Raw genomic sequence first — 67,291 nt, 5'->3', positions numbered from 1 at the left:
CAAATAATTCCTTCTGCTAATTACTTGCTGAAAGTTCTATGAAAAATGGCGCCGAGCTGTATAGGAGGGGCGTGACTCGGATAGAATTTTTGCGAAGCCTAAAAGTGATGTATTACTAAGAAGTGATTTATTATCAAACCAAATAGCAATTACTGCATAATTGGACTGCTTGGACTTTTTAATTGACTAAAGAAGATTAAACTTGAGATGGCTTCTAAGCAAAATTCCCCCCCTCCTCCCCCCTGCATCGAAAGGTGCCGGAAATTCACTAGCGCCTTCTGCTAAAATGCAATCATTACTCCCTTCTACTTCTGCAGGGGACCCCCTGACAAGGGAAATTCTGCAGAAGGAATTAATCGAGGTTCCACCACAAAAGCGCGTAGGACAAAATCGCGCTCGACAAAAGCGCGCTGTGACGTCATCACAGCGCGACGAAAAAGATCGAAAAAATGTAAAAATAAAGCTAAAACCTTCCCCTAACCCCCCCAAACCTAACCCTAAACCTAACCCTAACCCTAACTCTTAACCTAACCCTAACCCTAACCCTAAACCTAACCGTTAAAGTAACGAAAAACGTAACGCTAACCCTTATCCTAACCCTAACGCTAACGCTAACGCTCTAAAGCTAACCCTAACCCTTACCCTTACCCTAACCCTAACCCTAACCCTAACCCTTACCTTTATGTGAATCGGCTTGCTTTAATTTAATTTTTATTAATTTTTATTTGAATTTTTCGATCTTTTTCGTCGCGCTGTGATGACGTCAAAGGCGCGATTTTGTCGATCGCGCTTTTGGCGTCCGCGCTTTTGACGGGTCACGATTAATCGATGCATTAAAAAATCATGCTGTTACGATGGAAGCAAAACTTAAGGAAGAGATAGCTGCTTCTAACAAACAGATGTCTGAAGAACTTATGACATGTAACCAAATGATTAGAGGGGACTTTCTGATGGCTCTGAATTCGCTAGCTGGTTATGCATATGGCCTTGAAGAAAAGTTAGAAGATCTTAGTGACTCTAACACGAACTTGGTAATGAAGATGGAGGCGGTCCAGCAAAAGGTTAGCAATGCAGAAAATGAAATCATAATGCTACAGTATGGGCAAATGGAATTTGCTTTAAGGATAAGGGGCCTCCCTGAAAATAAACAAGAGACTCTCTCTGAAGCCTTCGACCCGATGGCGGGAAGGTCAGGAGGGAATCTTGATTGGCAAATCGAAAAGGTTTACCGCGTTAATTCCTCGCTGGCAAAACAAAAACAATTACCAAGAGATATAGTGGTCTACTTCGCCACTAGAGATGTGAGAAACACGATATTACAGGAATCCTACAAAAATAAGCTTCAAATCGGGGGTTGGGAGGTGACTGTCCTGAAGGAGATACCACCTAAAATGCTGAGATCTAGGAAAGATTATGCCTTTTTAGTGGAAGAGCTTAAAAATCGCCAGATACAGTTTAGATGGGATGCACCAGCCGGCATCGCATTTAGCTACCTTGGAAAAAGACATCGCCTCAATACAGTATGGAAGGCACAAGATTTCTACACCAACGTACTGAAGGGTGGACACCCCCCTTCCTCTAGATCTAGACAAAGAGAACAAGAAGGATATGATGGAAAGCAAACCACTCAAGTGTTAACAAGGGGGGAACAACTTGTTATCTCAGAGGTACAAGAAGCTAAAGAACAAAGACAAGATCGTGTGGTTACTAGACGAATGGAACAGGAACCGTTCAGGAGCATACAGGGGTTACATCAGAAGCAGTGGGAGGAGCTAGGCCAAAGGTTAAATTCCAAGATGTTCAGATGGCTCTTAAAAAGTTTCAGGGGGCTAATGATGGTAACTAACTCTCTAATATGGAATGTTAAGCGATTGGATCAATTTAACAGAGGATAGAATACTCAATATTGAAGGGTATGATTTGGTATATGGTTGCTTATTTGCTGTATAATAAAAAGGTGGATAAGAATATTAAAAGCCATATTCTAAGGAATGCCTTACTGTGGGTTGGGAAAAAACATCAATATAAATTAAATGACATGGTAGACTTATAAAAAGGTTAAGGTATTCTGGCCAAAATATGATGGATTATGCAAAATGTTCTCCAAAAAATAAAAGGATAAGGTTTACCCCCCACCTAGTTTTTGTTATGTATAATTACTGACTGTACAGCAGTAGAGATTAACTTGACTTTGCATTTGATAACTGCAGCTAGATTGTTGGTGGCGCAATACTGGAAGAAGGAAGATTTGTCTACTATCCAAGAATGGACATTCTTAGCAGAGATGGCTAAAATATTTGCATATCTCAAGGATAATTCAAACGAGAGATATAAACGAGACTGGGAAAAATGGATTGACTATATTCAAAATAAATATGGGTCTAGGAAATTTCAGATAGCTTATGATTAAGATCAGAAATGATACAAATTGTTTATAGTTAGCCTAGCAAGGAGGCGCTAAGCTCAATTCAAAGATGTTATTAACTTTCTACTTTCTTTAAGTATATTTTAAACTGTTTTTGTTAAAGATTTATACCTTGTATTGGTTCTGGGAAGTCAGGGTGGGGGAAGGTTGGGGGGGAGAGGGGGAGGGAGTGGAGTTTACTAAGTTGGAGGAGGGGTACTGAATGATTGTACATTTGAGGATATTTGAGAGACCGCCTTCTGCCGATCACCTCCCTCCGACCGATTAGATCGCACAGGCTGGGCCTCCTCCGAATCCCATCCGCCAGTCAATGTCGACTGGCGACTACACGGAGGAGAGCCTTTTCTGTTGCAGCTCCGACCCTGTGGAACGACCTCCCCGCTGAGATTCGTACCCTCACCACCATCCAGACCTTCCGCACAGCCCTCAAGACCTGGCTCTCCCAGCAGGCCTGGGGATAGGTTTCTAATTTACCCGCCCGAGTGCTGACTGTTGAATGCATGTTGTGTTTATCATTTTATTTTGTTCACTATTGTTTGTCTTTGGTACTGCACCCCCTCCCCTTGTGATTGTAAGCCGCCCTGAGTCCCCTCAGGGAGAAGGGCGGCCTATAAATCTCAATAAAAAAATAAAAAATAAAAAATAAAAAACATGTATACTGCTATTTTGTCTTTTTTATGTATATTGAAATGGAATTATAAATACCATCAACATAGAATGGAGTTTGCCCAGAAGCTGAAACACACCAAGTGAATGAGAGGAAGAGTGGGAAGCAGAGGAGAGAAGAAAGATAGGAAGAGAGGGACAGGAGAGAGGGTGAGGGGGGGGTAGATGAGGTTTATAAGGAGGAGTGGTAAGGGGAGAGAGGAGAAGGAGAAAGGAAGGGGAAGTAGAGTAGAAAAGGATGATGGAGGGAAGAAAAGAGGTAGAAGAGTGGGAAGCAGAGGAGAGAAGAAAGATAGGAAGAGAGGGATAGGAGAGAGGGTGAAGGGGGAAGAGGAGGAGAATAAGGAGGAGTGGTAAGGGGAGAGAGGAGAAGGAGAAAGGAAGGGGAAGTAGAGTAGAAAAGGATGGAGGGAAGACAGGATGTAGAAGAGTGGGAAGCAGAGGAGAGAAGAAAGATAGGAAGAGAGGGACAGGAGAGAGGGTGGGGGGGGGAAGAGGAGCTGTATAAGGAGGAGTGGTAAGGGGAGAGAGGAGAAGGAGAAAGGAAGGTGAAGAAGAGTAGAAAATGATGGAGGGAAGACAGGATGTAGAAGAGTGGGAAGCAGAGGAGAGAAGAAAGATAGGAAGAGAGGGATAGGAGAGAGGGTGAAGGGGGAAGATGAGATGTATAAGGAGGAGTGGTAAGGGGAGAGAGGAGAAGGAGAAAGGAAGGGGAAGTAGAGTAGAAAATGATGGAGGGAAGAAAGGAGGTAGAGAGGGGGAGGAGAGAGGGGGAAGAAAGGGTTGGATAAATATGGTGTAGGGAGAGCAGAAGAGCCAATAACTGGTTTTTCTTTTCCTTTGGTAGTTGATGGTAAGATGAATTGATGTAATTACTTAATAATACAACATGATATTGACTATGTAATAGTATACATGTGATTATATGCTATGAAAATGGAAAATAAAAACTTTTTATGCAAAAAAAGAAAAAAAGACTGGCCATATCCTTTTCCTAAGGGGCGGGGGGGGGATATACTTTGAGCACAGTAGCAGAGAGATGTGGTCGGACGTACCCAGATGGGAGGGTGGGATTGCTCTATGTGCCTGTCTTAAGTCTGGTCTAGAGCAAAGCTTCCCAAACTTGGCAACTTTTAAGACTGGCTGGAGAATTCTGGGAGTTGAAGTCCACAAGTCTTAAAAGTTGCTGAGTTTGGGAACCTCTGGTCTATAGAGTATTCTTACCTCTGCACACACTGCACAAACTTAGAAGGAGAACAGACTTCAGACTGGCTTGATGAAAACCCCCAGCCACAATAAAAGCGCCCTCAGGGTGAGTTTGCTGCTGCCTCTCGATGGCATCGTGTAACTTAGAAAGTGCTGCGCTAACATTTGCATCAGGTGGAATATAGACAGCCGCGATAACTACAACAGAAATCTCTCCAGGTGGATAAAATGGCCGACAAACGATAGTTAAGAATTCCACATCTGCAGAACAGCGAGTACAAGCAATTCTACCGCTAGTGCACCAGTTATTATGTGTGTAAATGCAGAGTCCTCCACCTTTGCTTTTACCAGAGTTGGCTGTTTCTGTCAAAGCGGTGTGCGGTGCGGTTAGTTAGCTCCACTGACGCATCCGGTACAAGTGGATGAAGCCCGGTCTCTGTGGTGATCGTCACACAGCAGCCGCGAATGAGCGCCTTCGCTGCCATCCGTAGCAGCTCTAGTTCATCCGTTTTGTGGTCAAAGGACCTAGAGCTGGTTAGGAAGATGCTCGGTAATGCTGGTCTCTGAGGCTGCTTCCGTAACCGAACTAGCAAACCAGCCCTGCATCCCTGCTTCTGCTTCCGCTCTCTTCGCCGCCTCCTCCTAGGCCCAACAACGATCCATGGGGAGCCTGGCGGTCTCACTGTGTCCCTCGGTACATTAGGAGACTGCTGGAAGTCTCTGGAAATCCCTAGTTGACTAGAAGACCCAATCTTTAGTGACTCCCTGGGGCCTAGTAGACTAGTTTTTGCCTCACTCTACTGTGGCACCAGGAGCTCGAAGCCGCAGCGTCTAAGCGCACCGCCACCTTGGAGGGAAAAAGATAGCGCGGCTCCTTCATTGTATGGGGGCCCACAGGCTCCCCTGGTTCCCCACTCTGGCTGTCTGGCCCCAATGCCTCACCTGAAACTGGTCCCCGTAAACCCTTCGGGTGAGAAAGGAACAGAAGGACTGGGGGGGGGGGGGACAGGATAGCAGCCTTCCAGTATTTGAGGGGGTCGACTCCCCCACAAAGCACCAGAAGGCAGGACGAGGAGCAACGGATGGAAACTCATCTGGGAGAGGAGCAACCTGGAATGAAGGAGAAACATCCTGACAGGGAGGATAAAGAACCAGTGGAACTGCTTGCCACCAGAGGTTGTGGGTGCTCCGTTACTGGGGCTTTTGAAGAAGAGGCTGGACAGCCACTTGCCTGGAATGGTGGAGGGTCTCCTTCAACGGGGCTGGACTAGAAGCCCTCCGAGGTCCTTCCAGTGTGAAGTTTCCGCGGTTCGCCCATGAGGCCAATGGTGAGAAAAGACAGGACACGAACTTTCTCGAGATGGAGCGACCCAGATGAGAACCCGAGAGCCCCTTTTATTGAGACAGGACAAAGGCAGGAGGAGCAATAACATGTGATAGAAAACAGCCTGTAAAAGTACAATTTCTAATCTACTGCTTCAGGAAAGTTCTTTCTATATATGGTCAAATCCTGGGCGTCATTGGTAGGGCACATCTCAGGATGTTATGTTATGCATTATCAGGATGTTATGGTGTTCTCGGAGCCAGTTGTCTCCTGTGTGATTCAGCGTGACCCTGCAGGCCCTAGTGTGACCTAGGCCATGGAGGACACACACCTGCACAAGGAACTATATTACAACATTCCAGCTGGATTCCGATCCCGATTCTGACTGAAGGAAGACAGTCCTTTATTTGTGGAGCTTAATTCGCCTCCGGTTCTTCCGCCGCCCCTCCTTGCCTTTGGCTCCCAGCCCACCATCTTGCTAGCCGCCTTTTAACCTTCCTTTGCTGCCGTCATTTTTAAATCCGCGGGATCCCGGTTCTCCCGATGGGGGCCTGGTCAGGGGCCGACAGGGAGGAGGGTGCCCTTCCCAGGATTGGTCTCGGGGCTGCGGTTCAGGCACCCTGGTCGTCTTTGGACGTCTTTAGCTGTTCAGCTTGCGGTCAGCAGTGACAGTGGGATCCCTTCACAGGTGCCCCTGCCAGGCCGGCTCTTCTCCACCCCCTTAGCCGCCCTGAGTCTCTCGGGATAGGGCGGCATACAAATGCAATAAACATTTCAAACTTTTCCCCCTTGAGTCCCAGCCCCTTCGGAGCAAAGTCCCATCATTGTCACGCCCGCCCAAACGGTGCTGTCCCCGAGGGGGGCTCGCCCGGCATAGATGGTGCACCTTGGTCTGCCGGGTCCTCCTCCCTTTTTGAGGATGGGGGCTTCCGCCTCAAGCCCCTCAGCTGGGAATAAGTGGCTTCCCAGGGCTCCTTGGTCCCTTCGGCCTCCCTTTCTCTCTTCCTGGGCCACGTCCTTCAAGCTGTCAGAATGATGGGGAGGAAGAGGAGGGAGGCCGACGGGAGAACGGACCACGTGCGTCCCTTGGGGCCCTTGTTCCCGAGGAGCCCCGTTGGCCTCACTCATCCCAGTGAAGGTTGCTGTGGGGCTGGGGGTTGCTCCTCCCGCCCCCACGGAAACTGCCACCCCCAAGCTGTGGGAGGGCATGGGGACCCCAGAGCGGGATGGACCCCATTCCATGGATTGATTACTTTCTTTAATTCATTTTCTCTTTTTATATAGCCCTGTAAGCCGCCTTGAGTCACCGTGTGCGAATAGGCGGCAATATCAATTTTCTAACGAATGGGTGAGGGTGTGCCTGGAGCGGGCCAGAGGGCAACGCCAGACCTGCCAAGATGACCTCCCCTTCCCTCTGGGTTTCTCCCCAGATCGGGTGCCCTCTCCCCCCTCCTTTGCTAGTGGGTGCAGCTGCCGAGGAGACACACCGCCATCCTGGTGTTGGCCACAGGATCTTGTGGCCTCTGTCGCCCCACGGCCTTCTGGGGGCCCTCCCTTAAAGCGCCTCTGCTTGCCTTTGGGGATTCCCAGGTGCCCCCCCCCGGAATATTTCTGTCTAGCCCTGGTGGGAATATCCCCAGCCGAGAGTGAGACTCAGCCTCTGGCAGAAAAGCGCCTGCTCCTTGGGAGAACAGATGGCCGTGCTGCCTGGCCCCCAAAGGCCCCTTGTGGCCCAAGGAGCCACTTTGGGGGCCCTGGCCCTCCTTGCTTTGCACTGTTCCCTCTAAGGTGCGCGCCTGCGCGGCCGCGCACATGGAAAGAAATCCCCGCGCAGAGGTTTCTAACTGCCGCGCAAAGATTTCTACCAAAGCAAACATGGGGAAGTCCTTTGCAGGCGGCTAGAACTGGCCGCCCGCAAAGGACCTCCCCAGACTTGTTTTGATGAGCCGCCAGTCCTCTTGCTTCTTCTCCTTCACCAGCAAAGCTCCCGCTGGCTTCCCCGCCCGTGGCAGCGGCGTCTCTCCCTCCACGCGGAGCCCCTGAGCTGGCTCCCGCGTTATCCCTCCCCCTTCCTCCTCTGCCGTGCTTTTGAGGCCGCGGGAGCTAGTAGGAAAGCGGCGGAGGTGGAGGCGGCGGCAGGGGTAACCCAGAGCCCAGCTGCCGCCTCCACCTCCGCCGCTTTCCTACTAGCTCCCGCGGCCTCAAAAGCACGGCAGAGGAGGAAGGGGGAGGGATAACGCGGGAGCCAGCTCAGGGGCTCCGCGTGGAGGGAGAGACGCCGCTGCCACGGGCGGGGAAGCCAGCGGGAGCTTTGCTGGTGAAGGAGAAGAAGCAAGAGGACTGGCGGCTTTGAAATGCAACCCCCTGGTCCCGCCGGCCGCGGATTTGATTCGGCGTAAGTGGGGGCCAAACACATGCTGAGCCGACTTTGCGCAGTGAGGCGGAGTAATTCAACCCCCCCCCAAAGAACGTTTCTGTGTGTGTGTGTGTGTGTGTGAGAGAGAGAGAGAGAGAGAGAGAGAGAGAGAGAGAGAGAGAGGAGAGAATTGGATCAAAATTGGTGGCCAAAGGAGTGGAAGGAAGAAGGAAGCCCTGCCCCCTGTGAAAAAAACTGAAGATGGAGCAGTGAATGAATAAACCATAAAAGCAACAAACAGTTAATGCGTAAGTAAGCTGAGGAGCAAGTTCTCAACTAAGGAAGCAATATAAGAAAGAAATATAAAAAGCTCAATATGCCAAAACACTTATTTTAGTCTTCATTTAATTACTTGTATTGTAGTCTGATGTAACATCTTTTTAAAGTTAACGTTAGTTAGAAAAGATAGGGTACAAAACTTAAATAATAAAAAATTGTACATTCATTTTGAAAAATAAATGCAATACTTGATTAATTTCATATCTTTATTTAAAATAGTTTTGGCATGGCATATGATTTTATTGACTCAATTGGAAAAGATGTGGATGTTGTATCTGATTCTGAGGCATATATATTCTTAAGTAACATAACATATAGCATATTGTCCAAACTTGCTAGACTATTTAATTGATCTTACTACTTTAAAGGGGGAGAGTTTCATGATAAATTATTTTATTACATTTATGTTGCATTTATATATTATATTTATTACATTTATATTCCACATTATATATTTGTATTGTTATTTTAGTGTTTGTTGTCAATTTTGATAGATATTATATTGATATATCAGTACTGATTTTAATCATACTAAATAACAATTACTGCTATTATTTATCAGCATTAAATATTTACAGTTTTTAATATTGAGTTAGTCATATTTTAGAATAATAGGATTATCTTTTAATAGGATAATTGGCAAGATCTAATTCACATGTGATGGGTTGCATTCCAAAGGAATGTGAGAGGACAGGTTGCCTGCAAAATGCCAGGACCCAGGACCCTGTTGGTGCCATGTCTCTCTCTAGCCAGTCTAACGATCTAAAAGCTGAGCAGAGAGCCTTTTTTTTTTCAGGGTGAGCGGAAAAGTATAGTGTTTGAGTGGCACTTTTCATGCCTGGCATTCATCGGGCTGAAACCTCGCTCGCAATCGGCGCTTGACGCTTGGAAGGTTGCGCAAATGTCCAGCAGACGAGACAGCAGTTCAAACTGTGGCTCTCTTAGGTGCTCAGGCATGAAACTGTGCCGCTCACACACTGTACTTTTCCGCTCACACTGAAAAAAAATTAGAGGGAACATTGTTGCTTTGCCCAGGAGACGTGGGGCAGTGGTTGGTGGGTGGTGAGGAGCAGGAGGGATGCGGCATCCAGGCCGTGAATTTTGAAGTTGAAAGCAGAGCCACCCCCTCTTTTCTTTCTCCTGCCCCCCCCTCCTTACTTCAGTGGCACCACAATGAACTGGCCAGGAATGCTGACCCAGAAAAGGAAGATGAATTTAGGGGGGCATTGATGGTGCCCCCTGTGGCTGTGGTCGGGGACGCTCATGGCCCCACATACACGACTGTTGTTGCGGGCACTCGTGGCCCCAGTCGTGAGGCCGCAAAAGTCTGTGACGATGCTCATGTGGCCTCGTGGCCAGGGTAGTGGGCTGCAGCGCACAGGTTGAAGACCCCGGGTCTAAGCGGTTCAGGGGGAGAGTAATGGAACAGGCCTTGATTTTTTATTTTATTTTTTATTAAGTAACTTTCCTAGTTACGTGGCAGAATTAGGCGGTCACACGGTGTCATGGCTGCCATAAAACCCAGCTTTTCATGGGCTGCTTGAAAAGTGAGAAGAGGGGGGGGGGAGAGTCCAGAAAGCGCTTTTGTCCTCTTTCAGATGTACCCCCCCCCTTCCTCCGGCTTCTGCCTGTTGGCGAGCGTCCAGATCAGTGGAAGTCAACCTGGTCCCTACCGCCCACTTGTGGGCGTTCCAGCTTTCATGGTGGGAGGTAAAAGGGTTTTGCCCGATACTGAAGCCCTTTCCTTTTTTTAATTGACTTCCCTCCTTTATAAATCACCATCACTGTGGAACCGGTGGGCGGTTAGAAAATGTTACTACTAACCGAGATGCAAAAGTGGGCGGTGGGTATAAAAAGGTTGACTAGCCCTGGGTGCTTCCTGCCCTGTTGCCCTTGTCTCCTTCCTAGGGCTGAGAGGATCGACTGGCTTAAGGCCGGATGAGAACTCGCAACCTCCTGGACTCTGGCTGGTCGGTTTAATCTCTGCTCCAAAGTGGCTCTCTGGGGCTTGGTTAAAAAAAAAACCAATGGACCAAAGAGATTTTCCTCAGTGGTTCTGAATCAGAGTGGAGAGGGGATCACGAGGGGATCCACCGGGATCATTATTTCGGTTTCTGGTTTTGGTGGGTGAGAACGCTTGTCCGACTGACTGGTCAGGCAGAATTAGGCAAGATGACCAATACCCAGGAGACAAAGAAATGATTGTGCCAGGTTAGCGAAACGGGCCGGACGAAAGGAAGGAAACGGGGGCAGTTGCAAATGATCCATCCTGGTTCTCCTCGACCTCTCAGCGGCCTTCGATACCATCGACCATGGTATCCTTCTGCGACGGTTGCGAGAGGTGGGGGTGGGAGGCACCGTTCTCCGGTGGTTCTCCTCCTACCTCTCGGGCAGGTCGCAGTCGGTGTTGGTCGGAGGACAGAGATGGACCCCCAGGTCCCTCAACTATGGGGTGCCGCAGGGTTCGGTCCTGTCCCCCCTCCTATTTAACATCTACATGAAGCCACTGGGTGAGATCCTACGCCGGCACGGGATTAAGTACCACCAATACGCGGACGATACGCAGCTGTATCTGTCCGCCCCGTGCCAACTCAGCGAAGCAGTAGAAGTGATGTGCCAGTGCCTGGAGGCTGTTAGGGTCTGGATGGGAGCAAACAAGTTGGCACTCAATCCAGACAAGACCGAGTGGCTTCTGATGTTCCCTCCCAAAGATTGTCCAACTGTTCCATCTCTCAGGCTGAGGGGTGAAATTATACGCCCCTCAGAGAGGGTTCGCAATTTGGGAGTCCTCCTGGATCCCCAGCTGACTTTAGAACACCATTTGTCGGCTGTGACCAGGGGGACCTTTGCCCAGGTTCACCTGGTGCACCAATTGCGACCCTACCTGGACTGGGAGGCCCTTCAGACAGTCACTCACGCCCTTGTGACCTCAAGACTGGACTACTGTAACGCGCTCTACATGGGGCTGCCCTTGAAGAGTGTTCGAAGACTTCAGTTAGTCCAGAATGCAGCCGCGCGAGCGATTGTGGGTGCACCAAGGTACACCCACGTCACACCTATCCTCCGCGAGCTGCACTGGCTACCCATTAGTCTCCGAATCCGCTTCAAGGTGCTGGTCGCTACCTATAAAGCCCTACATGGCATCGGACCTGGGTACCTGAGAGACCGCCTCCTGCCGATTACCTCCCTCAGACCAATCAGATCTCACAGGTTAGGTCTCCTCCGGATTCCATCCGCCAGCCAATGTCGGCTGGCGACCCCCCGAGGGAGAGCCTTCTCTGTTGCAGCTCCAGCCCTCTGGAATGACCTCCTTGTGGAGATCCGGACCCTTACTACCCTCCCGGCCTTCCGCAAAGCCACTAAGTCCTGGCTGCTCCAGCAGGCCGGGGGGGGGGGGGGCTTGTGAAACATCCAGCCCCACGGAAATTGTGAATGTTGCGTCTTTTTTAAAGTGTTGTCTTTGTCTATTTATCCCCTTTCCCTTGTCTATTGTGAGCCACCCAGAGTCCTCCGGGAGTGGGCGGCATACAAGACAAATAAAATGAAAATGAAATGAAATAACACTTGTGAAATGATTTTGGTACAGATGCCCAAACTGAGCCAGCAACATTGCATGGCTGCAAAAGTGATTTTTAGAAAGTAATTCTAGCTTAATCCACGAAGGTATAATTTTCAGATCAGGGTTACTGAGTTTTCCCTTTCACTCGGGTTTCTTCAGAGTCCCAGACGCCCCTCCTCCTCCTCCTCCTCCTCCTCCTCCTCCTCCTCCTCCTCCTCCTCCTCCTCCTCCTCCTCCTCCTCCTCCTCCTCCTCCTCCTCCTCCTGAGTTTGAAAAGGACTCGGGGAGGGGCGCAGCTGAGACTCCCCAAGAGTGGCTGCAGGGGCTGAATCCCTTCAGCCTGGAGAAGGTCGGGATGGCGGGTGGTGACAATGTTCTTAAACCTGGCATCCTTTGTGGCAATTAAAAAATCGAAGCATAGGAGGGTAACAGGCCTCTGGCTCAGAGCGCAAGGCCCCTGAATTGACTCTCTGGCATCTCATTTAGGTGCCCAGATCTTTTCTGTTAGCACTCAGCCTCAAGATGGGGAGGGGGGGGTCTGCTTCCCCTTCCCCACTCTCTTCTCATTTTTCTCCTTCAGCGCTTGGCACAAGCGTCCCAGGCACAAGCCCCAAAGTCGGCTCTGCTTATTTCAGTGGGGCTGTTTGGGTGAGGCGGATGCCAAGGGCGGTGGTCCTCTTTCCAGGACATCCTTTGCCACCGGGCGCAGTGAGAATTACGGGCGGCCGTTCCTCTGCCTGTGTCCCCCTGTCTCTCTGTGTGTGCGCCCAGCTAGAGCTTGCAAAGCCTCTGCCTCATTGCCCCCCTCCCCTTCCTGGGTTTTGCGGGATCCTCCAAATTCAGAAGGCTCCGGCGGGCCGTGCGAGGCTGCATCTCCCCAGCAACGGGGATGGCATTATACGGTTCCCATGGAAACTCCGGCGGCGGCGGTGGCGCCGCGGCAGCAGCAGCAGCAGCAGCATTGGGGAAGGCGGGCAGGGAGCCGGCGGAGGCGCTTGGCAGCCTGGCGGAGCTGCGGAGCTCTTTGTCTGCCTGAACGGCCGAGGGACCCGCCGCTGGCTGAAGGACTCCGGCTTCCGGGGAGGCGCGTTGGCAACCTGGCGGCGGAGCCCACCTTCCCAGCTCCCGAGGACCGGTTGGCAGAGTCGGGCGGGCGGCTGGCACTTCCGTGCCCGGCCTGAGAGGCACTCAAGAGCCGGAGGAGCGCTGGGCTGAGGCCGGGAGGGGGCTGCAGCACCGCCGCCGCCACCACAACAGCAGCAGCAACAGCCGCGGCAGGGTAAGTGAAGAAGGGATGCTCTTTCCCGGGAAGCCCCTGGAGTCGGCCGGGGGAGGGCGGCCGCCTCGACCCCGGGAGCTGGGGTCAGCTGAAGGGCCCGGAGAAGCCGGCACCGAGGAGGGACGGGGCAGCCGCGGGCAGCGAGCGGCACCCTCGGGCTGAAGCGCCTGCGTTCCTGGAGAGCCGGGTGCACTGGACGCAGAGAGCCGGCTGACGATGCCCTGGGGCGCCCGGGAAGCCCTCCTGGCCAGCGCTGCGGATCCCAGAGGGGACGGGGAGGTTCAAAGCCGGGACCCTCCCAGGCGGAGAGCTCCGCCTTAGCCGCTTGGACCCCGCCTAGCTCGGGCCACAGCCAGGGAGAATCTCGCTTCCTCCCGCCGAAACAAAAGGCCACGCACCTTTCCTCCAGTACAGCCCCAACCCCCCCAGCCCCCCACGGGACCTGACACTGGATGGGTGGGGGCGGCTCACGGGCCTGCCGGACCCTTTTCTTTCCGCTGCTCACGGGGGGGGGGGGGAGGATGCTCTTGGTCAGGATCCGCAGCTGACCCGCCCCCCCCCGCCCCCTTTGGAAAGTCCTGCGGCTGAGCCAGGTGGTCACGGGCTCTTCCACGCGAGGGCTGGTGCTGGCCGCCTCGGGGGCAGCAGCAACGGGACCGGAGGACAGCCTCAGCCCACCCGCTGACCTGGGGTGAGTGGGGGGGCGACCTTGAAGGTAGCATCCATCAGTCATTACTTCCCCCCCCCTCATCTGTCCAGACAAGAGAGGCGTCAATCTTCACACCTGTCCATCATTTTCTCCATCCAAAAGGATCCCTTCCGTAAGGTCTCTGTTGGCCTCCCTTTCTGCCCTTCACCAGAACTGCCCCTGAGCCAGCTGGCCTCTTCCACAGGACAAGCGCCATGCCCCCCCATCTCTGCCCCCCCCCAGTGTTGCCTTTGGGGGGGGGGTTCCTGGGTTTGGGAGAAAGGAAAAGTCCAGCAGGCAGATGGGCTAGTGGGAGGGGGGGCTCCAAAGGGCCGGAGACTTTGCTAGCATGGGCTGAAGCCCTCTGGGTTGGTGGAGGTGCCCATCTCTTGCCCTTGGTGTCCTTGGCAACCAGCTGGGGGTGGTGGTGGAACCAGTTCCCACAGGTCCATCAACCGATTGGCCACTTTTTAAATTCTTGGTCCTCCCAACACGATTGACGGGGGTAAAACAAGGCAATTTAACGAGGTATCATGGCACGTGGTGGCACACGTGGTATATCAAGTGGTGGGTGCACCAGACAGGGGCCCTTCTGAGGCAGGAAGGCGCAGATGGATGGAGGTCTGGCCATGTTGTGCCTCAGGCCCTGAAGGGGTTAAACACCGTGGGGAGGGGGCTTTTGCTTCCTCTGGCTTGTCCTCTGCAAATGGCCTCTTTCAAGCCAAGCTCTGTGTGTGTGTTGGGGTGGGGGGGGGAAATGGCCCCTGCCTTCTCACCCACTCTAAGGTATACCCATCTAGCATCCCCTCCCCCTTTCCCTCAAGGGACCCCTGGTGACTCTCAACTCACCTGAGCAGATGGCACCTCTGAGGGAGGGCTGCACCGGCCCCTCCCCTTGGGGGTCTGTGTGGCCTTTGCTGCCCCCTGTCCAAAGGGGCGGGGCCCTCCCTTGCTAGCTAGGTGCAGGAAGAGGTGCGGGGGGGGGGGAGGCATTCCCAGGTCTTTCCAGCAGCTGGGAGAGTAGTCAGCACCCCTCCAAGAGGAGGGCTGGTGGGAGGGTAGGGGGGTGGCCAAGGCTTTGGCCATGCCTCCTGCTGGCCTTTTGTGTGATGCCATTGGTAGCAAAGGACGGGGGGGGGGGGTGGCAGCCTTTGCGGGGGGGCATAGGTTTTGATGGTGGTGCTGAGAGGGTCTGGGGGCTTTTGCCTTGGGGCCGAAATAAAAGGCTGGGGAACCTGGATGCCCTGCATGGGGGAGGGGGGTGTCTCATGCTCCTCTACCTGTTGTCTGTTGGGGCAGCTGAAACAATGGGGGGGGGCTTGTCAAAGGTCCTGATTTGCCTTTCTTTGTCCCTTTTCTTTGAAATCTCCCTTAGAAAAGGGAAGGTCAGCCAACTTGCCTGGGGGCGGGGGGGGGGCAGCTCTTGGCTCTCTGGGAGTGGGAGGATTGTCCCCCCCCCTTAATGTTTCCCTCCTTTCCTTGCCAGCAGTGCAGGCCTTCTGGAGGGGGGGGGGGTGAAGGCCCTCTTGTAGGAGCTGCCCAAATTTCCTGCTCTCCTAGGAGGCAGTTTGGGGTCAGCCCAGCCTGCCTTCTCCCTGGGCAGCCTTTGCTTCTCTCCAGCAGAGAGAAAGGGGGGGGGGGCTGGTCAGGAGGGGGCCTTCTGTTCCATAAGCCCATTACCTGGGTGGGGGGTGGGGGTCTGCATCTGGCCCCATTCCGCTCCCACTTTCAGGGTATGGCTCAGAAGAGCCGGGGTCTGTGTGTGTGTGTGTGTGTGTGTGTGTGTGTGTGTGTGTGTGTGTGGAGGGGGCTTCCAGGCAATCTATTTCTCCCCAACCCATCGGATCCGGCCCTGCTTCACTCTTGTGACCCCCACCAGAAGCCCCTTTTCTGTTCCAGAACAAGTGAGGCAGAGTTCCTAGTCCTGCGCCATGCCCCCCCCTGAAACGTGAAGACAGACCCCATGATGGGTGACCCGCAGCCTCGGAGTCAGTCGGGGGGGGGGGGGAGAGGGCACCCAAAGAGGAATAAAGAAGCTTCAGTCTCCCCCTCCCACCACAAAGCAGGCGGGGGGGGGCAGATGGGCCCCTGATCCAGCATCCTCTAAGCCCACAGTTCTCCAAGTGGGGGGGGTCTCCGGGGGTCCTAAGAATCTTTCAATGTGTCTGCAAAGTCAGTACAATATTTTAAATACTTTTAAATTTCTAATACACATGGATAGATGTGACACACATACCCCAACCAAAGGGCCTCAGTCTTTTTTGTAAGGATGTGGGGTTCTGAGACCCTACCCCAATTGCTGCTCCAAGCCAAGCCCCCCTCCCCACTAGAGACGGAAGTGGGGTTGGGTCAGCTCTTCCCTCTCTGCTGGGCTCTGCCAGGGCCCCGTCTGTCTTTGTGTGTGTGTGTGTGTGTGTGTGTGTGTGTGTGTGTCTTCCCGAGGGTGCTTGGGCTGCCATCTGGTCTTCTCAGCTACACACCCCGGGGGGGGGGCAGACCAAAGTCCCTGACCCCCCCTACTCTTCCGCCTTCAGTTTGCTGACCCCCAAGGGGCAGGACAGCCCCAAGGAGCCCTTCAGAGCTGGCAAAGGAATTCCCTCCCAGGGCTCCTCGGAAGCCGTGGGGGGTCCAGCCCCACCTGAGCCCCATGGAGGCCTTCATTGGCGAGTCTTGCTCTTCGGTGCCAGGCTGCCCCCTTCGGAGGGGATGGGTCTGGGCACAGGATCCCTGCTTCTCTTGGCCTTCAGCGCAGAGCCCCCCGCCAAGCTCCACATTTGCAGTGGGGAGGGCTCTGCCCCACAGCTGGCGGCCTTCTGGTGCTGCCTCGGGAGGACTGGCCGGCCCCAGAGAAGAGAGCAGTCTCACCTAAGCCTCCCTTGGCGCCCTTTGCCTCTCTAGGAGTTGCTGCATTAGAAGCCCCGGATCCACAGGAAGCCTGGCAGCTCCTCCTCCCCCCCCCTTTTCAGGTCTTCTGTGGCTCTGCGTGGAAAGGATCCCTCGCGGGAGACTTCCGTGGTCTTCTGCATAGACCGGGGTGCCTCGGTGGGCCTTTCTGGCTTTGGGGTTCTGCTCCAGCCACTGAGAACCCCCATGGGGGGGGGCATCCATCGGTCCCACAGTTCGTCTGACCTTGCTCTTCGGTCACAGGGGTCTCTGGGGCCCCCGAGGAACCGAGGCTCACGGGGCCTAAGCCTTGGGCCAGAGCTGCAGTAGCGTCCATTCCCCCATCGGGTTGGGGAAACTGGGTGGCACGAAAGCTTCTCTGACAGGGTTGCCCTTGGCGGATAGCAGAAGGTCTTGCTGGACAGGCCTGCCAACCGGCCACCGACTGAGCCATTCCAAAGAGCCCCCTTGTCTTCGGGCGGGGGGGGGAGGGTTGGCCAGTTGCTCCAAAGGGCACCTCCCTGGCAGGAGGAAATTCCACCCCCCCTTTCTCTGCTCCCCTTCTCTGCTACATAACTGCAGGTTGGCACCTCCTGGGTTAAGCTGTGCCCCCCCCCCACCAAACAAGGGCTGCCATATATGCAGAAAGCAGGCGCTCTGGCCCTCTTGGCCACCGACGTCTATGGCACGAGATTCTCAGTCCTCCAGGTCATAATTGACCCCAAAGGGGCTTTTCTCAAGGGGCAACTGGACTTTCTGGCTGTTCTTTGAAGACGTTTCCCTTCTCATCCCAGAAGCTTCTTCGGCTCTTCCATTCCCCATCATCCAGTCAGAGCCGAAGAAGCTTCTGGGATGAGAAGGGAAACATCTTCAAAGAACAGCCAGAAAGTCCAGTTGCCCCTTGAGAAAAGCACCTTTGGGGACAATTTGCCATCGATGCCACCCGCACCACTCCAACAGCCTTGGCCTGGCTGGGCCCCAGAGCAACCCTGGGGGCGGATCCACACGTCCTGTGGCCCCTGGACCCTAGATATTTTGGGGCTGCCCTACTGGGAAGGGCCCCAGAGCGGGAGCGAAATCCCGGCTTCTCCATTGGGCTGGTTGGGTTTCGCTGCTTTCTGAGGGGGGGGGGGCGACCAGGAGGAGCCCCCATTCTCCACTGCAGATCCTGACTAGGTGGGGGTGGTTTTCTTCACCGGGGCCCTTGGTGGAGCCCCTTTGGCAGAGAGCCTGCCAGATGACTTCCTCTCTGCATCTGGCAAAGCCTCGGGAGCCCCTCCTTCTCTGCTCCAGTCAGCCGGTGGGGGGTGGTGGTGGTGGGGGGGTCTGGACCGGTGGTTCTATGGGTCTGTGCCAGGAGCATCCCTTCCTTTGGGCTCTGCTCAGTTGGAGGGGGGGCGAGGGGGACAAGAGGCAACGCAGAACCGGAGGCGTCCGTGGACGGCACAGGGAGCCAAAGCTGGCCCGCCATTTGGGGGGTTGAGGGGAGGGAGGGAGATGCCGCCTTCCCGGCGCATACAGGACTCAGCAGACACCGTTGGACTGCCCAACCCGCCCAGCCGCCTAATAAGCCGGGACTGGCTCCGGTTCTCCCGGAGACGGGAAGCGCCAGACCGCCGGCGGCGATAGGTCCGATGATTCTCGTCCCGGACGGCCCCGAGGGTGGGCACTCGTGATGGCTGCAACGGGCAGCGGAGAAGAGCCACCCGGAGAGACAGAGGCCGCCCTTCCACGCTTCCATCGGTGGGAGGGGTCCGCCCGTCCCGCCCAGAGATGCGGCGACTGGGAAGCCGGGCAGTTGGCCCCGGAGAGTCCGCGGTGGGTTTTGGGCAGAGCGGCGGGGCTGGCATCGCGCCCCGCAGGCCAAAGTCGTGAGAGGCAGCCCTGTTTCCCGGAGGGTGGACGCCAACGGCCGCGCCTGAGACGCGAAGAGAAAGGGGCGAAGCCAGCGCTGGGCTCCCCACCGGTCACGAAGGGGTTACCGCCCGCCCCCTTTTCCCTTAGTCCGCTCTGCTGACCTTCAGAAGAGAGGGGGGGGGAGCGTCGGCGCTGCGCATGCGCCTGCCTTGCTCCCTCTCCACCGCGGGAGCCCGGTAACGGGGCGGGCCAATCAGAGGGGCCATGTCGGAAGAAACCCAGTGGGGGGGTCAGACCCCGCTCCCTCCCCTCCGCTTGGCCCCTCCCCAACCGAGCTTGAGCCGGACGGGGGGGGCGCGAGGGGGATTCCCTCCCAGGCCACAGCCGTTCCGGGGTCCGTCCGCCCCAGCGGGAGAGGCCGCCCCCGGTCGGGCCAAGCGAACCGCAAGAGGTAGAGCGCTGGGAGCCGCTCTGGGTGCTCTCCGCTCGCTGTCCCGGGAGCTCATGGCTCCGAGGCCGCTGGCCTTGGGTACCCCGCCTGCCCGTTACCTGGCAACGCTGCCTCTGTTGCCAGGGCGATGCGCGCTACGAGATGCCGGCATCGGTTGCCGCTCCGGCCACCGGCGGCAGAGCAGGTCCGGGAGCGGACGCAGAGGGCGCCTCCTCTTCCTCCTCCTCCTCCTCGCCCCGCAGAGCCACCGCCTCGGGGTGGGGTGTCGCTGCTTCCTCCCGGCTCCCGCGGGACAGCGGGCGGGGGGCGGATGTCGGCTGGGCTGTTCAGCGCCTCCCTTTCGGGACCGCGGCCTCTTCCCCGTCCGTCGCCCCAGGACGGAGAGCGGCAGCTGCCCGGCCTCGCCGGGAGCTGGGCGGCCAGCCAGTGCTGAAGGATGAAGCCCGGAAGCGGCGGAGGGAGGGGCGCGACGGCGGGCGGGCAGTCCTTGCGTGTCCGGGGAAGGACGGGCAGACGGAGGGGCCGGGCAGGCGGCGGGCGGGCGCGCGGGGGCTGCGCGGTCGCCGTCTCCTCTTCTTCCTCGGGCCTCGCCCGCCGGACGGCCGCCCTTCCTCCGCCCGCGGTGCTCCCCGCGGACCCTCCTTGTGCGGGCAGGAAGGCGCTGGGCCGCCGCCGCCGCCGCCGCCGTGGGCCGTCGCGCCCGCCCTGCCGGGGCCCCTTCCCAGCTCGGCCGGCGGCGCTGTTAGAAGTGCGAGCGGAGCGCCCAGCGAGGGCTCGGCTGGAGCGAGGGGGAGAAACGGCAGAGGAGGAACCAGGGAAGAAAGAAGGCGGCCGGGGACTGCCGGGCGGAGAGGCGGAGCGGAGCGACCCCCATGGCCGCCGAGGAAGTCACCGGGGGCGCGCGGAAGGCCACTAAAAGCAAACTTTTCGAGTTTCTAGTCCATGGGGTGGTGAGTAGGGAAAGTTAGGGACTCGGGCGGCGCGGCGTCGGGAAGCGGCCTGGCTCGGGGCGGGAGGGGCGCGCGACCCGGTGGGAGGGGGAGGGTCACCGCCCCTCCCTCCAGCATGTGCTCGGGGAGCAGGTGCGTGGCCTGCGCGGGGGGGGGGGACTCCCCAGAAGGTTCTTCCCCCAACCCTCTTGACCCCTGATGGTGGGGAGGAGGGCCGAGGTTTCCCACCGTTCCCCTCCACCATGCCGGGGGTCACCAGGGGCCAGCCGGGCGGCACTTGGAGCGGAGGGGAGGCAATACAGCGGGCAGTGCAGGCAATTGGCCTGGGGAGTCTCAAGGGAGAAGTGCCCCCCCCCCCCTGGGGAGTCCTTCTCAGGGTGGCTGCTTGAGGCAATATGGCACTGCCGAAACCTTCCCTTTCTGCCAGGCGCCCGGGTCCCCTCTGTTCCAACCGGGGAGCCCCGGGTTCCATTGCAGCCGCCAAAGGGCATTGGGGGCAAATAGATGCGCCCTCCAGAGGGGGCATTAATCTTGTCCTGCCCCCCAGTCCAGCGGCCGGTCAGTGCCAAAGGCTGGCGGAAGTCCTGAAGGGCTTGCAGAGGCTCATGCCCGCTGCCCATGGCGAGTGGGGCCTCCTCTGGGCAGGAAAGGGCAGTTCTGATCACAGGGAGCCACTCAATGGAAGCGGGATGCGTAGGCCTGGTGCCTGGAGTGGGGTTTGCCATGGGGCAGGGAGCAGAGGGGTTCTCCTTGCCCACCCCGCTCCAGCCCTCTCCTTCCCTCGCTGTAGCCCCGGCTGGGGGGCCCGGCTGGCAGCGGCCTCTGTGGGGCTCGGTGGTGCCGTCCCCGAAGCCCTTTTGGGGCCAGGAGCGGCTGCAGAGCTGCATCTCTTAGCACCCCCAGCGGCCCAGAGCGGAGGGGGGAGGGGGAAGGAGGGGAGGGGGTTGTGGGAGAGGCAGGAGGGGTGTGTGAGCACCCGTCGTTTGTGCGAGTAGGGTTACGAATGCCCATGCCGCTCGCACGAGGGGCTGTGTGTGTCAGCCTTTGCTCGCACCCCAGTAGTGGGCTCCGGCCCAGAGGTTGTGGAGCCGCGCGTTAGATGGTGGCCAGATGGGGAGACCTCCGGAGGCCTTGGACCAAACCACGGGGAGCCCTTTAACCTTGCAGGGCCTGGCTGGAGCCCTTCTAGGAGCAGCTTGGAGTGGAGCCGAAAAGGAGGCGCATAAATATATATATATATATATATATATATACACTATATCTCCCCGGGATGTGTTCAGGCGCTGGTTGCCATGGCTTCTCCGTCCTGTGGTGGGACGGGGAGTTATCTCTTCCTCCCAAACGCTGCTCCTCCTCCTCCTCCTCCTCCGTGCTTGGGGAAGGTCCCAGCAGGAGGAAGGTCCGGTTCCTTTAAGGGCCCTTTTACCAAAAGCGAAAGAGGTGGGGCTCCAGTGGCAGCAGCTTCCGACTCCCCATCGCTCCCAAAAGTTGGAGTTGGCACTGAATTCCCGCCAAACTCTCCGGCTGAGTGAAGTTTCTTCTTGGCTCTCTTGGCCTTAGGGTGGGAGGGGTTGAGGAGGAGGAGGAGGAGGAGGAGGGAGAGGAAGGAAGAGGGGGAGGAGTTGTTGGAGAGCCCACAGCAAACCCTTCAGCTGGGGGCCTTTGCTTGCCTGATTCACTCCTCCCCCCCCCCACCACAGAGGCTGCTTCTTAGCCCTCCTCCCCCACTTAAAGAACCCAGGAGAAGAAAAACAGACAGATTGTGTGTGTGTCTCTGTGTGTGTGTGTGCTGGATGGGGAGGGGCTGTAAGTGGAACCTCTGGGCCCTTCGGCTTCTGCACAGCAGCTTTGAACCCCCCCCCGGCTAAAAACACCCGTTGCCAAATTAATTGCACCCAGAGAATAAGAGCAGCAATTGCAGGGGGGGCATGAGAGAAAAGACCGAGGTTTCGCAGAGCCCCCCCACCCCCTCCCCCGTGGGGGCTCAATGATATTCTCTGCTGGCTCCACGGGGGATCGGACTCTGCCACCCCTGGAGGTCTCAGGGCTGAGGGCCTCCCAAGCGCCGCTTGGGCCACTGGGAGCCACTGGGAGCCACTGGGGCCCCGTCCGTCCAGGCTGCTCTGGCGTCATCTCCCGTCTCCCTTCAGCCAGGGGGCGTCTAAAGAGGCCGATGTGGGCAGACGGAGAGGCCGCCTGCCTGCCTGCCACCGCTCTCCCCGTGGATGAGTCACTCAGGTGTCCTTCCATCGATCGGCTGGAGGTCCGTGGTTTGCCTCCTGGCCAATGGAAGGACCATGGGGGCGGAGGGCCTTGGGGAAGCCCTGCCGAGGTCATGGCGTGTGCCACCCACAGCCTCCCTCTGACCTAAAGAGGAGGCTTAGGGTTGCTCCGACCTGTCGTGGGCTTTCTTTCCATGCATTAGGACAGGGTCCCCCATCCTCCCCCCCCCAGGGGCCGTGGGCAGACTCCGGTCCGTGGGGTGCCAGACGGCATAAACAAGTGAAGCCCCATCCAAGCACCTGGTAGGATGCAGGTCTCCCTCCGTTCCGTGGAAAAGCCTCTCTTCATGGGTCCCTGCCCCCCAAAAGATTTGGGGCCACTGACTGAGACCCTGCTTGCGTCCAATGACTTCTTTCAAACGGACGGGAGGTCGATGGGTTTCCTGCTTCATTTTGCTTCTTGAAGCCTCATTCGGTCTCCCAGGATGCTCGCCAAGAGCCCAGGCGGAGGGCGGAAAGGACCCCCACACACAGGCGCCCCGTGCGAAGGGCTCCCGTGGGGCGAAGGGTTTTGTTCTGGTGAGATGCCTCTATCAGGGCAACCTTGCCTGCCCAACAATGGGGCCGAGTTTAGTGCTTCCCTTTTGGCCTTTCAGCCCCCATCCTTCGCAGGCCCTTTGGCTACAGACTCCTTGTGTGTGTGTTGAACGTCCCGGGGGGGGGCTTTGGTTCCTTTGGCCCACCCACCCGATCCCTCCCCCTTGGGGGCCCGGACTGCCCAGCCGAAGCCCCGGAGGCCCTCTTGGTCAGCTCTTGTTCCCAGGGGGCTGGAGAGCAGGGCGGGAACCATGTTTTGATCAGGCTCTAGCCGTGATTGATGGGAAGCAGCTGAGCTTCCTGGGAGGGAACCAGAACGGGCAGCAACAGGCGCCAGGGGACGTCCTGGGCCAGCCGGACGGGGCATGTGGTCCCACTGCTGGGGGAGGGGGAGGGGGGGAAGGGCCGGTAGCAGCAGCAGCAGCAGGTGTGGGCTCTGGGAAGGGGATTGTCTTGGCTCCCCAGTGCTGCCTCTCCCCATCCAGCCGTGGGGGTGTGGACGCAGGGGGGGGGCAAGGTCCCCTCCTCCCAGCTGCAGGCAGGGAGAGTGCGTGGGTGGGGGAAGAGGGGGGGGGAGAAAGCTGCCTGCCTGCCACCTGCTGGGCCTTCAAAGGCCACTTGGGCCCCAGAAGAAGTTGGGGGAGGGAAGAGGCCAAGCCAAGCGGAGCTATGGGGCCCTTGGGAGGCCCAAACGGGGTCTGGAGTGGAACCTGTGGGGTGGCTGGACCTGCTTTTCGGTTTGGGGTCTGGCTGCGTAGTTGTCCTGCCAGCTGCCCATTGGGAGGGAGGGCGGTGGGCGCTCTGCCTGCCCTTTGTGTGTGAGGTGGGGGTGGGGGTGTCCAGGGCCTTTTGTCCTCAGCACCCTGACAGTGAGGAAAACGAACCAGGGGAACCGCTTGCCACCACTACTGGAGGTTTTTCAGAAGAGACTGGATGGCCACTTGTCTGAAATGGCACAGGGTCCCCTGTTTGAGCAGGGGGCTGGACTAGAAGACCCCCAAGGTCCCTTCCAGCTCTACTCTGGTTCATTTCCTCAGAGGAAAGACAAAAGCAAATCAGAGAACGGGGAGTTAAACCTTGGGGTGACCCTGGTTTGGAAGACAGGTGGGGGTGAGGGGACTAGATGACCTACAAGGAAGCTGTTGGGAACAATCTTGCCCCAGAAGAAGTCACTTTCTGCCTCAGGAGATCTGCTGGAGGGGGGTTGGACTAGATGACCTCCAAGGTCCCTTCCAACTCCGTTAGGATTCCTGGTGGTCCTGGGCTCTGGCTGTTGCCCTCAAAGGCCGGATCCACAGGAAACAAGGCTGTCCTCATCCATAACTTGACTATGAATGAGGGCTCTGACCTGGGGGGCATTCCCGAGACTTGGGTGAGTCCAGAGGGGGTTTCCTCTCCTGGTATGATAGGTTCCCCCCCCCCGGGGTCTGCATCGGCTAGGGAGGGGAAGTGAGGAGGCCACGGCTCATGACGCCTGGAGGGGAATCAGCTCCACTGCTCATGGGATGCCAGCCCCTCCTGCTGCCCTTGGTCCCCTGGGAACGACGGGAGGGGTGGGGGCTTCAATCCATCTCCCTTGACTCTGGGGCAGCTTATTGTTCATGCCCCCTGCAGACCCCCAAGCCGTACAGGGCCCCAACACGGGGACTGCGGGTGATGGTTCCATGTTAGATTTGATCTCTCTCTCAAGGTCCTTTAGAGGATGTGACCATCGGTCCAGAGCCACGGACAGGGGGATTGCTTGCCCTTCCACTTGCTGCTGCCATGCACCCATGGGCATGTTGGACCAGCCCACCTCAGGTGACCTATGGCCCGGTTGGGCCTGCTTAGGGTGACCCATTCCTTGCTGCGGGGGGGGGGGGGAGAGGGGCAGGCCACGAGAGTGTCTGCTGGCCGGTGGGGAAGCTAAAACATATGAAGGAGCAGTTGCAGGAATTGGGGGTGTCTAATTGAATGAGAAAACCGACTTCCGGTTTCTACTTCAGGGGCTGCCCCAAGGAGGAGGGGGCTCCCTTGTCTTCCAAGCACCAGAAGGCAGGACGAGAAGCAACGGATGGGAACCGATGGAGGAGAGAAGCAAGGGATGGGATGAAGAATTGACCAGTGGGACGGCTTCCCTCCAGAGGGGGTGGGGGCTCCGTCACTGGGCAGCCACTTTGTCTCCAACTGCATTTCCTGTCTGAGCAGGGGGCTGGACTAGAAGACCTCCAAGGTCCCTTCCAGCTCTGTGGTTCTGATATCCATCCTGGCTAATTCGATTTACACAGTTGGGCTGCATTTGGGAGGAGTTGCGTGGACCTTGTGGTGTTTGCCTGGACTGGGATTGTGGGTCAAGTTTGATTCTGGGACTCCCGAAGAAGGGGAGCGTGTGTGTGTGTGTGTGTGTGAGAGAGAGAGAGAGAGAGAGAGAGAGAGAGAGAGAGAGAGAGAGAGAGAGATCCAGGATCCTCCCAGGTGATGAAGGGCAGCTTAGGCAGAGACCTGTCAGCTGGTCCAGGTGATGTGGCCTTTTCCAGGGAGGGGGTGGGGTTGCCCCCTCTCTCCCTTGTAGATGGGCTCCTCTTCTCCTCTGGACAATTACTGTCCACTCCCCAACCGCCCCATTCTGGGGAAAGGACTGGAGTGGCAGAGGGCCGCTTCCTTTGGGAGTCGTCCCAGGAGGAGGGAGGAAACTCCCACCTTGTTGATGCCTCTGGTGGGTCTCTGGTGGCAGCCAGGGTGGGGGTGGGGCACCCAGCCCTCTGGTCCTTGACTTCCAGTAGTGCTCCGTGGGTTCCACCACAAATCCGCGAAGCCCTTATCCGCGGAGACATAAGCGCGAAGACTAATTCGCACTGTTCTAAGCGCTAAGGAAAAACACGACCCCACCGCGATGACATAATCGCGGAGGGCAAATTTGCGCATTCCCAAGCACTCAGTACCCTAAACCTAACCCTAACCCTAAAACAAAACCCCTAAACCTAATCCTAACGCTTACCTTAATTGAAGTCGGCTTTCTGCCGCGGCGCCGTTTTAAAGCGGCCTTCTGTTGCCGCGCTGTTGTCGCGGTGGTGATGACGCGCGGTGATGACGTCGCGGCTTTAGTGCCGCGATTTTGACGAGCGCAGTTTTGTCGTGCCACGTGCTCCGTCCCACTGACCAGGTGGGGGTGGGGCTCTTCTGGGCGGACTCAGGGGATTCTCGTGACGCTCTTGCGTCGTCACTGCCACACAATCCGCACTGGGTTCCAGTTGGCTTTGAGGGGTCGATTCTGCCCCCGGCAGGGCCTGAGGCCTGGTCATTTCGGCCTCTTGGGGGCCGTTCCTGGCCTCTTCGGTTAAACCCCCCCCCGAGTCTTGTTGGGGAATGCTGTTTCAGTCGAGGGGAGCCGCCCTGTTTCCCTTCCGTGTTTTCCACTTCATGTGTGGGTTGCATGGCAGCCAGAATCCTTTTTGGTGTGTGGGGCACTATAAGCCCCCTGATGGACAAAGGCAAGAGAGAAATGGATCCCCTTCTCCGCTTCTGAGTGGCCGTCTTCAGGCATCCGAGGAACGCCAAGCTCCTATTCCTCCACCAGACCGTTTTCCTGTTTTCCACTTCATCCCTTCTTTTCTTCTCTTTCTTTCTTTCCCTCTCCCTCCCTCCCTCCCTCCCTCCCTCCCTCCCTCCCCTCCCTCCCTCCCTTCCTTCTCCTGAAGTGCAGCTCCATGGAGATAATTCAGAGTTATGTTTCCGTCCTGGGTGCCTCCTGCCCCATTTCCATTCCCCTTCCAAACGCTGCCCTGGGGTTTTCAGAGCTGGGGTTGCCTCCCAGTTGCCTCCCCTCCCCTCCCTGGGCCAAGGGCTTCCTCAGCCAGTAGGTGTGCCTGTTGAAGTCCAAGCAGAGAGTGGAAGTGGGGCCCCGTATGAAGAGATTCTCGCTCCCCACCCGAGAGCGAGACAGGCGGTTCACATTCATGCATTTGAAAGCCAGAGGGGCCCAGGGGAGCCTCAGCTCCAGAATCCTTGGCCCAGATGGGGAGGTGGGCGGGCGTGGCTGCTCAGGATAGGAACCCACTTGGGCCCCGGGTCCTTTAATGCGCTTGGGGAGGGGGGAGGGGGCCTAAGGACCGCTCCGTGGGGGAGGGGGCAGCGGGGCTGAGGAAGGGACAGTGTGGGGCCGAACGTGTGTGCCTTGGGGGCAGGCAGGGCTCCTCCGCAGGGCATCAGAGCCCAGTGAGATGATCCGCAAAGGAGAATATTTGTAAGAGTTGTGGAGAGATGTGTGGCGGGGGGGAGGGGGGAGGGGGGAGATGGACGAGGGGAGCTAATAGGCGCAGAGGCTCATGGGATACCGGACAATTTTCTGGCCTGTTGGGAAAGAGCAAAAACGGTTGCGCTGAAAATAGGTTTCTGCCCACCGTTTCGCACAGGAGGGAAAGCCGGGCGTGTTAAGGGGCCGAGGAATCCGGTGGAGACGGAGAAATGCTGGATAAATGCAGAAGACTCGGGAAAAGAAAGATTTCCCCGGGAGTAAGGCAGCTTCTTTGGCCCTGGACGCAGAGCTCAGAGCTTCGTTTCCCCCCCCCCGATTGCCCTTTCTTGGCCCTTCTACACCTGGCTCTTCTCTCTACTTCGTGAAAAGCCTTGGAAGGAAACAGCTGGCTTGCCGACAGCCTGAGGAACGGCCCTCCTTTCGGAAAGATGCTCCGGGACAGGCCTGGCGGTGCCCTTGGCGCCTGCCCTCACCTCCTCCCAGGGTAGCAGAGTAATAGCAGAGTCAGAAGGGACCTTGGAGGTTGAATGGATGGATCGGATTATGCCTAGAAGGGACCCTGGAGGTCTTCTACTCCAGCCCCTCTTCAAGCAGGAGACCCTGTACCAGGGGTGTCAAACTCACCTTGTCACGGAGTCGTCACATAACGTATTGGACTTCCCCCCCTTCGCTCAACCGGGAGCGGCCAGTGCGTGATGGGATCCGGCCCGCAGGCCGCAAGGCTCACAGCCCCCCCCCCTCCCATTCCAGACAAGCGGCTGCCTCGTCTCTTCTCTTAAGAAGCCCCCAGTGACGGAGGGAAGCCGTCCCACTGATTAAGGGGTCCTCCTCACCCTCAGGAAAGGATGGCCTCTTAGGTTGGCTCTCTGGGCAGCAAGCCGGCCCCAGGGAGATGCGTGTCGAAGGGAAAGGCCACCGTGGGCCACTCCCACTCCTGTCGGTGTCGCCTTGATTTCCACACGCGTTTCCCTGGGCTTGCCCGGCTGCCTTGCCAGCCCACGAAGGGAAGGCCCAGCTCCCCCGTGGGCCCCTCGGTGGCTTTGGGCCCTGGACATCTGGGGGTGGGGGGTGTCTCCTCCTGCGGTTTCCCTACCAGCCTTCGGACCCGTCACTCATTCATCAAAATGTGGATGAGCCGGTCTGGTGGGAACCAGGAATGGAGCTGCCGTCCCCTTCCCTTCCCACAGTTAACCCACTCGCTCTGCGTGTGCGTGCGTGCGTGTGTGTGCGTGTGGTCAAAGGCTTGGCTGAAACAAAAGCCTTTTGTGTGTCCTAGCGGTTCTCGCCTAATTCATGCCGGAGGGTTTGGGGGAATTGCTTCCCGAAAGGATCCGAAGGGCTCCATGGGGTCCTCGCTGCTCTTCACGCAGGCCAGGGAGCATCCTCAGTCCCAGCACGGATGAGGTCGCCTACTTTGATAATGTAAATTGAGAATGCTAGAAAACCTGCTAGGCGGCCACAGCTCAACCCAAACGTTCCTCTCTATGGGCCTCCGCTAGGATTGTCCGGGGGGGGGGGTAGCAAGTGAGCGGCCTGCCCTGTAGCGCCTGGACCCTCGTCCCACCGGCAGGGGCTTCCTTTGTTCTCCAAAAGTGGGAGGGGGCTTCAGTCCGGGGCCAGGAAGCGGAAATCCCCCCACCCAGAGGATTCCGATTCCTTGGGAAGCAGCAGGGGGCTCCTGCCCGGCTTCTCTTGGGGGTCTCTGCCTCCGTCCTGCCTCTGCCGGCCTTTTGCAGCTGCCCAGCAGATGCCTCTTCAGGGGACTCCACCTCCGCCCTTCCTGTCTCCTCCAGGCTTTTTAAACGGAGGTGCCCAGGGAAGCCGCATCAGGGTGCCCGGCGCCTTTGCCCAGCTCAGCTGGGGGCCCTTCCTGCCACCCCATCTCCCCTCTTCCTCCTCCTCCTCCTCCTCCTCCCTAGCCCCCTTTCTGTCTCCTTTCTGCTTGCTGTGGCCCCCCTCCATTGGCCCTTTGGGGAGCAATGGCGGATTCCCAAGAGAAGGGGGCCCGGGAGAGGCTCCCAGGGGTCTCTGGGCTTTGCTGGGTGAAGGGAAAGGGCTGGCGCCGTGCTGTTGCTTCTCGGTGGCCCACTCTTTGGCCCCACGGGGTCGGCCGGCCTCCTCTCTCCCCCTTCAGCCCTGCGTTAGAGAGGTCCCACGTGGGAGGGGGGGGCTTTGGGGGCCTTTGGGCCAATTTGTGTCTGACAAAATGGCTGCCGCAGGGGGGGACTTTGCATTTCCAAAATGGCTTCCGGAGACCCCTGGACCTCAGGGCAAGCGGATGAGATTCCTCCTTGCCATCCGTTCGGCTTCTGGGCTGAGATCTGCGGCCTCAGGCGATCCCGTCTCTGGCAAGGTGGGCCCCGTTTCCCCAGGCATCCCTGGGCTGCAGCCGGGCTCCATTTTCTTTTCCTCTGCTGGTGGAAAGGAGACGGTCCTTAGAGAAGCTCCAGGGCCTCTGCTTGCGCCACGCCGGCTCCCGACCCCCCCCCATTTTGGAGCCTTACCCAAAGGCTGCAAGCACGACCCCCCCCCAGACTCCCCCCCCAGGCCTGCTCTGACCCGAGCTCCTCCTGCCAGCTGCCCCCTGCTGGCCCTCCTGTTGGTTTTCTCCCCAGGGCCTCTGGGCTTTGGGGTGGGTGGGAGGTGAGGGAAGACCAGCAGCCGGTCGGGGTCTGGAAGAGGGGCTTGGCTGGGGGGGAGAGAGGGGCTTGGACCTTGGGAGGAGCTGGGCTCAGGGGGCTGCCTGTCCTGGAAGAGCCTGGCTGGGAGGGAGGGAAAGGAGTTTCCGGAAGAAGAGACAGCTGAGGAAAAACTGGGGTGGGGGATGTTTGTGGGTCTCCTTCTTCCACTTTGCTCTGGCCATTTGCTCTTTTGGGGCTCAGCAGGAGCCTTCAGGCCCCTCCCTCCCTCCCCGCTCTTCCTTCCTTCCTTCCTCCCTCCTCCCTCCCTCCCTCCCTTCCTCCCCTCCCTCCCCCTCCCTCCCTCCCTCCCTCCCTTCCTTCCTCCTTCCCTCCCCCCTCCCTCCTTCCCACCCATCCATCCTTCTCTCCCTCCCTACCTCCACCCATCCATCCTCCCTTCCTTCCTTCCTTCCTCCCTCCCTCCTTCCCTCCCTCCCTCCCCCCTTCCTTCCTTCCTTCCTCCCTCCCCCCTCCCTCCTTCCACCCATCCCTCCTTCTCTCCCTCCCTGCCCCTTCTCCTTCCTCCTCTCCTTTCTTCTTCCCTCCCTCCCGCTCTTCCTTCCCTCTGCCACATGCAAATTCCCTCCTTACACTTAATATACCAGGAAGTGGGCTAAATCTCCCAGAGGGGCCTCTCTGGCTGCGGGGGAGCCCAGGCCAGGCTGCCCTTCCAACCGGCTCTGTAGAAGCCCCCCCCCCGTGGGAAGGGGGCTCCCAGCAAGGAAGGAAGGTCAGCCCCCCCCCCCCCCCTTGCCAGCTCCTCTTAGTGGCAGGAATGGCCACATCCCTTGAAGGTGTGCAGGTTCGGCCCTCCCAGCTCGGCCTGATGGGGACCCGTTTCCTGCCTGCCGAGCCACACAGGGGAGATGGGAGCTCCGCTTGGGAGACCCTCCCCCTTCCCTTCCTTTTCAATTAGCTCATGCTGCCACCCCCCCCCCCAATTAATTTCCATTCAGATTTCCCCAACCGGTTTCCCACAATGCATCTTTAATGAATCCCCCCCCACCTCCTGACAGAAGCTAATTCCCCCCCCCTCCCAGCCCAATTAATTTCATCCCGGGGGGTGGGGGCGGGGGAGGCTCCTCACCGTCCCTTCCTTGGAGCTGGGCCAGCCCTCTGCCAAGGGTGCGGGTGGGGGGAGACACAAAAGAAGGAGGTGGAAACCGCCACCCAGGTCTGGTGCCCAGGAGCCCCCCACCTCCCACCGCTTCTCCCCAGAACATGCAGAGCCCTTCGTGACCCCCCTCCCCACCCGCACTGCCCTTCAGGGGATCCCAGGCTCCGCCCAAGGACTGACTTTGTGGCCCTCGGTAGCTTCCTTCTCCCTGCTGAAGCCGGCCGGAGCCCTCTGCCCCGTGGCACCGGAGGGGGGGGGGGCTTCTGAGCGGGCTGAGTGGCCTGTTAGAGAGACGTGGGCCGCCCTGGGGAAGAGCGTCCGGATGAGCTCTTGGCCGGGTCCAAGGCATCGTCCTCAGCTGCGCGGCTCCCCTCTGGCCCCTGGCCGGCTGGGCTGGGCTCGTGCAGCGGTAGCTGAGGGCGTCATGTCAGGAGGCTGGCCGGGCAGCGCGTCAGGACAGCCAGTGGGGCTGTGGGACCTGCCCACGCGTGCCACTCCCCCTCGCCCCTGTGCCCCACAGCCCTCTGCTTCTCCCTTCCAGCGTCCTGGGATGCCCTCCGGTGCTCGCATGCCCCACCAGGGGGCCCCTATGGGTCCCCCGGGCCCACCGTACGTCGGAAGCCCCTCGGTGCGGCCCGGGATGCCGCAGGCGGTGATGGAGCCCACGCGCAAGAGGGCGGCCCCCCAGCCGCAGCCGCCACCGCAGGCACAGACGCAGACGCAGCAACAGCAGCCACAGCAGTCGCAGCAGCAGCAGACCCAGGCCCAGGGAGCTGCCCCACAGAACCGGTCCCGGAGGTGAGCGGGGCCCCCAGGGTTGACGGGCCCAAGGTGGATCCAGCCCCCTGCCAACCTTCGGCCGTCTCCTCCAGGCCAAGCTGCCTTTGCCCAGAGCCAGCCAGGAAGGAGTTGCCCTGGCATGGACGGGGGGGGGGGGGGAGATGGGGGCCACGCAGGAGCCCTCCCTCTTCCCAAGCGGCTTCCCTGGGGCAGGGAGGATGCTGAAGGGCAGGGCAGCCTTGCACGCCTCGGGGGAGGCCGGGGGCTCCATCTCCGTTGTCTGGCACATGGCTTGAGGTGGGCCGCCCGGAGCCCAGAAGAGGAAGGAAGCGGCCAACTGCTCTGCCACTCAAATCCCTGAAAGCCATTCAGGTGGCCGAAGTGGGGCGTGTGGTCCTCACCCTCTGCGACCGGTCACTGGGCGTGTGCCAGCCGGCATCCACCTGCTGGGCATAGTTTACCTGGGGGGCAGCCAGGTGGGCGCACCGGGAGCGTGTCCTTGCCCCACCCGCGAGAGTCTGAGCGAAAGCCTCTGCGGGCTGGTATGAGAAGGGGAGACCCCCGAGACCCTCCTCCTGGCACCAAGCCCATGGGAGGCCTCCTCCTGAGGCCAGGCTCAGCCGCCGGGCAGAGGGGGCTCCTCCCTCCGGCCCCCAGGCACCACGGCCACCTGTCTCTGTTTCCTCACGCAGTGCCAAGAGGAGGAAGATGGCAGACAAGATCCTCCCTCAAAGGGTGAGTGGCGCCTTCCGGATTGCTTCCCCCTGATCTGTGGGGAGGGGGGTGTCCCCAGAAGGGTGGAGGGGAGGGGGGAGGGAGGGGGAGGACTGTAGGTAACTCCGTGTCACCTGATCTTGGGCTGTTTCCTTGCAAACATTTCATGACCAAACTAGGTAACACTATCAGTGCTAGACGGAAGAGGGGTTTGGGGGGGAGGAGGAGGAGGAGCTGGGCTGAGGCTGCCATGTTCCTCTTGCCTCCCCACCCACCTGGGCATAGCTGGGATAATGCAGGCTTCCCACCAGCGTAGCAGCCTTCCTTGGGGGGGGGGAGAGGAGGGTGGGTGGTCCTGGGGATGGTCCCCCCCCTCCAGGGCCACCGCTTTCCTTCCGGCAGAGGGAGGGAGGGCCCTGCTGGGCACGGAGGCAGCTTTGGGGTTGGGGAGGGCCTGTGCAAAAACGCCACCCCTGGGGGGGGCAGGAGACCTGCGGCTGCTGGGGGGGGGCTTGCGCTGCTGCTAATGGGATCTGGGGAGGTCAGGAGATAGAAGCCTGGGCCCCTCTGGGTGGGGAACGCAGAGCTGATGGCCCCAAACGCTTCCCGCTGCCCTCTCGGCTGTGGGTCCCCCCTTTGCCACGGTAGAAGCAAACCTCCTTCCGGGGGGGGGGAATTTGAGATGGGAACTTCTCCAAACGAGGGGGGGGAGTTGTCCTTCCCCTCCCCTCCAGTGTGGCAGCCACTCTGTGCCCCCCCCCCCGTCCCCCCAGATCCGAGAGCTGGTGCCGGAGTCTCAGGCCTACATGGACCTGTTGGCCTTCGAGCGGAAGCTGGACCAGACCATCATGCGGAAGCGGGTGGACATCCAGGAGGCCCTGAAGAGGCCCATGAAGGTGGGAGCGGACGGAGGGATGGGCAGCAGCCCCCACACTCCTCCCCCTTTCTAGAAGCCCCCCATGGCTCCCAACTCTTCTGGCCGCTCACTGCCAGAGTTAGTGGGGGGGGGGTGTCACTCCGGCGTCCCTCGCTCCAGCCTTCCGTCGGGGGAGACTGGGCCCCGGGGCCCCGAGGCAGTCCGGATGCAAGTGACCCTCGGGGGGAGGGGGGCTCCCGGTGGGCCCTGACTGGGGTCTCTCTCGGCCCACAGCAAAAGCGGAAGCTGCGCCTCTACATCTCCAACACCTTCAACCCGGCCAAGTCAGACGCCGAGGACTCGGACGGCAGCATCGCCTCCTGGGAGCTGCGGGTGGAGGGGAAGCTGCTGGACGACGTAAGACAGAGCCGGTGGGGGTGGGGGGAGTGATGTGGGGGTGACAGAGGGCGGGGCCCCCACAGGCGGCAGGTGCAGCCGTGAAGGGTCCCTCGCTTGCTGACGGGACTCTTCCCCCCCCTCCCTCCCTCCCCCCAGCTGAGCAAACAGAAGCGGAAGTTCTCCTCCTTCTTCAAGAGTTTGGTCATTGAGCTGGACAAGGACCTCTACGGACCAGACAATCACCTGGTGGAGGTAACCGGCTTGCCTCTCCCCCCCCCCCAGGCAGGAACAGTGGGGGGGGCTTCTTCCTCGGCCCTCTGTGTGTTTCTTGGGCTGAGGGGGGAATTCAGTGAAGGCCGACTGTGGGGGAGAGAAGTCTGCCCTTTCATTACTTCATCCCTTTGGGGGTCTGTTCCCCCCCCTTCCCTGAGACACCCCGAAGTGACGCCTGGCCTGCTCTGGATCTGCCTCCGGTGCCCCTCCCCCCCCGGGACTCCCCCTGCCTTTCTCAGACCCTCTGTTGCAGGCAGGCTCCCCCCCCCCCTGCCATCTTCCTAAATGTGGTTCCACCACAAAAGCGCGTAGGACAAAATCACGGTTGACAAAAGCGCACTGTGACGTCATCACAGCGCGACGAAAAAGATCGAAAAATGTAAAAATAAAGGGAAAACCTTACCCTAAGCCCCCCAAACCTAACCCTTAACCTAACCCTAAACCTAACCCTAACCCTAACCATTAAAGTAACGAAAAACGTAACGCTAACCCTTAACCTAACCCTAACCCTAACCCTTACCTTTATGTGAATCGGCTTGCTTTAATTTAATGTTTATTAATTTTTATTTGAATTTTTCAATCTTTTTCGTCGCGCTGTGATGACATCAAAGGCGCGATTTTGTCGATCACGCTTTTGTCGTCCGCGCTTTTGACGGGTCACGCCTAAATGTAAGGCGACCCCCTCTTATTTTATGCCCAAACAGCCTTCCTTCGTAACCCCCCCCAAAAGAAAGCTTCGGTTGGTGCTGCTGTGGCAGAAGGGAAGAGCAAGGGGAGGACGGAGGGATGGGCCCCTCCTCATAAGGACCCTCTGCCAGGGGCAAAAGCCCAGCCGAAAGCAGAAGTGGTGGGCCAGGGTGATCACGGACACGGGGGAGGCACCCCAGGCGGCAGAGAAGGGGCCCTCCGGATGCCTGCCTGCATGAGTGGGTGGGGGGTGCTGGGGCTTTGGGGGGCCCTGTGCGATTCAGTATTGGTGGGTGAGGTGAGGGGTCGAGGAGGAGTCATTTATCTCGTTTAAAGTGGGGGGGGCAGGAGGTGGGGGAGGCTTACGGAGGGCAGATCAACCTGAGTGCTGCATGAGGAGGATGGGGGGGGGTCACTTCTCTTGGCCAGGTGGAAGGTCAGGTGCCTGGGATAATAGGCGCCCCCTGTGCAGACAGGGGCCTCCTTGGCAGAAGCGCCCGAGGGGAGAGGGAGGCCCTTGCCTGGGCATCTGGCTGTCCCAGGCCAATGTCACACGTACCTGCGGCTGCCCCTCCTGAAAAGTCACCCCCCCCCTTTCCCACCTCCCCGGGCCGCCAACCCGGAAGGTTTTGGGAATTCTGCTCTAAGAACTGCCCTCTGGCTCTTCTGGCAGTGGCACCGGACTCCCACCACCCAGGAGACGGACGGCTTCCAGGTGAAGAGGCCGGGAGACGTCAGCGTGCGCTGCACCCTGCTGCTCATGCTGGATTACCAGGTGGGGAGGGGGCTTCGGGAGCAGGGGGCTCTGGGGGTGCTGAGTTTTTTTGGGGTGGGAAATATGGGGAACTTTGTGCTGACCCAGACGCCAGCCGAGCTCCATGCCAGCCGCACAGCTCTGCTCTCTCCTGTGGTGCCCCCTCCCTCTCCCAAAAGCCAAGCCTTCCCCGGGCGCCTGGGGGAGAGGAAGGGCCGGGCGTGTTCCAGAAGCGGCAGCTGTTCTCTGCAGGATTCCTGCCTCTAATCCTGTGTCACCGGAGAGCAGCCGGGGAACTGAGCTGGGTGGTGCCTGGCGGGAGGAGTGTCTCCGGACCCCGTTTGGCAGAGGTGGGTGGGCTCCGGGAGTGGGCAGTGCAAGATGCCCAACCTTTTTAGGGAAGGCTGTGGGGAGGGGCGCCTACTGCCGATTCAGAGAGCCCCAGAATCCGTCCCTCGGTCTGGATTCAGGCCTGGGAGCCCTGGATGCGTTCGTGGAAGACCCCCCCCCTGCCGTGAGAGGGAAGGGAGGGGCAGACTCCTTCTCTGGGTGGGCCCCTCCGTTCTCCTCCCCCAATAAAGCCGCTCTTGGTGAGCGCTCTCTGCCACAGCCTGTTGAGGGTCTTTCTTGGTGCCCAGCCCCCAGCAGGGAAGTGGGTGAAGTGAGACCCTCCCCCTGAATTCAAAGCCCTTGTCTGGAGAGCCTGGGCAGCCGTAGCCACGAGGACCTTTCGCCCAAGGGAGCCTTGTGCGCCGGTTGTGCCCTTTGGGAGGCTTGCAGTGCACTGCCGTGGGTGGGGCCGCCTAGGGGCTCCCTTGGCAGCTGCAGAATACATGGGGGGGGGGGTCGGGATGGGCAGTGCCCCTGTTGCATAATACATAATGCCTGTGCTCTATGAGCAGCTGGGCTTCTGGGGACAATTCAAGGTTGCCCCCTGGGAAGCTCCTTCCCGCTGAGGTTGGTTCCTCTGGCGGTTTCCACCAGTAGACACAGCGGGGGGGGGGGGGTGTCCTGGTTGCTCCCGAACCAGCAGTGCCCCCTCCCAGGCCCAGGAAGCAGGCGATCCCTCTGGCAGCCGTGCCCTCTGGGGCAGACTCTCCCCAAGACGAGGGAGACCCCCGCACTGTTACTCTGGGGAGTCCTGACCCCCCCAGGCCTGGGAAGGGAGGCGGGCTGAGCCTGGCCTTTTCGTGAGTTTGTTCGTGGTGTGCGTGTGTGTGTGTGTGTGTGTGTGTGTGTGCAGCTAGCGTTAACTCTTGATGTCTTTTAACCAGTGGTTGTAACTGTCCACGCTGTCCAGAATTACAACGGACACAGAGGCGGCTACAACCTCTGAAAAAAGCATTTGTTTATATATGTATCCCATTTATATGCCGTCCCCCTCGCGGTCCTGAGTATAATCCGCAGCCGATATTAATCCTTGCTGCCTGCAGTGGGAGGGGGGGTCCCCCCGTGGGCTGCTCTTCCGGGGGGCCCTTTGCAGCCGCACCAGAATGCCAGAGGACTTGCTTTGTAATAACACCCGATTTTATTTGTCGCAACAAGTACGAGGAAGCCCTGAGCAGATCCAGGAAAGCCACCGCGAGGAAGGCCGGGAGCGAGTGCCGACGGGCCGTTGGGGCTGAGGGGTCCCGGGGTCCCCGTTGGGAAGACCGGCGAGAGCGGCTGGCCCTGCTGGATGGGCCGGCCGGAGGGGGGCCCGTTGCCCCAAAGCCCTCCGGCCTCCTGGAGTTCAAGGAGACCCTCAGTTGCCCAAGGGGACCCTTGGGGTCGGCTCTCTGTCCGCAGCCTCCCCAGTTCAAGCTGGACCCTCGCCTGGCCCGCCTGCTGGGCATCCACACCCAGACCCGCTCGGCTATCATCCAGGCCCTCTGGCAGTACATCAAGACCAACAAGCTGCAGGACTCCCACGACAAGGAGTACATCAACTGCGACAAGTACTTCCAGCAGGTCAGCAGGAAGGGGGGGGCACGATTTGGGGATGGTGGCATAACCCCCCCCCCCTCCCCACGGACCAGGCCACAATAGCCCTGGAGCCAGGCACTCTGGGCAACCCCACGGGCGCTTCCCGTCAGAGGTGGCAGAGGAGGGAGTAACCCTGGCAAGGCTACCCTGGAAGCTCAGAGGAATGTGGAGGGTGAGAAGCGGAGACGCCCCCCTGGGCCCGGTCTCTCCCCTCCCGCCCTGGGGGTTTCTGGCCCTGCCCGCTTGGCCCACCTGACTTCCCCACCGACGATGGCCTGTGAGGCCCCTGCAGCTGGTGCTGAGTGAGGGTGGGCCTTCTGGGGGGCTAGAACCGATGCCCCCTCCCCCCCCTTCTTGGGGTGAACGCCGCCGCCAATGTTCTTGCCTGTTTGCCCTTCCAGATCTTTGACTGCTCCCGGCTCAAGTTCTCCGAGATCCCGCAGCGGCTGACCAACTTGCTGCTGCCCCCGGATCCCATCGTGATCAACCACATCATCAGGTCAGTGCCTTTGCTAGGCGAGGGCAGCCCCGCTCTGAACGCCCCCCCCGAAAGAAAGCGGGCACCCCTTCTGTCCCCCCCCCCTGTGATGTTTCCCCCCACCCCCTCTCCCCAGCTGAGCAGGACAGGAGGGGAGGCTGTGGAGGGGACCGAAGAGCCCCCTGCTCTGCCAGGGGGTTCTGGAGGGAGGGAGGGAGGGAGGGGGGCTCCCCAGGACAGGGGCTGATGCTTTGGGCTCCCTCCCTCCCTCCCTCCCTCCCTCAGCGTGGACCCCAACGACCAGAAGAAGACGGCCTGCTACGACATTGACGTGGAGGTGGAAGACCCCCTGAAAGGGCAGATGAGCAGTTTCCTGCTCTCCACCGCCAACCAGCAGGAGATCACCGCCCTGGACAACAAGGTGGCGCTGGGTGGGGGGGGGGGCAGGCTGGCTGGGGGCCAAGGGATGCCGAGAAAGGCCAGCAATGCCTGGTACATTGAATTGTATTAGGCTGGGTTCCTATTGAGCCCTCAAGGCCACCAATATACCCAACACCCCTTCCTCCCCCCACGTCTCCCACAATGACAGTGAGGTGGGTGGGCTGAGAGGGAGGGACCGGCCCAAAGTTCACCCAGCCGGCTTTCGTGCCTCAGGCGGGACTGGAGCTGCCCGTCTCCTGGTTTCTAGGACAGCATCTTCACCACCACCCAAAGGGGGGGGGGACCCCAATCTGAGTAGAAACCTTGTAGGAGGGTGGGGGGGAGGGCTCCCCTTCCCCCTCCGGGATGAAGGCGCCCCTTCATCTGGCCCACTTGGGCCAAGCGGCGTCTCCCTTTGGAACACGTTTATCCGGGCAGCTGCTTCGGGAGAGGAGGGGGCAGTGGTAGGTTGAGGGGAAGCTTTGCGCCTGGCCTTTGGGGGCTGCCCAGAGGTTGCCCGGCCAGGGGGGAGGGGAGCCCTACTTTCCATGAATATTGTTCATCTCAATGGAATACCAGCAGTTTCCCCTTGGCCCAGGACGTCCCGGCCCCCACTGTCCAGAGAAGGCACCGCTGATCCTGGAATCTCCCAAGAGGCCCCCTGGCTTTTTTCTCCACTGCTGGGCTGCTCCCACCGCTCAGGCCAGCCGCTTTCTTGGGGGAACCGCGGAGGATCCTTCCGGTCGGCTGAGAAAGGGGTCTCTGCTTCCTTCCTTCCTTCAGATCCACGAGACCATCGAGTCCATCAACCAGCTAAAGATACAGCGGGACTTCATGCTGAGCTTCTCCAAAGACCCCAAGGGCTACATCCAGGACCTCCTCCGCTCCCAGAGCAGGGACCTCAAGGTTGGTGGCTCCAAGCAGGGATGGGACCGCGAGAGCCGCCCCTTCAGCCTCTGGGGCTGGGCTGCCTCTGCAGAGACCCCTTTCCCTTCTTCCTTCGCTCCGCGGGTAGCCTGAGTGCAGGAGGAGGGGGCTTTGCCCTTCCACATCCGGAGGGCAAGGTGGGACAATCAGGGGGACTTTACCGTGTTTCCCCGAAAATACGACCTACCCGAAAGTAAGTCCCAGCTTGATTTTACACCTGTGCCCAATATGAAAAGCTCTGATGAAGACCCCACCCACTCCAGGGTGCATGGGCAAAAATGAAGCAGGGTGGGGATGTGGGGGGAGTGGAGCTGCCCTGCCTTCGGACAGTTGCAGCCAGACCTCGCACACACACACACACAATCCAGAGCTCTATTATGGGCTGCAGAGGCCTTCGGGAAAGCCTTGCCGGCTGCCGTAGTGGTTCTTGGAGGCCTCCGACAGTGAAAAAAAGGCCATGTGTGCGAGTGAGGGGAGTCAATGGAGGACACCCCCCCCTGAAAACAAGACCCAGTGCCTTTTTTTGGTGGCAAAAAACAGAGAAGGCAGGGTCTTATTTGGGGGGAAACACGGTAGAAGCGCCAGTGTTCTACCGTGCCTGCTTAACCATATCAAAGGTTTGAACGGTGCTGCTCTCGGTGACCACGCCCACAAGCCCCTCCCTCCCTCCCTTCTTTGACCTTCCGGCACATGAATTCGTAGTAGGCAAGCAAAGGCAGACAGAACTTGGGAAGATTTCGCCACTGAACTGCCTTTGGTGCATCTCAGCGAGCTGCACGTCTCCCCTCAGGCCACCCACGCCCCGTTTGGGACCCTGCTTGAAAATCCCACCTCCCCTCACCCAATCGGTTCAAGCCTCGCCATGAACGGAGGAGGGCGCCTGCCGTCTAGTTGGCTGTGGTTTGAGGTGGCCAAGGCCTCCCCTTTCTTGGAATACGCCGTGCCGTGCCGGGGAGACCCGCGGGGCCCGAGGTCTGCTCAGGAGCTTTGGGGGAAGCGATGGACGGCAGCAAGGGGCTTTTCTCCACTGAGAGCAGAAGGGAGCCGCCTTCGGCCTTTGCTTACGGGGTGTGATCTCACTCGGCAGGTCATGACCGATGTGGTGGGGAACCCGGAAGAGGAGCGGAGGGCCGACTTCTACCAGCAGCCGTGGTCCCAGGAGGCCGTGAGCAGATACTTCTACTGCAAGGCAAGGCAGCTGAGGAGAGGGCTGGCTCCCCAACCCCCTTCTCTTTGGTCCCAGCGGCTCCTGCAGCCTAACCCACTGCTTTCTCCCCCCCCCTCCTTTCAGATCCAGCAACGCCGGCAAGAGTTGGAACAGTCTCTGGGGGTCCGCAACACATAAAGGTCTCCTGGCCCAGGTTCCCCCCACATTCCCTGTCTCCCCGCCCCCCATTCCATCAAGCATGGACTTTTCTGTGTTCCATCACCTGACCCTCCCGCAGAGAACGGACCGGCTCTGGGACCGGCCTGGGGGTCCCACCACAGCACCAGCATCACCAGCTTTAGAGTCGGCCTTGCCCCCCACCCCGTCCTCTTCCCTCCCCCCCTCCATCTCAGGACGAGGAGAGATCTCGGCCCCATCACATATCCCCATCACGGAGACCGGTGCGTGGGCTGCCCGGAGGCAGGAGGCAAGGAGCCACGGCCCACAGAGGCTCACGGCGGCTCTATCCGGTGGCCAGCCTGCCCTTTTGCGGTGCCAAGGCTTCTGGGTCAGGCATTCCTCAGTCTCAGCAATAACAACCAGCCCAGCTGTAGGAGGAGATCCGATAGGCACCCTGTTGGGGGCTTCGTGAATCCAGTGAACCACGCACAAAACTGGGGGGGGGAGCCTGACGTGGCCCCAGAAGACTGGCCAAGAGCAGCTTCTTCCTCCCAAACTTGACTGGCTTCTCCAACGATGGGCGGCTGGCTAGGGGAGCCCTCCTTCTGCGTGGGGAAGAGGAAGGGGGTCCCAGGCGAGTGCCGAGAGACCTCCTTCACAGCAGGAGCGTCGGGCCGATCCTTCCGGCCAGATTTGCTGGAGTCCGGCTGTAGAGCTCTGCTGGCAGCCACGGGTGGGCCCTGCCCAGGTCCATCCACCGTGAGGCCTCCTGAGGCACGAGGGGAAGGCAGGCTGTCCCGGACTCTCCCTGGGGTGGTTGTGCCACGCGGGCCTTGGGGCGCCAGGCTAGCCGCTGCCAAGGGAGGCAGAGGCTACCAACGGTTCCTCCCAGCAGAAGGCGATCAGAATTGGGCGGCAGAGCGTGGAAGGTGACACGGGCCAGCGTCTGCGCTAGCGTGTCTGCCGTGAAGCCCCCAAAAGAGGGATGGGTGGGTGTAGGCAGCATTGAAAAGGAAGGAAAAGCTGCTCCCCCCACCTCCTCCTCCTCCCCCCCCCCATTGAAAAAGGGCAAGATTTTTTCGACTTGTGCGCCCCTTGCCCCCTCCTCCCCAGGGGGCTGGGACTGGAAGTCCCCACGACCGACCGACCGACCGAGCGTGCTGTTGCTTCACGGTGCCCGTTTTAAGCTCACGGTTTCCCCATTGGCAGAGCGGTCGCCCTCCCGGTCCCTGGAATCATGGGTCCCATGTCCCTCCCCCCCTGTGGCTGCCGTTTCTTTGTCGTTTGGTGCCGAGTGATTTGTAGAAGAGCGTTCAATAAAGAAGAGCCTCACTGCTTTGTATCTCTTCCGTCCAAGGGCCACTTTATTGGGCTGCCGGCTCCCCTCACCTCCACGCCAGGAGAGAAATGACGACAGCAGGAGGAACCAAGGGGGCTGCGTTTGGGAGGGTCCCTGCTTTGGCCAGAGGGCAGGGAGGAGGGGCCCCGTTTGCTCAAGGCGCTTAAACCCATCAGCCGCCTTTCCCCTGGCGGCCTTGGAAGCGTATGGCTGCCCCCGGGGGGGGGGGGAGGCTCCCATTCTTAACCCTCTTTTCCAGAAAGTGCCAGGTGGGGCAGAGGTTGGAAGTGCCAGGTGGGGCAGAGGTTGGGAGAGGCTTCGGGGCCATGCCCTTGGTCTTCCTCGGGGGTGAAATCCTCCCAGTTTGGGCCAGTTCAGCTGAACCAATAGGGACGACTGTTCCTGGTTCTGCGAACCAGTAATAAAAAAAAGCTTCTGACAATCGCATGGCACATCTGTGACCCATGCGATCATTGGACCCCTTTTTTGTATAATTTTGTAAAAAGAATTATTTAAAAAGTGAGAAAGGCTGGCCACGCCCACCCAGTCACATGACCACCAATCCACACCCACAGAAACGGTGGGCCAAAAAATTAGATTCCACCACTGGTCTTCCTCCTCTGGGACAGCCACGGATGGTGGGGTGGGGAGGGTGGAGGCTATTGGGTGAGGGTCCTGAAAGCCACAGTGCCTCTTTCTGTGAAATGGCCCCTGGAAGGGGAAGGGGCCCCTGGAAGGATGGCTCTCCAGGGGAAGCACCGCCAAATGACTCAGGCCTGATTCGTGGTGGTGGGCTGCAGACAGGGACCGGACCCACCTGGGGCCTCTGCACAGGAAGCCTTGGGCTGGGTGACTGCTCCGCTCTGGATGGGGCCTTCATTTTAACCCCCGAGGGAGAAAGGGCTGCCCTGAGCCCACCAGGGATCAGCTAGGGATGTCGACCCGGTGATGAGGCTCAAGTGAAACCAGCCATCTAGGGCAGTGGGTGGCCCCAAACCTTTTGGGCACCAGGGACCGGTTCCGTGGAAAGAGGTTTTTCCGTGGACTGGAGGGGGGCTGGTTTTGTGTGCCACCTGCATCCCACGGATGGAGCCCGGGGACCGGGTTTGGGGGGCCCCTGATCTAAAGACTCTGCTGGCACGGGACTCTGAAGTGGGAGAAAGCCGGGATCCTCTCATTCCGGGCGTCCCTTCCCTCCCCAAGGAAGGAGGGGCAGGTCTGGGGCTGCCCCTGCCTCCTGAGGAGACCCTGCTAGGCTGCCCGCCTGCGCCCTTCTGCCCGGCCTCCTGGGGCCATCTTTTGTGGGGGGGGAGGGGGCACAAGGTTGGCCTGGGAGTGAACTACACATTTGGTTGATGATGAAACGGCCTCCCCCCCTCCCACTAAAGCCCCTTTGCCTGGACCCCCCCCCCCCGGTGAGGGAGGGGGAGGCGGGGACTCCTCTGGTTGCCTTCGTGAGGGGAGGGGTGTGTGGAGTGGAGAGAGGCTCTTCTGCCGGCATCTCCTCCTAGCTGGGTCACCAGACGATCCAGAAGATGAAGACGGCCTTCAGGATCATCGCCAGTGCTGAGCGAGGCAGGCTGGTTCCTGGGACATAAAAGCCAAGGGCCTCAGCAGGGAAGGTGCGGGAGGGGAGGCCTGCACTGGGGGTTGGGGGGGCTGGACTAGATGCCCCCTAGGTATGTGGCAAGGCATAATTGCTGTATTGCATACGGCCGGAACTGGAATTGGGGAACTGACTCCAGCAGATTCCCAAGATAACCGGGATCCCTTTCGGTCGAGGTGGAGATGGGATGGCTTCCTTTGCTTCATCGTGACCCGAACGGCCTCGGTCTCGCCAGGACCCTTCATTGGGGGATACGGGGGTTGCTAACTGGGGGTCGGGTCCTTTCTCTCCCCCCCCCAAGAGGTTCTGGGCCCATGAGCGACGCGTAAGCCCTTCCTCCACGGCCTCCAAAAACCTCACCCGCGAGTGGGGAGCCCTGCGCTGAGATGGGAGGCTGTGAAGAAGCGAAGCAACGTCAGATTGCGGCCAATCCTTGACTAACGACCAGGGCTGGGATTGGAAACTTGCTTCCAGGCGGATGCCGTCGTGTGTCGAGTCACCATGTGATCAGCCCCAATTTTACGACCATTTTTACAGTGGCCATTAAGCAATCTTGTGTTTTCCTAAGTGAATCCAACTTCCCCCAGATTGAATTTTATCTTGTGAGTCTTTGGGAACTCCTGGAATCCCTTCTGCCCCTCCCCACCCGACCCCCCCTGCCTGCCTTGCTTCCCCCCCCCTCCCCAATTGTCTCGCAGAGGAAGCCGGGGCCTTGGAAGGAGGGTTGTGTTGGCCCCCGTCTTCCCATTGCAAGAGGTCCAGCCAAGGAGGGGAGGTTGCGTTATAAGGTCACAATGGGGCTCCTTTCCGTCAGGCCAGAGGGGGGAGATGACACCCAGAGGGCTCCTAGCAGCTTCTCTTAGTTGCGCAGCCCCTTTTCCCAGCACGACCCCCCTCCCCCCCCCGGGTTGTCCCTGCCCCCCCCTCCCCTTCATTGAGCATGCAAGCCCAGATCCGTGGCGCTGACTCTGTCTTAGGGGGCGGTGGGGAGGGGCTGGGGGGGGGTTTAATGGTCCTACCTGCATTGGGGACGCAGCTGCTGGGGGTTCCCGACCAGGTCCCATCCTCCTGGCATCTCCTGGTTACCGAGCCCACCAGGCTGTAGCCGGGATGGCAGCGGAAGTAGAGCAGGGACCCCGCTAGGTACGTGGTCCCTTTCTTCTCCCCATTGGAGGGGGGAGCCAGCCAGCCGCACGAAACCACTGCAGGGGGGGGAGGGAAACACACCAGGAGGGTTTTTGATGGGGCCCCTCCAATGGGCCAGGCATGCTGCAGATACAAAGCCTAGAGATAAAAGCCTCCCCCCCCCCACAAAGGGAGCCGCTGAGGGTCGACTGAATGGGGCTCTAATGGGGCTGTTTCAGGAGTGACCGAGTGGCAGTGCTGAGCCGGGCCACGTAGCCGGACCCCTACCCTTTTCTTCCTTTCTCCTCTAGAGCGCACATAGTGGCGTGTGTGTGTGTGTGTGTGTGTGTGTGTGTTGGAGTCACTGGTGCCCTTCGCAAGGCCACTCCACCCACCTGGCATCTGGGCAGGTTGGCTGTTCCTTGTCCGCAGAAGATCTTGGCATCTGCTAAAATCTGCCCCCAACGGCCACCCACAGCCTCACCTGCCATAATTCCCCTCTGGTTACTTCAGCCCCCCCCACCCTCCGAGACATCGGGGAGGCCACTCATGTCCATTCATCCCGGTTTAATAAAGTGACTTCAACCGACTGGGGGCTGCCAGGACCCGAGTTAGTGTCCCCACACAGCCGGGGTGACTCGGAGGCCCTTGGTGGCTGCAGGAAACCTCCCTTATGGCTATGGGACAGAGCTGAAGGCTGGACGGGCAGAGTGACCAGAACGTCCTTGGGGGTTGCCGGTTCTGTCCTTTGGATGACCGCTCCGTGCCGGAGGTAAGATGCCACCGGCCGCAGGCAGCAGACTTGGAGGTGAAGCCTCTGTGCTGCTGAGGATTTCGGGGGACAGGGTGGGTTTACCTGGCTCTAAGCTCTCCTGGAGTTTTCTGAAGCGCTGGTGGGACGACCGAGTGGCGTTTCCCAGGGCAACGTCTCCGGTGGTTAGGATGTCGAACCGGCAGAAGGGGTCGGCTTGGCAGACGGAAGCCACCTGCTGCGTGAGAGTCTGGTTGACGTCTTGGGGAGGAGAGAAGAGGGGGACGAAAGACGAGTGGTGCTTCGGTCCAGAGACGAAGGTGTCCCGGAGGCCCTGGGTGTCGTAGGTGAAAAGGGACGTTTCATTCCTAATTGCCCCTGAAAAGAAGGAAGGAAAACGGGCAAGTCTTGAAGGAGGAGGAGGAGGAGGAGGATCGGATGCTTCCAAGAGAGCAGAGACTTTCTCGCTGACTCATCTCGGCTTCCTTGGGTGGCCTCTAGACCAGCCTTCCCTGCTCTCCCAAAGGGGCTTCCCAGGAGGGGTGAGGAGAGGGCTAAGGTTAGGGAGAGCTTCCTTTACTTTGCCTACTGAAGCTAGTTAATACGGGTCCTTGACGGATTTCTTAAAAGCAAGGAGTCTCTGGGAGCGGGTGATTGACAGGGCTGCACAGTGAGGGTGGATGAGGAGTCTGGGTTGGCATCCTGGACTGGGAGGGGGAGGGGAAAGGGGGTGGTTCTGCACGCGTTGTTCGTGCACCTGTTGTTTTTTACGAGTAGGGGGCCCTGAGTGCCCGTGACGCTCGTGTGAGACTCACACGGACAGTTGCAAAAAGGCCACGGCCCGGTAGTGGGCTGCAGCACACAAGTTGGAGACCCCTGGTTTAAGAGAGAGAAATGGGGGGGGGGTTTACTGCCATCTCCCCCCCCCCAGGCGAGAGCCATAGCCTCTAATAAGAACCTGTGTTGGATGGGCGGCCATATCAGATACATACAATGCAGTGAAACAGTAAAAATCAACCGTTAAGGGCCCATGGAGACATCCAAGGGGTAGCTTGGCACCAAACGGGGGGCATCCCGTGATTTAAAATGGCTCCCAACCAGCAGCCTCTCCTGGGTGGGGCAAAAGGGCAGCAGCCCTTCCCACTTGGACTTCTGACCGGCCAGAGCAGGCGTCGCTCCTTGAGATGGAGGGGACTTAACAGCTGAAAGAGCCGAGAGACAGGCGATGACGAGCTCCGAGACCCCAGTCGATTTTTTTTGCCACTGGACGATCCTTTTGGACGTAAACCGTCCCGAAGAGACAGTGACAGGGAAGAGTACATCTTGTTGATCTCAGGGACGTCGCAAAGTCCCTGATTGATCCAAGAGAATCTCTTCTTGCTGGTGACAAAAGCGCAGCCAAAAGCTGCTGAAGTTGGGACAGCTCCACAACGGGAGGAAACTGGAAAGAGAAAGTGTGTCCATCTGGTGATGAAATTTTATTGTTATACAAGAGACTGCCCCCCCCACAAAAGAAATCAAAGCTAAATTAAACTGGCAAAGAAAAGAAAATAAGCGACGAAATTAAGCTATATTGGACAGTGTGTTATCCTTTTTTATGAATGGAAGTTTTGCAAATATTTCCTACTTTTTAAAGTGAAAATATTGGTTTTTCTTCTTCCATTTCTTTTTTTACCTATGGATTAAATATTTTTCTTTATTTTTATAATATCGGTTTGGATGGTTTTTTTCTCTTTATTTTGCTCCATTTAAGAATTTTGTTTCTTTTAAGCCTGGAATAAAAGAAGACATAAAAGGAATATAAAGAGGGTAGTAATATCAGAGGGAAAAGAAGTTGGACTGCCACTTGGAGGTCGAGTCCTGGGAATATTGCTTTCTCTTTTTCCTCTTTGATCATTTTGACTTTGCACTTCAAAGGCTTCAGCTTGTTTACAGAAGAGATAAGGATAAGAGCATGGGTTGTTTACGCAGGTGCTCTTTGGGTGCTTCTTTGGCAGCAGGAGAGAAATGAAAACAAAACCTTGTTTTGAAACTAGAGTGGCAGTGTTTACTAGTTGGAAGAATGGCACAGCTCCAAAAAGAAACCATAACATTACCACAGATTATGTTTGAAATTCAAAAATGATTAGAAACAACAGAGAGAATTGAGAAGAGATTGGAAAATATAGATTGTAATGCAGTGAAATTCGATGGAAGACTTGAAGATATCCCTCAAATGGAAAAGTTGAGGTTAGAGTCCTAGCAACCCAGGGGAGGAATGAACAAAGAGGCAAGATAATTGTGAATACTGATGGTGAACTCAGTGTGGTTGGAGATGGAAAGAGTGGAACATGGAACGGGAAGAGAGATAGAAAGGAGCTCTACCCCAGATTTCAAGGTATAGAAAAAGAAAAAAGAGAAGAATTGATGGATTCAAGGAGAGAAACTTTTGACAAAAGCACTACTGATAACCAGATAAGCTGATCAAAGAAGCTGACGGAGGTTCTCGAGATTTTACAAGATATGTCAAAAGCAACAAGTTGCGAAGAGAAGTCCACACAAATTTGATTAAGGAAATAACCAGAAGACTAATTCCACAAATGGCAAAAGACATAGGACTGCACTATTACTGGAAAGACACAGGTTGAGATATGAAAACTAATAACAAAATATTAGTCAAATTTAGTTAAAATTAGAGCATTATGTTAAAAATGAAGTGATAATAGATATAGTTAGATAAATAATTGATAATGATAACAATGTACACATATGTATTGGTTTGATAAAAGGAAATTTGGTATAAATTCTAAATGGTGATCATGAAAGGAAGTTTAGAAACTCTGTTATGTATGAAAGCTTATAATATTAAAAAAAGAGTAAGTTAGATTTAGTTAAACTAAGACAAAAAAAGAAGAAATGATGACGGATATTGTTAAATAAATGATTGATAATGATAATAATGTAATATTTGTATTGACAAGATAAAAGGGAAAATGGATATAAATTATAAACAGTGATTAAGAAAGGAGTTTAGACACTTTGTTATTAAACATAATTAATTTTTATTCAGAAAGTGTCATAAAGATGTAATTGTTGCTGGATGATAATTGAAAATAGATAATGGAATGCCATCATGTGGTTTCGCTTTAAATTTTGGAATATTTTATATAAAGGGACTTAAAAACAATTTTATAGTCATATGAAGACTGAGGTATGATGATAGTAATATATATATGAATATATTTGAATTAAAATATATAACTTGATATGAATTGTAGGTGATGACTTGGAAGGGATGCACGAAAGCTCTTTGTAACCAATTGACAGACTTTTTACGATTTGTAATGGAAGATATTGTTGTGGTGTTTGTTTGTGTTTTGTCTATGTTTATTCAAAAATAAAAAAAATTATATATAAAAAAAACAGCTGAAGGAGCCGTATTAGCACAGCTGGGATAATATTTCACTGCTGCTTCTTTTAATGGCCTGAGAAATTTGTCGGAGGTGCATACATTTACTTTGACTTCCAAGCGCCCCAGGATTTGCCTACTTTCATTTTTGTGTTTTTATTCGGTTTTAAATTCTCTTCCTTTTGCAGAAAACACGCAGGGGATCCTTTGGCTGTCTTGCATCCCTGGGGGGGGGGGGGGACACACCAAAGCCCAGCTCTGCCCATCCTCCCCGCGTGGTTCCCTTTTCTCCCTGCCCAGCAGGGGCCGTACTCACACTCTGCTCCGAAGGCGAAGTGCTCCCGGGGGCCGCTGCTGGCCACACCCAGGGCTGTTCCGTTGGGAAGGGTCAGGTCGTCCTGTGGCCTGCCGTTCATCAGCCCGAAGAGACCGTCCGTCTGGCCCCGGAAGGTCTCCGGCAGCAGAGCGGTCAGGCTCAGCACCTTCCCTCCATGGCCACCGACTTCCACACCGGCTCCGGAGGAGAACATGACCGTGACGTTGTGCCCGGGGCTGCTGTAGAGGAAGAGGCCTGGGAGGGGGAGACACGGGGAGAGCCCGGCAATCCCAAGGCCGGAGGGGCTGGCAAGAATGCAGGGCTGCTCCCCATGGGGGTCCCGGACCCCCTCCCGCCCCCTCCCTCCGAAGTTGGAGGCCTTGCAAGCTCCGGGTCATCCCCCCCCTCAACAGGGATGGGCCTCCCTCTGCAGGGCCCCTCCGACCCCGTTGGAGCGTCCGGGGTTCGAGCCCGGGGTCTCGTCTGGAACCCCCGGACGGTTCCTAATTTCAGGGATGAACTTTTGCAGCTCAAAGCAGCTCAGAGTCAGAGCAGAACCTCCTTCCGTTTGATGGGCCAAGGGGAGGCTTCCGCAGAAGGTCCTCCGGGGAGATGCTGAGCCAGGGAAGAGACCGACTCCACGCCGCAACCCTTGAGCCTCGGCCGGCAGTGGAGTGGAGTGGAAGGGAGGAAAGTCTTGCCTGGGAGCCATCCTGCTCTGGCCACCAGGTGGCGCTGCTCTGTGTCATCATTTAGAATAGAACAGAATAGACTAGGAAGGGACCTTAGAGGTCTTCTAGTCCAGCCCCCTGTTCAAGCAGAACCTATACCATCTGAAACAAGTGACTGACCAGAGCTGGGACAGCCAGCAGAATGCAAAAGGGGGCACTCAAAATGGAGAGAGTGGGGGAGAGAGGAGGGGGTCTCCCCTCTTCCTCGTCCTATGGCCTCTTTGCCAACGGAAGACCCCTCCCATCTTTTAAAGGGCTCCATGCTGAGAAAGGTCAACAGAGCCCCCCTCCCCCCAGAAAAATGCCAGAAGGAAATCACGCTCAACCTGATGACCTCTTAGGTCTCTCCCAACTCTATGATTCTGTGATTCTCTTGAGCGCATGGCCGCCTTTAGCCTTGACACAAAAGGCTTCTCACTGCACCCCCTCCTGCACCCCTACTTAACTGCTGTCCTCCCCCTCCTCCCCCTCCTCCTCCTCCTCTTCCTCCTCCTCTTACCTTTTAAGTCCATCCAGGTTTGTTCAGAAAAATTGAGGGCCTTTTGATTCAGCAGGACCTCCAACTCCTGGGAGTTTTCTCGGATGCGAACCTCAATCACGTCCGAGTCCTTCTCCCGCATGGCGATCGCTGACAGGCCGGTCACGTTGGCTTCGGCTCCTGCCGGGCAGCGCAGTCACAAACAGATCCATGGGGGTCCCCCAAACACCCCCCAAGGACTTCACCTGGCCCCTTTGCCCCAACCCCCAACCCTTGGCTTGGGATAAGCCGCAAAAAGATTATTGCAGGAGACATTTTAAAGGCCACCGTGCTCTGGGCTGGAGGGTCCTGTGCTTTGATTCCGTGGCAATTGGTGTCAGCAGTGGGATCCAAAACGTTTGAGCTGCAACCAGGGAGGCTAGCGGGACACCCTACTGAATGAGGTGAGGACACCACTGGGGTGTGTATGTGTGTGTGTAAGGTAGCCTGGCCCCTTCCAGCTCTCAGCCTCCCCCCAGCACTGCTCTGAGCTCACCTGGGCAGGCAGCAAGGGAGAATTGATCTTTGGGTTGCGGCCCTGTGGTGTTGCGCAGGAACCGACCCCAAATCTCTGTCCAAAGCCCCTTCCCCCTGGTCTCCTTGAAGGACGTTTTTAGGGAAATTGTAAACTGGTGCTCAGGACGGGAGGGCCCTTTTTAAGGGGAGTGTGTGTGTGCTTGTGTGTGTGTGTGTAAGTGGGATGGTTCAGCTCCTCCTCCCTGGTAGAGAAGAGATGTCAATCCCAGTGGGGAATGCAGGGATGGAGGGAAAGGAGGAAAGAAAGGAAAAGAGGGGGGGGGGAGACCCTCCCTATCCTGCATCTGACTGGGAATTCAGAGTCCCTGGGAGGAGTCGAGGGTTCAGGTCAGAACTTGCATTTGTCCTGGATTTCTCCTACCCCCCCTCCCCCCCCTGGCAGGTCGGACTTTGCCTGACCATAGAGGATGTGCTCCCCGCCCCCACCCACCCACCCGCCTGTTGTGAGGGAAGCCCTTGGCCGGAGGCTAAAACCCCTTTCACCAAAACTTGCTCCATCAGCTAATGGAGAGTGGTTGGGGCTCTTGGCCCCCTTGGCAGGTCTTGCTGGGGGGGCGGGGAGCCAGGGAACCCACCCATCCCACTTAAAACCATTAGGACATCGGCCTCTATGGGGGGGGGGGGCAGGACACGGACACGAGCGCCTCTCCCCCCCCCCGTTGCTCTTTTGCAGAGTCCAGGGCTGCTGACTCCCGCCCCCCCCCCCATGAATCCTCCAGAGGGTGAGGGGGGGGGGCAGAAGCCAAGGAGGGGAGCTGCACCTGGCTCTCCGTTCAGCAGCTGAGCCCGACACGTTCTCCCTTGGACGCTCAAATTGGTCCGTTCGGATCCCAGCACCAAATATTCCCCCAGGCCCTTGAAGGTAAAATTGAGGCCGTCGAAAGTGATGAAGTGGGGGTCTCCAAAAGCCGAAGCTGTCATTAAAAAAAGACAAAGCCGAGCAGAGAGTAGGAAGGCGGGGCGTCCTTTTCCCTCCCTGGGCAGTTCTGCCTTTGAGGGAGTTTCCACCCACCCTCACCCGCGCCGCCCGCTCTTGCTAGGGGCCAACGCTGCGTGCCTGGGCGGGCTCTGTCCCCCCCCCCCCCAGGGGAACCGGTGGAGAGAAGGCTCAGCCCAGCCGGATGCCTTCCGTCCTCCCTCTCACCCAATCGGAGCCCCCCCACCCCCCGCCTAGTGTGGGAGAGATAGGCGGCCGCTGGACTTTCTTCGGGGTTCCCTGCACTACGTTTCCCCCCGAAGTCCTGTCTCTCCGGACGTGGCTCTAGGGCTGCCCAGCCCCTCCAGCCAGCCCCCTTCAGGGAACGGACTCTGCAGGGATTCCTGGCCGCCAGGACCCAACCCAGGAGAGGCGACCTGCTTCAGTGGAGCTCCGTCTGGCCCGAGGGAGCGGCGGCCCAGGCAGAGAACCTACCGGCTCGGGGCGGCCGGTATCTCTGGCAGCCGCTGGAGGGCCGGTGCTTGAAATAAGTGGCGCAGCGGTCGGACCAGAGGCAGCAGTAGTAGAAGCTGAGGACGTCGTAGAGCCAGTGGGAGAAGCCTGGGATGCGGGGGGGCTTCTTGTAGGGAGGGGCTCCCCAGTCGTGGCCTCGGTCCGGGGTGCTGCCCCCCATGGAGTCCCCCGTCAGCACCTGGGCCCCGGAAACGCTGTAGCAGCACTGCTGCCCCGCGCCGTACCGGGGGCTGCGGGAGAAGCGAAGGGGAAACGGTCAGGACTCGTAAGCCCCAAGGCCTTTGGAGGACGGGGAGGGTCGGGGCCCCCCAGGAAGGCCCCGGAGGAGATCCGGCTTTTCCCAGCGCAGAGCTCGGACCCAGAGGTCGCCTCGCCTGCCGGGAGTTTTGCGCCCCTTTTCAACACTTATGGGGCATGAATTGTTTTCAGTTTTTGTGTGCGCCCCACCCCAAGTGACGACGGGTGGTTGTGGGGGCGACGTCGGGTCCGAGGGCAGAAGAGCCTCACCTGGCCTGAACACTCCGGACACAGTGAACCGCCCCGGGGTGATAGGTGCAGACGCTGCCTCTCTCTAGGTCGCACCCGTAATCCGTCTGAAATGGGAGGAAGAGGCCGAGGTCAAAATCCCTGGCAAAACTGTGGCTCTGTGGGCTCCTCCGATTCCCTTCCATGCCTCAAACACTGAGATGGCGGAACAGCTGCTCAGTTGTTCACAGCAGACTCTCTTGCCAGGTAATAAAAGCACAAAGTGAAAAGAATCCAAAGATTAGAAAAGGATTGGGGGGGGGGGAAACATATATATATATATATAAGGACACTTTCCACTCTTCTTTCTGTCAAGGAGTTACTCCCCCCCCACCCCCCTCCTCCTCATTTCCTTACCCTGAAATTCCCTTTTCCTTTCAACCCTTCCACTCCCCAAGTCTGTCTATCATCATTGCAGCCTTTGCTTCTTTATACAAAAAAGGACCCGGTTTGGGGGGGGGGAGGGGGGGGGAAACAAACTATCCAACAGATACAGAGTGCCAAAAGAAAGGGGGGGGAGCAGAAGGAGGGAGTGAGAAAGACTGAAGCTTTTCTGGTTATGACATGAAGCAAAACAAGAAAAGAAAACTTGTCATCTGGACGTAAATTTACACATTTGTATTTCATATTTTGTATTTTTATCTCTCGTGCTTTTATCAATTTGTTATATGAATGTCCAGCAAATGTCCATACAAGGTTTCCAGTCTTTGGAAAAGTCTTTGTCTCTTTTCTCCCTCTGACCTAACGGGTCAGCTGTGCCGTTTCCACAACTTCCATCCAAAGGCTCACCAGATTCACCACCTTGGAAGCCTCCGTCACCAGCGCCAAACCCCTGGCAAAGGGAACCATGGGGTGGGGGGGCTGGGCAGGGCAAGGCCAGGGGCGTCCTTTCAGGTTGTTCGCCCTCCAGACCGTGGGGTGGGGGGGGCTCCCCAGAGGCCAGGGCAGGGAAGGGGCGTTTCTCCAACAGGGCAGCTGAGGGCAGAGGGGGCAAAGGGCCGCTGAACCTGAGGATGGGATCTGTTGTCCTCTGCCTGCCTTTCTCAGAGGCCTGGCAACAGGGCGGCCTGAGCCACATTGGATCCGGCAGAAGGAAGGGGGACAAAACCCTGGATGGGCTGATGAAGCTGAAGTTCAATTGGCACATAGAAATGGCAGAAAACCCCCCTCCTCCTCCTCCTCCTCCTCTCCATAAGCCCCCCTCCCATCTAGCACTGATGATGTTCCCTACTTGGGTCCTGAAACACCTGTAAGAAACCCAGCCAGCTCAGAGAGCCCCAAGGACCCCACAGCTGCCTCCTCCCCCTCCAGGGGAGGCCCCTTCCTGCTTCGGGTGGTAGAGTGCCCGGATAATTCCCTCCCCCCCCCAGGGCGTAACTGGCACAACCTTCCTCAGGCAACCTCTCCAGAGCGGCCTGCCCTGTGGCTGGGGGGGGGGGTTGGGGGGGGTGAGAGCAATTCCTCCTCCACTCTTTCCCAGAAGTGGCATTGCCCAATCCTCCCGCCAGGGACGGCCACCTTAACCCTCGCCTAACCTGACCCTGACTCTCTTTCCAAGGCAGGCAGGCAGGGAGTGGGGGAGGCTCCGGGCCAAGGCAGTGCCCAGCGTACCACCTGGAGGATGCTGAGCCAGCCAGGGTGCCCCCTTGCCTCACTTGCCTCCCCCACCCGCATCACAGAAGGGCCTTCAGATGAGGCTTCAGCTGGGTCCGAGCAGTGCAATGCCCCCCCCCCCCTCCACACACACTTTATGCAGGCTAGGACTGGCTGTCATCGGATGTGGGTCACGGATCCTGCTGGAGCGATCCATAGAAATCGGCCCTGGGCCTCCCAACCCTCCCAGCTGATGTGGGGTGCCCCCTCCCCTTTGGTTCCCTGGCTCTGTCTTCTGCTGTTGGGGATGATTTTAGAGTAATAGCTTATTTCTTTATTCCATTTGGATCCCACCTTTGTTACTTTGTGAGTCTCTCAAGGCAACCGACAGACTTAATACTTCTTCCTCCTCCTCCTCCTCCTCCTCCTCCTCCTCCTCCTCCTCCTCCTCCTCCTCCTCCTCCTCCTCCATAACCTTGTGAAGTGGATTGGGCCCAGAGAGGGTGGCTGGCCCAGGGTTGCCCCCGGCAACTTTGATGCCCAAGGTGGGACTGGAACTCCCAGCCTCCCAGATTCTAGCCTGGTGCCTTGATCCCTGGGCCAGGCTGGGGTAGCTGTGCGTTGCCTTTCGGCCCAAAATCCCGGCATGCAAAGAAGGAGTTTTGATAGCCTGCGAAACCTGCTGGCTTAGTCATCTACGAAACATTCCTCCTGCCCACATCTTCTCTTCTTGGAGCCGATTTGCTTTGGTGCCAGGGGAGAGGAGTGCGGGGGGGGGGGAGGCCCTGCCCAGCTTCCTTCCTCGTGTGCCAAGGTGTGGTGCCCTTTACCAGCCTCTGGCCTGTGGCAGGGAAGTGATTTTATTTACGGCTCAGATCAGATTATTTCTGTGCTGCCCGTCTCATCGAGAGGCTGGGGCAGGCGGCAACCCCCATGCCAGTCGGGTGAGGCTCCATGAACCTGACAAAGAAATAAACTGGGAGAGGGAAGTGAATACCCGCCTCCTGTGCCCAAAACCTCTGGGGGCCCTTCAGCAGTCCTGGCACCGTCTGAGGAAGAGGAGAGGAATGGGGGGGGGGCGGCTGGCAACCCCCTGCCCAACCCTCCAGAAGCCTCGCTCTCTGCAGCTCATTGGCTGCCCAGGTCTTTTGCCTGTAGAATCACCCTCCCTTGAGGAGGTCAACGGGTCCTTCCTTTTGCTCCCACCAGGAGGCGGAAGAGGGGAGAGTTCTAGCGCACCCACGGCCCTTCTGCACCGCCAGGCACTCTTAGGCCGTGCCCTGGGGGCGGGTGGGCGGAGGGAGCCGCAGGGGCCAAGAGGAAACACCTGCTCGGCTGATAAGGAGCCAGCCTCACCATCTGGGCCCCCGTCCAGCCGCTGCCTCACGTGACCCAAGGGGCAGGAGAGCATTCCCAGAGTGGGAGGGGCAGGGGTAGGGGAGCCCCCCCCCGGAGAGCCTGGCCCCTCCCCCCTCCCCCAGCCCAAAGGGGACCCTTTGCAGGGCCTTCTCCATCTCTGCTTTTGCCATTAGGAAGCCCCCCTCGCCCCCCACCCCCAGTTCTCAGGGTTTGACCATCCCATCCAACTCCTGCTTTGACCCAGAGCCCTTCGCAGGCAGCCCTGCCTCTCAGGGCCTGGGAGGCCCCCTGAACGGGCAGCCTGGAGGGCGCCTGCCTTGAGCAGCCTCTCCGGGCCGGGCAGCGGGGACTTACGTGAAAGCGGCCGGAGTCAGCCCGGGCTTGGGCCAAAGTGCAGGGACAGTCGGGAATCTCCTCCAGAAACCCGGGCAGGTCGGCCTCCTTCCTGTCCCACTGCTGGCACTTGGCCACAGCCCAGGCAGCCGAGTCCTTCCGGAAGGCCTCCTCCAGGTGCCAGGCCATGGCGTGCTCCGTGCTCCAGATGGCGGCCACGTTCCTGGCGTCGGGGGGGGGGGGGGAACCAGAGGGAGAAGACTCAAAGGGGCTGGCAGAGTCACCAGGACGCGAGGTGGGCAGCCAAATCTGCTCGCGGGAGCAGCTCATTTCTACGGGGGGGGGCATTTTGGACTCGGTCCGTTTTGTCTTGGAGAACAGCGCTGGTGGCCCCTCCTTTCAGCCTCATCTAGTGGGGTCGCCGGAGTCCTCCCTGTTGCTCTCTGGAGAAGAAGCTGGGGGTTGCCGGCTCTTCCTCCCAGATTCCTTGAAGTTCCCAGTCTGGGGGGACTCTCTGCCGTTTTTCCTGGAGGTCCCCAAGCCAAAGACTACTTGGGCCTGACCCGTTTTAGGACTGATTCCAGGAAGCCATTCAAAGGAGGCCCCTATTGGATGAAGGGAAGATGGGGGGCCCAAGGGTGGGAAGTGGCTTCACCAGGAAGAACCGGGAGGGGCCGCCTGAGTGGGATCGATCGGCTGAGCTAACCGGGGGGGGGGGCTGCTTGAGAAAAAGGGGACCACCAGCCGTGTCTTTCCCCCCCCCTGTTCGCCCCCCCTGCTTGCCGGTCGTGGTTGAGAGGGCATCGACGTGCCTTCCCAGAAACGCCTGGGATACTCACGGCTGGCCTTCGGAAGACTCGTTGGCAGAAATCCTCAACGCGCCCATTTCCCAGCCTCCGTACTGAGCAGAGGGAGCAGGCAGGAAGACGAAGCGCCCCTCATTTGGGTGGCTCCTCTTCAGAGAGTAGAGGTACTTCCACTCAGCTGCCCAGCTGTCAGAGTAAGGCTTGCCTGGACGAGGGAGGGAGGGAGGAAAGGAGGAAGGAAGGAAGGAAGGAAGGAAGGAAGGAAGGAAGGAAGGAAGGAAGGAAGGAAGGAAGGAAGGAAGGAAGGAAGGAAGGAGAGACATGAAAGATCCCACCAGCTGCACCAAAAACCACTGCGGGGAGGACGCTGCTGGATCCAGCCCTCCCCATTTCCCCCCATGTCCTCCTGGGGAAAAGAAAAGCCGCAGATGGGGCAGTGGGGGCTCCCAGGAACCCAAACCTGGCAGCTGCACTTTCCACGCAGGCAGGCAGGCAGGCAGGCAGGCCGGCCCCTGTCCCTAAGACTGGCACCCTTGGCTTTGCCTGGCAGCAGCCCTCTTCGGCTACCCCAATGCGCTTTCTGTGGAGCAGCTGTGGGAAGCCGCCTGGGGGGGCTCTGTAATCGGTTTAGATTGCAGCAGAGCAGAGACAGTTTTGGGGGTACCACGTAAAGTAACCCCACCGGATCACAAGGTGCTACTGGCTTCCCAGAGGCTTCCCGGTGCAATTCGGGGCATTCATTCTCCCTCTGCAGCCTTCCATGGAACGGGGGGGGGGGGGGGCGGCTGATGGGTGAAACCGCCCATCTGTGATCAGAGCTTCCGGCCCCATGAGATTTGAGGGGGCGGGTGCAGGAAAACACCCCAGAGCGGGGCAGGGGGGCCGTGCTTCCCCAACGGTGGCACCTCATCTGTGGAAACGCCATCCTGGGGATTTGGAGAACTGCAGCCGGGCCTCTCTTTGAAAACCCGCTTTTTCTCTGAAGCAGAAGTTAGAGTGTGGGATGGGCCCCCTGAAGGCCTCCTTTGCTATATGGAGGCCTCCCTCCTCTACCAGAGATTTAACGCCACCTGTTCATTCCCTCACCGGGTAACCTGGTCAGTGACCGCCCACACGCCTAGAAAATGCCCTCAGCTGTTTCTGCAGCCCCAGCTTCGGTTGACCGAGGAGCTTTCGGAAGCCCCCAAGCCAGGTCAGAAGGCGACCGGTTTCTCCTACGGCTGCCTCCTTCCGTCCGCTAGAAATGTGACCTTCGGATGACCGTCGCCAGGTGGTTCGTTTCCACCCTTGGTTTTCCATCCAATCCGCCTTCCTGGCAATGGGAACGTGGCGTGCAGGATTGGGAGCCACCCGGAGTCCTTCGGGGTTGGGCGGCATACAAATTCATTACATCTTGAAATCTTGAGAGCCACCTACCTGTCTCGTTGTACCCCCAGACTTCTAGGTGAACGTGGCTGGACCGCAGCACCTCGGGGTTCCAAGTGATGGTCAGGGGTCCCCCCGTCCCCGGAGTGCCGTAGTATTGCCACTTGGTTTCATTCACCAGCGTGCTTTTCTCTGACGGGGGAACCTTGTTGTGATGAACTGTGGTGGGGAAGGAAAGAGGAGGTGATGGGCTTCTGCTCCCTCACCTGTTGCCAGGTAAGGAGGACAATTATCTCCACTAAACACACCGGCCCATTTTGTTTTGCTGGGGGAACTGGGGAGGCCGTGTCTCTACCCCTCCCCCCGTCACCTCCACCCCCACCTGCCCCTCCCTGCTACCCAGAGGTGGGTTCCTACCAGTCCGCACCTATTCGGTAGAACCGGTTCATCAAATCTACCGAACCGGTTAGAAGAGGTTCCCCCAGTGGACCCGGAAAGCCGGCCACAGCTACAGAAGAGGCTCCAACTGGGTTTTTTGAGACCCACCACTGCGGCTGCCTGAGGAGCAGCCAGGGCCCAGGGGGAGAGGGGGGCGAAGAAGCCGGTTCAGCTGCTCTTTCCCCAGCCTCATCTCTGCAGCCTGCATCGCACTGCAGAACCGTTTCGTTGGGCTGTTTGGTGATTTGGGAGCAGGAAAAGGTGCTTTTCCCCCATCGCTCCAGAGCAGTTGCCACTGGAGGAAAGGCAGGCCTTGTCTTCGCTCCCTGCCTGAATGAGGAGGACGTGCAAATCAGGGGAAGGAGAAGCGGCTGACCTGAACTCCAAGATGCCGACCAAGGAAATGTCTTCCCACCGTCCACAGAAACTTCCAGGCTGACCAGGCCGATTTCGTAGAGCAAAGGGGAAATGCAGTGCAGCCGGCCATCCCGGCCGACGTATCCCTGGGTCTCGGTGGTCCTGGCGAACCTGCCGGGGTTGAGGACAAATGCCACGGGGGCAGCGGTGAAATTCATTTTTGTTACTACCGGTCCTGTGGCCGTGGGCTTGCTGGACACGGCAGGGGAAGGATACTGCAAAATCCCCATTCCCTCCCCACTCCTGGGGCCAGCCGGAGGCGGCATTTGCTGGTTCTGGGAAGCACTCAAAATTTCCACCAGCGGTTCTCCAGAACCTGCTGAATTTCACCCCTGCACGGGGGGTGCCACCAAGGGGCCAGGTCCCTGGCATGCAAGCCACCCTTCCTCTGGCCATGACCGTCTCACCTGCATTCCCCCCCACCTCACACCCACATTCCCACTTTCTTCCCCCATCTTCCCATGGCGTTTTCCTTTCCTTTCCCTTCTCTATGGAGCCGTTTCCTGAGTTTCCCTGCTAGGTTTATTCTCTTCCTTGAAAAGTTTGTCTTGTGGCCTATTTATCCTTCCTTTTCTTTCTACCTTGTTTCTGAATTTATAGACCCTTTCAGGCAACTAAATGGTGTAAAGGAACATCAGCCGAAGCCAACACGACGATACAACGTAATAATACACAATAGAAACAAGTCGCATATATTTAAAACTGAGCATTAGCTCAGGAATTTATTTCTGGCCTTGAGAGCAATTCAGTTCTCCTATCACCCTTTGGGCAGGGGGGGCACAGCACACTCCAAGGATGCCCCCCCTCCAAAGGACAGGTGCTTTTTTCTCACCTGCCCTTTAGAGTTGCTTCTCAACAGCAAAGGAACTGAACTCTTCAGGGAAGACTCTCGGCTCCCACCTGGCAAGGAAACTCGGATGCCACGATGATGTGGCCTTTCCCTACAAAGATGGGGGTCATGCCAGCCACGGGGGTCCTCAGGACCCTCAAGGGGGCTTTTTCCCCACCAAGAGCCCCAATTTTCCCTCCTTCCCCTGGAGATGGCAAACTCTGGCATGGAAAGGCCTGTTCAGCACGAGCTCTTGGACATATCATCGTCATCATCATCATCATCATCACCATCATCTATTTTATGGTTCCCACCAGCATCTGCAGAAGAGGCCCCGTTGGGCAGCCGAGAGGATTTCTTCTTCAGATCTTCAGAGAAATAAACTTCCCATGTTTGTCATTTCTGCTCCTTGAGGTCCAGAGCTCGGGAAGACTCTTGTTTTTGCAACGAAACAAAACAGAGGAGGAGGAGGAGGAGGAGGAGGAGGAGGAGGAGGAGGAGGAGGAGGAGGCGGCAGCTGCGTAGGGCCCCCGAGGCCATGTCCATGGTGCCTGGGGGAGGTCTCCACTCTTGGATTCTGCCAGGGCATCATCCCTTGTTCCCAGCCACCCAGCAGAAGGAGGAAACCTCCGGGACTGCTTTCGGCGGGAGGTGGCTGCCACTGGAGGGCGCTGCACAAGAGTTTAGTCTGCAGGCCTCGGTTTCCTTCCTGTCTTTCCTTCCCCTTTTGGGACAGTTCAGCTCAAATGGACGAGCTAGGATTTTTGGTAGAGCATCTAGTAATTGAGGATTTTCGTGCAGAGGGGTCTCACATGAGTTCATTTCTTGTTTCTGCTGGTCACGGCATGGCCGAGTTTGAGAATTCCTGCCGTGCCTTATTCTTGATTCTCTCCAGGGTTCAGTGGAAAAGCTCTTCCGCCTTGTAGTTTGAGGTTCTGCCCCAGCAGCCTCTTGGTTCCAGGTGGGCCCACCTCCCGCCCGCCGGTTTGGCTCCCCCCATAACGTCCTCTGGAGCACCGTAAGAGGGGGAAGCCCCTTTTCTCCAAACCGCCCCTTCGTCCACACCACGTCCACCCGGACACCCCCACCCCCCACTTGCTCTGCCTGCCTTCGGGAGACACAGCGATTCTACGTCATTGGCCGTCCTGGGCCTCTGCTACCTGGCAGCCTACATATGTCAGGCCTGCAGTCGTGTTCCTTCTCTCTGGATCTTTGGCCTCCCACACGAACGTTCTAGCCTTCTCTGCTGTTTCATTAGTGGGGAATTGGGAGGGGGGAATAGTAAGGAGTAGAATGGATGTTGTCAAAATAAAATTCCTTTCTAGAATCCAAGGTCATTATCCTTTGTCTCCGCACCTCTGCACCTGACTGGAACTGGGTGGGTGGAACTGCCAGCATGGCAGTGGGAGATTGGGCCATGGGATGATGGGCTTGTGGGTGTGGGGGGGCAAGACCTTTCAACTAGGTGGGGGAAAACCCCAGGAAGCTCGGATTCGGGTTTTTCCAGATGGGCCAACATGACTCTCTTAATCAATTGGAACTTGGAGGAATACTTTGCCTTGGATTCTGATTTAATTTTGGATGTTACTACATTTCAGCCATGCCAGGGTCAGCCTGGAGGACGACCGCATCCTCCTGAATCCCCCGCAGGGGAGGGAAGCAAGTTCTCGGTTTGGGACTTGCAAGTTAGCAATCGCACTTCATACTTCTACAGGTGAAACTCGAAAAATTAGAATATCGTGCAAATGTTCATTTATTTCAGTAATTCAACTTAAAAGGTGAAACTAATATATGAGATTAGACTCATTACATGCAAAGCAAGACAGTTCAAGCTGTGGTTTGTCATCATTGCGATGATTATGGCTTAAAACATTGCTGCTTTACAGCAATATGGCTCCTTCCCTAGCCAGCACTTCCAGCCAGTCCCCAGGGAGAATTGTTTTGGGGGGGGGGGAGTTTGGAGGAGGGGTGATGGGAAGGGATCAGCCCTCCCTCTGGGAAGGAGACAGGCCTGACCCCTCTGCTCTTCCTATACTTTGGCTCTCTTTGGTGGTGTTCCTTGCTGGAGGGGCCCAGCCTGGGGAGGAGCAGGGGGGGAGGGGGGAGGGGGCTGGCAGCTCTTATTATTTATTGTTTTATGAAGCTTATCTGCTGCTCCAACCACCAGCAACGCTGAATAGCTGACATACCTGAGTACAATGGCTCAATTAAAGCAAGAATAACATTTAAAAAAACCCCTCCCAAGCCCTGAGGATAAGGGGGGGGGGGTGTTGGAAACCTGCTGAAGGCTGGTTCTGAACCACCCTTAAGGACTCCGGGGGTGGGTGGGTGGGGAGAGCTGTCTTCTTAAAAGACCTGGCAGAAACTGCAGCCAGAACCGAAAGCAGCGGCTCAGACACGGCCAGGAGGACTTTGGACCTGGCTTGGCCTTAATCCGGGGAGATCCCCACAAGGGGTGAAGAAAGGCCATCCGAGATGTTAATATTGGAAGGGAAGGCAGAAGAAGCAAGTGGAAACTTTGCCCAAAGGAGGAACAAACTGGAAGTGAGGAGTCATTTCCGGGCCTTGGATCAGAATCCGAACAGAGCCGGAAGGGGCCTCGGAGGTCTTCTAGTCCAGCCCCCGCTTGAGCAGGAGATTCTAGACCATTTCAGACAAGTGAGTGTCCCGTCTCTCCTTAAAAACCTCCGGGGATAGCCATCCTGCCGAGGAATCGCCCGGCCCTTGGCATTACGTGGTGCTCCGTCAGTGGAGGTTTTCAAGGAAAGATTGAAGAGACCTTTGTCAGGGCCAGAAAGAGGGAGGGGTCTCCAGGGTCCCTTCTGGCTCCTTAAGTCTGGGGTCCTAAGGCAGGCCGATCTCTTCCTCCATCAGCTACATCACATTTTCATTGTCTTCCAATCAGCCACGTCATATTCCGGCTGAGCATAGAACTTTTTTGGGTTGGAGAAGTTAAGGCCTGACCCTGACCCTGAACTCCCCCCACCCCCAGGTCACAAGGCAGAAGGCTTTCCCTGGCCTCACCTGCAGGTCACCGGATCCCTGGGGTCAAAGGTCCCGTTGAGGAGAGTGAAGTCTTTCCCACCAAGCAGGGAGCCGGAGGAGGGCGAGATCTTCACGCAGAATCTCCAATAATCGGGGCAGCAACTTCCCAGGTTCTCACAGGTGGCCTGGCAGGAGCAGGTGGCGAGGAAGCCCCCACAGAGACTGGCGCAGGAGTCTTGGGCCCCTAGGTGGGAAAGCGACACAGGGGACAATCACTTGCACCATCGCTCTAAAAACCCCACTTAACGTCACAGTCGGCCGGTTCTGAGACATATCCGCAGCCATTGTCTCTGTTCTCCGTGCAGCCTTCCAGCCCCCTTCACTTCCCTCCTGGAGCCGGAATAATATCCCAGGTTCTGACACACATGGAGGGAATGCGGGACTCCACGGTCTCCCAGGATTTGGCTGAGGGGAATCTACTGCCAGACCTATCTGGATCCCCTCATCTCCAGAAAAAGCCCCCCCTCCCTCCCTGCCAAGCCCCACCCAAGCCAAGGGGTAGGAGCCCTTCTCCCCTCACCCCCCCCCCGCTCCCCACGAGGGAGTTGCAACCTGCAAGACCTCCCACTTCATCGGCTGATGACCTCATGGTCTTCACGGGGGGTGGGGGGGGTGGGGTGGGGGGAGCCCCCAGCTCAGCTGCCCTGCTGAAAGGGCCCTTTGAGGTGATCCCAGGGAGATGGATGAGGACCTGCCCAGTTTCCCCCAAAGCGGCCAGCCAGATTCCTGGGATTGGCAGCTTGTAGCCCTTAACCTCTCCAAGAGCCTCCGCTTCAACCAGGGCCCCACTCTCTTGGCCCCCACGGACTGAGGCGGAAAAACAGGGCTCCCCTCCGCACAGTCGCGCTTCTTACTTTGGCAAAAGCCCAAGGCGGCTGACAGAGAGTTTGCTCCCTCAGAGTGAATCAAAAGAAAGTTAAGCAAACAATCCTCATACAGGGCAAACTGGTTTCCCCCCCCCCCCTTCCTGGCACCTTCCCTGCCAGGACAGGGCCTGCTTTGTTCAGAGTGGGATCCCTCGGCTGGGCCAGGAATTGGCCCACCGGCGGACTGAGAGGGAGGGGCCGGCCCCTGGCTGTTGGGCCTCAGGTGGGACTTGAACTCAGTTCCCGCCATTTTGCCTGGGACCTTCGCCAACCCTAACCCTAACCCAGAGATGGGCAGAACTGCTGGGCTGCTTTCAGAGCCAGAGCGGGCATTCCCTTCTCTGCCTTGGCATCCGGATTTGGACAGCGCCCAATCTGGTGCCCCCATTCCTCAGGGGCGTTGGAGGGTCTGCCCGAGAGGTTTGCCCAGCTCGGATTTCGTGCCTTCCATCTTTCCCTTCATGCCACGGAAAGTTTCCAATTCTGCCTTCTGGTAGCCGCCTCCATCCCGGTCCCTTTGGCAGAGGTGGCCCCCCGCGGTTCCTCCCTTGCAAATCACGGGAAACCTTTGGGAGGAGCCGGCTCCTCTGGAGAGGCCGAGTGGGGTCCCTTGGCAGCCCCTTCCGCCCTGAGGGCATCCCCCCCCTGCCCCCTTCTCCCTGGGCCCTCCATCCGGCTCAAGGGGCCCTCCGGGGTCTTTCAGGCCATGAGTCTCCCCAGCAGCCCTCTCCCTCCTTGCCCTGGGGTGGCAAAAGGGGCGTGTGTGTGTGTGTAGGTGTGTGTGTGGGGGGTGAGGCAGGAGTCCTGCCTTCTCTTGCAGAGGCTTCTCTGTCTGGGTGAAGAGAGAGGGGCTTAATCAGAGGGTCCTGGGCGATGGGTCCCCCTCCTTGCACAGCGGCTCCAGACTTCCCCCTTCCAGAGGGAGGTGGGGAGCGAGGCCTACCTGCTTCGGGGAGCATCATCATAACCCAGAGGAGGAAGACGCAGGAGGTGCCCGGAAGCCTCATGCTCCTTGGTGGAAGTTCCTTCCGCTGATCCCCAGGAGGAAAAACAGCCTGTCCTTCCCTAGAGAGGACTGGGAGCTTGGAACTGGGCTCAAAGTGTCACTGGGAAATGCTGACTTGACACAGCCTCCTCCTCCTCCTGAGGACCCACCCACCGCTGGCAGCCCTGCCTCACAGTCCACTGGATGCCAGGGGCCAACAGCAGCTGGGTCTGCTCCTGCGCTGCCAAAAAGGCGTTTCTCCCTCCCTCCCTCCCCCCCGCTTGGGCTGGGCTTGGTCATGAGGCCCAGCGTTAAATCTCTTCCATCTTAGGGTTGATCGGGATCTGGGTGATCCTTGAGTCTCGGCCCTGCCCAAGGGCAGGGACTTTTGACACTCCTGGAGAAAAGAAAAGCAGGTCTTGGCAGATCAGGGTGCCACTCAGGCTCTGGCTATGAGCAGAAGGAGCTTCTCTCTCTCTCTCTCTCTCCCTCCCTCCCTCCCTCCCTCTCTCTCTCCTCCCCCCTCCCTCCCTCTCTCTCTCTCTCTCTCTCTGGCGTTTTCCTTCTTTGTGGAGCTCACACTCAAAGCCTATTGCAGTGTGAAGACTTTGTAATCAATCAGCTGAAGACACAACATGGGATCTTGGGGCTGGAAGGAACCTCAGAGGCCACCTAGTCCAACCCCCTGTTCAAGGCAGAAGAGGAGAAACTTTTGAACAGCCAAGACAATTAACCAGTGGAACAGCTTGCCACCAGAAGTTGTGGTTGCTCCATCACTGGAGGTTTTTAAAAAGAGACTAGACAATCACTTGTCTGAAGTGGTATTGAATCTCCTGCTTGAGCCGGGGGCTGGACTAGAAGGCCTTACAACTCGAAAAGGGGGGGAAACAAACAATTAACACATAAGACAGTACATCATTAAAAGCACAACATTCATACTATTCGGGTGGGTTACAGTCTTTAATCCCAGGCCTGACGGGATAGCCAGATTCTGAGGGCTTTGCGGAAGGTCTGGAGGGTGGTGAGGGTACGAATCTCCACGGGGAGATCGTTCCACAGGGTCGGGGCTACCACCGAGAAGGCTCTCCTCCGCGTGGTTGCCAGTCGACATTGACCGGCAGATGGGACTCGGAGGAGGCTTAATCTATGGGATCTAATTGGTCGGGTGGAGGTAATTGGCAGAAGGCGGTCTCTCAAGTACCCAGATCCACTACCATGGAGGGCTTTATGGGTGACGAGTAGCACCTTGAAGGGCACCCGGAGATCGACAGGTAGCCAGTGCAGCTCGCGGAGGATAGGTGTTATGTGGGTGAAGCGAGGTGCGCCCACAATCGCTCGCGCAGCCGCATTCTGGACTAGCTGAAGTCGCCGAATACTCTTCAAGGGGTGCCCCATGTAGAGCACACTTTCCTGGCCACTCAACTGCACCTGGGGCACCCAGGGCCCAATTCTCTCAAGGTCCTTCTGGATCTCGAGTCATGGGTGTACTTGGCACACCGAAGAAACTCTTTCAGAAGAAGCACATAAACCAATCAGAAGCGGCTCTTGCTACTTCTCTCCCTCATTCAGACCTCCCCCCCCCCACCCCCACTGCCCATACTCTGAGCGGAAGGAGCAGCCCAGAGGCACCCAGCGAACTCTGGGAGTCAGAAAGCCCCCACCTTGGTGCATTGTTAGCTGAAAAGAGTAAATTGCTTTGAACTCGGAGCAGTCTAAGCCAGCGATGCCGAACCGTTTTTGGCTCGCGTGCCATAAGAGGGGGAGAGCAGGGGGGGTCATGTGTGGGCATGCCGCACCCATAATGCAATGTGCGACCCCCCACTGCACATGCGCGCACGACCGGCCCTCCCCCTCATTTTTTGCATGCTTTTTTCACCCTCCCCAGGCTCCAGCAGCTTCATAGCACCCTGGGGTGGTAACAGCCTCTCCCCCCACCCCCCAGGCCCTCCGGAGGCTTCAAGAGCTTCCGTGAAGCCACCGGAGCGCAAAAGACTGGCCCTATGGGCAGACCGGAAGTTCAGGAACTGGCTTCTAGTTTGCTCTTAGGGCCGTTTTTAGTCCTCAGGAAGGCTCCAGAGGACTAAAAATGATCCTACGAGCAAACCGGAAGTGACTGGGTTCGGCTCCAAGTGGGGGAAAAGACACTGGAAACACGGAGGCTGCTTGGAAAGATGGTTTAATTGTGGACAGGACCACGTGGCGTGAGGTCCTCCTGGGGGAAAAAGGTGATGACATGCTCCAAGATATTGGGTGAAGAAGAAAAAGGGCAGAAATGTTGAAAGTTCCTGGTTTATGCCCTCTGAGCTTGTATTCTGATTGGTTGTCAGCCCCCACGGGGCCCTGCAGGGGCAACTCTCTAGGCTGCCTCCCAGGCTTACTTGATTTGCTAGGTGATGATGTCATCTTCCCAGGTGCCCTGTGGGGAGATGGGTAAAGGGCCAATACTATCATGCCTTCACCCCATCACCCTGGAGCTGAAGGGGGAGATCTTTGTTATGTAGAATGGACTGGCCTTAATGGCTCATTGACAAAGGTGGAGGGGAGTCGAGTTTCGGT

General features: G+C 57.9%; 2 protein-coding genes across 4 annotated transcripts; one reads left to right on the top strand and one right to left on the bottom strand.

Moving 5' to 3' along the window:
- The first annotated feature begins 13,098 nt into the window (after positions 1–13,098).
- On the top strand, positions 13,099–41,756 carry SMARCD3 (SWI/SNF related BAF chromatin remodeling complex subunit D3). Of its 3 annotated transcripts, none has more exons than XM_087712243.1 (13): positions 13,099–13,154; positions 31,376–31,632; positions 32,307–32,349; positions 33,102–33,224; positions 33,479–33,601; positions 33,740–33,835; positions 35,217–35,318; positions 36,843–37,247; positions 37,664–37,761; positions 38,026–38,161; positions 38,944–39,066; positions 40,175–40,276; positions 40,379–41,756. In XM_087712243.1, exons 2-13 carry the CDS (start codon positions 31,385–31,387, stop codon positions 40,430–40,432), a joined length of 1,653 nt encoding a protein of 550 aa, XP_087568369.1. In that variant the 5' UTR covers positions 13,099–13,154; positions 31,376–31,384; the 3' UTR covers positions 40,433–41,756. The 3 variants fall into 3 exon arrangements, with proteins under 3 accessions (XP_087568369.1, XP_013924178.1, XP_087568368.1); XM_014068703.2 differs by lacking the exon at positions 13,099–13,154 and adding an exon at positions 19,583–19,983; XM_087712242.1 differs by lacking the exon at positions 13,099–13,154 and adding an exon at positions 19,602–19,983 and having other exon boundaries at positions 37,086–37,247.
- A 1,110-nt stretch (positions 41,757–42,866) lies between these two features.
- Positions 42,867–64,902, bottom strand: SUSD2 (sushi domain containing 2). The gene is made up of 14 exons (XM_014068712.2): positions 64,694–64,902; positions 62,864–63,068; positions 58,970–59,121; positions 58,207–58,374; positions 56,824–56,995; positions 56,006–56,207; positions 52,682–52,767; positions 52,136–52,404; positions 51,486–51,638; positions 50,170–50,328; positions 48,940–49,194; positions 45,341–45,613; positions 44,379–44,561; positions 42,867–43,340 (listed from the first exon to the last, which is right to left on the bottom strand). Exons 1-14 carry the CDS (start codon positions 64,755–64,757, stop codon positions 43,270–43,272), a joined length of 2,412 nt encoding a protein of 803 aa, XP_013924187.2. The 5' UTR covers positions 64,758–64,902; the 3' UTR covers positions 42,867–43,269.
- Between the last annotated feature and the right edge of the window lie 2,389 nt (positions 64,903–67,291).

This window comes from Thamnophis sirtalis, unplaced genomic scaffold (assembly GCF_051295495.1).
Source record: "Thamnophis sirtalis isolate CommonGarterSnake01/CBP01778 unplaced genomic scaffold, rThaSir2_p1.2 scaffold_4, whole genome shotgun sequence".
NCBI classification, from domain to species: Eukaryota; Metazoa; Chordata; class Lepidosauria; order Squamata; family Natricidae; genus Thamnophis; species Thamnophis sirtalis.
This window is presented reverse-complemented; position numbering and strand designations above follow the sequence as displayed.

Coding starts and splice junctions, on each gene's coding strand:
- SMARCD3 (XM_014068703.2), top strand. CDS start 19,906: ATGGCCGCCGAGGAAGTCACCGGGGGCGCGCGGAAGGCCACTAAAAGC. Junction 35,319..36,842: donor TGCTCATGCTGGATTACCAG/GTGGGGAGGGGG, acceptor TGTCGCAACAAG/TACGAGGAAGCCCTGAGCAG. Junction 37,762..38,025: donor GTGATCAACCACATCATCAG/GTCAGTGCCTTT, acceptor TCCCTCCCTCAG/CGTGGACCCCAACGACCAGA.
- SUSD2 (XM_014068712.2), bottom strand. CDS start 64,757: ATGAGGCTTCCGGGCACCTCCTGCGTCTTCCTCCTCTGGGTTATGATG. Junction 58,375..58,969: donor GTCGGCATCTTGGAGTTCAG/GTCAGCCGCTTC, acceptor TCCCCACCACAG/TTCATCACAACAAGGTTCCC. Junction 52,405..52,681: donor GTCCGGAGTGTTCAGGCCAG/GTGAGGCTCTTC, acceptor CTTCTCCCGCAG/CCCCCGGTACGGCGCGGGGC.